Below are 72,089 nucleotides of genomic sequence, written 5' to 3'. Positions count from 1 at the left end.
CCAGGTCTAGATTTAGAAGAAGTTTGGTTTAAAAGGTACTTATGAACTTTGAAGATGGGTTTTATACTAGTGTGGACAAACATAGACACAAAAAACCAAGAAAGATTTCGAAAAAGACAAACTTTGGTTCAAATGGTACTTACGAACCCTAGAAAGGAGTTTTGTACCTTTGTGGATGAACCTCAGCACAAAATGTCAAGAAAGAGTCTGAAAAGGATGAACTTTGGGTTTCTACTTGTCAAAATGTGCTCTCAGTCAGAATTTGGTCGAAGTTTGGTTTAAAAGTTCCAAATTTGGAAAAATTTCGGTTCAAATGGTACTTATGAACCCTGGAAAGGAGCTTTGTACCTGTGTAGATGAACCTTGGTACAAATTTGGAAGATGTTTCGTTCAAAAGATACTTATGAACCCTGGAGAGGAGTTTTGTATATGTGTTGACTCTTTCTTGACTTTTCAGGTCAAACTTCATCCACTTAGGTACAAAACTCCTCTCCAGGGTTCATAAGTATCTTTTGAACCAAACTTCATCTAAATTTGAACTTGGAGCATATTTCGAGACGTAAAAAGCTTGTTCGTCCTTTTCGGACAATTTCTTGACCTTTTGAGTCAAACTTCATCCACTCAGGTACAAAACACCTCTCTAGGGTTCATAAGTATCTTTTAAACTAAACTTCATCAAAACTTGGACTTGAAGCACATTTCAACAAGTAAAAACCCAAAGTTCGTCTTTTTCAGACTATTTCTTGGCATTTTGTGCCAAGATTCATCCTTTTTAGTCTCTTTCTCTACCCAAGTGTTCATAAGTATCTTTTGAACCAAACTTCATCCAAATTTGGACTTGGAGCACATTTCGACAAGTAGAAACCCAAAGTTCGTCCTTTTCAGAATCTTTCTTGACATTTTGTACTAAGGATCATCCACACAAGTGCAAAACTCCTTTCCATGATTCATAAGTACCTTTTGAACCAAAGTTCGTCCAAATTTGGAAGTAGACTTTGACATGTAGAAATCATAATTTCGTTCTTTTCAAACTCTTTCTTGACCTTTTGTTTATAACTTCGTCCACACTGGTACAAAATTCCTCTCCAGGATTCATAAGTATCTTTTGAACCAAACTTCTTCCAAATTTGGACTTTGAGCACATTTTGATAAGCAAAAACCCAATTTTTTTTTCCTTTTAGTGCCTTTCCTTACTTTCTTTTACCAAAGATTGTCGACATAGGTACAAAATTTCTTTCCCTGGTTCATAAGTACCTTTTGAACCAAACTTCGTCCAAATTTTGACTTAAAGCATATTTCGACAAGTAGAAACCCAAAGTTCATCGTTTGTGGACTCTTTCTTGACCTTATTGTCCAAAGTGCATCCATACAGGTACGAAACACCTGTCCAGGGTTCATATGTAACTTTTAAACTGAAATTTAACTAACATTTGACTGAGAGCACATTTCGACACGTAGAAACCCAAAGTTCGTCCTTTTCGGACTCTTTCTTGACTTTTCGGGTCCAATTTTATCCGCTCAGGTACAAAACTCCTCTCCAGGGTTCATAAATATCTTTTGAACCAAACTTCATGCAAATTTGGACTTGGAGCACATTTCAACACGCTAGCTTGTTTATCCTTTTCGGACTATTTCTTGATCTTTTGGGTCAAACTTTGTCCACTTAGGTACAAAATATCTATCCAGGGTTTATAAGTATCTTTTGAATCAAACTTCATCCAAACTTGGACTTGAAGCATATTTCGACAAGTAAAAACCCAAAGTTCGTCCTTTTCAGACACTTTCTTGGAATTTTGTGCCAGGTTCATACTTTCTAGTCTGTTTCACAACCCTTTGTGCAAAAGTTCATCCATATAGGTACAAAATTGCTTTCCAGGGTTCATAAGTACCTTTTGAACCAAATTTCGTCCAAATTTTTAATTATCGCAGACTACGACATGTAGAAATCCAAAGATTGTCCTTTTTGGACTCTTTCTCGACCTTCTGTGTCTAAGTTCGTCCACACTAGTAGAAAACTTCTTTCTAGGGTTCATAATTGTCTTTTGAACCAAACTTCATCCATATTTGGACTCGAAGCACATTTCGACACGTAAAAACATTGTTTGTCCTTTTCGGACTATTTTTTGACCTTTTGTGCCAAACTTCGTCCACTCAGGTACAAAACTCCTCTCCAGGGTTCATAAGTATCTTTTGAACCAAACTTCATCTAACTTTTGACTTGGAGCACATTTCGACAAGTAGAAACCAAAAATTTATTATTTTTGGACACGTTCTTGACCTTTTGGACCAAAGTTCATCCATACAGGTAGAAAACTATTGCCCAACGTTTATAAGTAGTTTTGAACCAAACTTCAACTACATTTGGACTAAGAGCATATTTCGACAAGTAGAAACCCAAAGTTCGTCCTTTTCAGACTCTTTCTTGACATTTTGTACTAAGGATCATTCACACAAGGGAAAAAACTCCTTTTTAGGGTTCATAAGTAACTTTTGAACCAAAGTTCGTCCAAATTTGTAATTATAGTAGACTTCGACATGTAGAAATCCAAATTTCGTTCTTTTCAAACTCTTTCTTGACTTTTTGTGTCTAACTTCGTCCACATGGGTACAAAATTCCTCTCCAGGATTCATAAGTACCTTTTGAACCAAACTTCTTCCAAATTTGGCATTTGAGCACATTTCGATAAGCAGAAACCCAAAGTTTTTTTCCTTTTAGTGTCTTTCTTTACCTTTTTTGACAAAGATTTTCGACATAGGTACAAAATTTTTTTCCATGGTTCATAAGTATCTTTTGAACCAAACTTCATCCAAATTTTGACTTGAAGCACATTTCAACAAGTAAAAACTAAAAGTTCGTCGTTTGTGGACTCTTTCTTGATCTTATGGTCCAAATTTCATCCATACAGGTATGAAACTCCTGTCTAGGGTTCATTTGTAACTTTTAAACTGAAATTCAACCAAATTTTGACTGAGAGCACATTTCGACACGTAGAAACCCAAAGTTCGTCCTTTTTGGACTCTTTCTTGAATTTTCGGGTTAAACATCATCCACTCAGGTACAAAACTCCACTCTAGTGTTCATAAGTATCTTTTGAACCAAACTTCATCCAAATTTTGACTTGGAGCACATTTCGTCACATAAAAAGCTTGTTCGTCCTTTTCTGACTATTTCTTAACCTTTTGGGTCAAACTTCATCCACTCAAGTACAAAACACCTCTCCAGGGTTCATAAGTATATTTTGAACCAAACTTCATTCAAAAGACTTGAAGCATATTTCGACAAGTAAAAACCCAAAGTTCATTCTTTTCAGACTCTTTCTTGGCATTTTGAGCCAAGGTTCATCCTTTCTTTTCTCTTTCTCTACCCTTTGTGCAAAAGTTGATCCACATAGGTACAAAATTGCTTTCCAGGGTTCATAAGTACCTTTTGAACCGAACTTCGTCCAAATTCTTAGTCATAGCCGACTTCCACTTGTAGAAATCAAAAGTTCGTCCTTTGTGGACTCTTTCTCGACCTTCTGTATCTAAGTTCGTCCACACTAGTAAAAAAATTCTTTCCAGGGTAATTTTCTTTTGAACCAAACTTCATCCAAATTTGGACTCGGAGCACATTTTGACACGTAAAAATATTGTTCGTCCTTTTTAGACTATTTCTTAACCTTTTGTGTCAAACGTCGTCCACTCAGGTACAAAACTTCTCTCCAGGGTTCATAAGTATCTTTTGAATCAAACTTCATGCAAATTTGGACTTGGAGCACATTTCGACACGTAAAAAGCTTGTTTGTCCTTTTCGGTCAAACTTCGTCCACTCAAGTACAAAACTCCTCTCCAGGGTTCATAAGTATCTTTTGAACCAAACTTCATCCAAACTTGGACTTGAAGCACATTTCGACAAGTAAAAACCCAAAGTTCATCCTTTTCAGACTCTTTCTTGGCATTTTGAGCCAAGATTCATCCTTTCTAGTCTCTTTCTCTACCCTTTGTGCAAAAGTTCATCCACATAGGTGCAAAATTTATTTCCAGGGTTCATAAGTACCTTTTGAACCAAATTTCGTCCAAATTTTTAATTATAGCAGACTACGACAAGTAGAAATCCAAAGTTTGTACTTTTTTGGCTCTTACTCGACCTTCTATGTCTAAGTTCGTGCACACTAGTAGAAAACTTCTTTCCAGGGTTCATAAGTGTCTTTTGAACCAAACTTCATCCAAATTTGGACTTGGAGCACATTTCGACACGTAAAAACATTGTTCGTCCTTTTCGGTCTATTTCTTAACCTTTTGTGTCAAACTTCGTCCACTCAGGTACAAAACTCCGCTCCAGGGTTCATAAGTGTCTTTTGAACAAAACTTCATCCAACTTTGGACTTGGAGCACATTTTGACAAGTAGAAACCCAAAGTTCGTCATTTTTGGACACTTTCTTGACCTTTTGGTCTAATGTTCATCCATACAGGTACAAAATTCTGTCCAGGGTTCATAAGTAATGTTTAAACCATATTTCGACTAAATTTCGACAAGGAGCACATTTCGACACGTAGAAATCCAAAGTTTGTCCTTTTCTGACTCTTTCTTGACCTTTTGGGTCAAACTTCATTCACAAATGTACAAAACGTTTCTCCATTGTTCAAAAGTATCTATGAACCAATCTTCGTCTAAATTTGGACTTTTGTGCCAAGATTCATCCACACAGGTATAAAACGGTCTAGGGTTCATAAGTACCTTTTGAACCAAAGTTCGTCCTTTTAGGACTCTTTTTTGACCTTTTGTGTCTAAGTTCGTCCACATTGGTACAAAACTTCTCTCTAGGATTCATAAGTATTTTTAAACCAAACTTCTTCCACATTTGGACTTAGAGCACATTTTGACAAGTAGAAACCCAAAGTTCATCATTTTCAGTCTTTTTCTCTACCCTTTGTGCCAAATTTTGTCATATAGGTACAAAATTCCTTTCTAGAGTTCATAAATGTCACACCCCACCCCAGACCACCCTCTTAGTCTAGAGAAGGGCGTGACTGCAGCAGTTATCAACTCTTTGGCTGACACTTACTGCCTAATAACTCTTGCAGAATAACTCTGATACCAAAATATAACTTATATACAGTGGAATGTCTTTAGGGCAAAATTTATTAATTCAGAAACATAACATATTTAGAGTCATTACAACACTAGATTCACAAGTCCCAAAACCCAAAAACCCTAGTCCTTATATGAACAACAGTAACATGTGTACAATATTAACAGTAACCACCTAAACCGACGGGTTACAAATATCTTATTCCTTTAGTGGCAGAGCAGATGCAGAGCTATCTTCAGAGGATTTGACCGCTACCTGTGGGGGTGAAAAAGAAAACATTTGAAAACGGGGTAAGCTTACGCCCGGTGAGTGACTTAAGAAAGATAATTGATTCTCATGCAAATCTTAATAAAGAGTTGAACTGAAATATAAGCTTCTACAGTACTTGTACTGCAGTATAAACATTTTTCAAGCATCATATAAAGTTGTTTTAATCATAAAACAGTAAAACTATTTCTCAGTTGAGAATAACCCTTACTGTGGATAAAACAATCCCAACACCAACTATTAGTCAAGAGAGAATCCTTTTGCTCAATCTCTGACTCTACCTACGTGCACGTGGCCATATTAAGTACCGTCATACCTTAGGTACCTGGTTGGTTTGGTACCTTCTCAAACGTCCTTCAGTATCTGGTTGGTTTGGTACCTTCTCAAACGTCCTTCAGTACCAATAGATACCTTCTCAAATGTCCTTCAGTATCTAGTTGGGCAGATACCTTCTCAAATGTCCTTCGATATCGCGTTTTAAGTAAAACTAGTCATAAGTGACTTTCTCTTTAAAGCATGTAAAGTATAATACATATAAAAACATGGCTTTAAAGGTACTAACGCATGCTGAGTATATTTAACACATATAAATCGCTTTTCAACAATTTCTCACACATGCATGCATTTAAAACATAACTCATGGTTTGCTTGGAATCACTTTGTAAAACTAGCTGGCATGAGAATAATCTTCTTTAAAACATGCTTTCTATAACACGTTGTAATGAAACATTTTAAGCAATTTTTTTAGTCAAAACGTTTTAGCCACTCACCTTGATTGCTTTGGAGCTTTTCACTCTAATAGCTCCCTTTTCTACTTCAGGCTCCCTTTTCACCCCTAGAATTCAGATTCAAATTATAGCTCAAATTACTCATAGTTCTAAATCTTACTTTGAGATACTTCCTTCAACAAACATATTCTAAAATATCTCAGGAAGCTTACCTAAATTTGAGTTCAGAACTCCTCGTGGTTTGGCCGAAATCACAGAATCTTCAAGACTAGCCCAAGCTAATCTAACAGCCTGACCCTTCTGTCTTCTTCTCATTTTCCAGCCCGATCCCTTCGAGCTTTTCTTTCGGAAGCCCTACCCTGAAACTAGACTTTCAGAGCTTTCAGGTGGCTTTGAAATCACTCCAAACGCACGAGTAAATTGGGAGAACTCTTCATCCCAAGATGATGTGTTCTCTTCAGACCTCACTATCCAATGCATCCTCTATGACTAACGCATGGATTTGGCTCCAACGCAAGGCTTGCTCAACTTTCCCACTCTTTTTATGGTATTTCTGAATTGTAAACTAAAAATGAAGTCTCTTGGCTCTATTTATAGGCATCCAAACCTTCTCTAGAGTTGACACCACCTACTGGCTGTATGGCCAAATGTCTCTTTCTCAGCCCATCAACGCAATGATGTGATCATCGCAAGCTAAGTGTCTTCCTTCTACAGCCAACACATGAACTTCCAATCAGATGCCACCAACTCAAATTCTTAAGGCTTAAGGCTTTCCTTCTAAGAAGACACATGGTTTTGATGATGTTCTCCTACTGATCTCATCCCTTGCATGCGTCCAACTCTTGGATGTTCAACACATAATCCATACTCAACGCATAACAAGCCAAATCACTACCATCACAATTCAACTTAGCCATCGCGAGAGCTAACCATCACCAACGCATAGGGTGACCTTCCATCCTCGACGCATGGCTCACTAGGTAGCATTGCACGACTTGCTTGGCATAGGCGCATGGTGCTGACCACCAACGCACAAGCGTGCTGCATAGGCTGGTCGCTCGACGCATGGGCGCGCTGGCCACTCGACGCATTAGGCGTGTTTGGCCGCTTGGGCTGCGTGCGACACCTTGATTCTTGGCCTGGTGCTTTGGCACATAGACGTACTGCTTCGACACATGGGCGTGCGACGTATGCTGGCCATCGCTTGCTCGCTCGATCGCATGGGCTGCACGCTTGGCTACATGGCAGGGCACACGACGTACGACATAGCTGTTTGGCAGGGCATTCAACGCATAGGCGTGCCTGCTCGACGCATTGGCAGTGTGTCCGGCAGAGGCTGCTCGATGCATGGGCAGGGCGTCTGGCCGAGGCTGCTCGATGCATGGCATGGGCGCTGGCCGAGGTTGCTCGACGCATGGCATGGGCGCTGGCCAAGGCTGCTCGATGCATGGCAAGGGTGCTGGCCGAGACTACTCGACACATGGGCTGCCTTCCAACGCATCACCTCCATCTTTCTTCCTTCAGCCGCATGCCATCCCCAACCACTCTTCCAACGCATCAACACCACCATTCCAATGCATCAACACAAAATTTATACTTAGCCAATTTTCTAAATTTTCCCAAAAGTTAAACTTCCAAATTTCCTCTTTTCTTCAAATCTCCACCTTTTCCTCTACCATTCCACACTAGTTTCCACATCAACCTACTCATGACACTAGTCTTAGTAGGGAACATACTCAAGTAGAGAAATTAGGATTCGGGGTTCACATTTACCTCCCCTTATAAAAATTTCTTCCTCGAAATTTCGCTACAAGTCTGTCAATTAAACAATTGCAGATACTTGTTTCTGATTTTCTCTTCGGCTTCCCATGTTGCTTCTTCCGTGCTATGGTTTCGCCATAGTACCTTTGCCAATGGGATTATCTTATTCCTTAAAACCTGTTCTTTTCTATCTCATCTCCACTGGTTCCTCTTCATAGGACAAATTTTCTCTCAATTGTACCGGTTGCTCAGGCAACACATGGGTAGGCTCTGACACATACTCTCTAAGCATTGCCACATGAAATACATCATGAATACGAGATAATTTTGGAGGTAAATCCAATCTATATGGCATTGTGCCGACTCTTTCTATTATCACTCCAAACGCACGAGTAAATTGGGAGAACTCCTCGTCCCAAGATGATGTGTCTTCTTCAGACCTCACTGTCCAAATTATTAATTATAGCAGACTTCGACATGTAGAAATCCAAAGTTCATCCTTTTTGGACTCTTTCTCGACCTTTTGTGTCTAAGTTCGTTCACACTAGTGGAAAACTCCTTTCCAGGGTTCATATGTGTCTTTTGAACCAGACTTCTTCCAAATTTGGACTTGGAGCATATTTCGACAAGTAGAAACCCAAAGTTCATTCTTTTCAGTCTCTTTCTCTGCCCTTTCTGCCAAAGTTCATCCACATAGGTTCAAAATTCATTTCTAGAGTTCATTACCTTTTGAACTTTACTTTATCCCATTGACTTGGTGAACATTTCGAAAAGTAGAAACCAGAATTTTGCCATTTTTAGAAACTTTCTTGACCTTTGGTCCCATGTTCATCAATAATGGTTAACTAAACTTCTGTCCAAAGTTCATAAGTAACTTTTAAACCAAACTTCGACTAAATTTGGGCTGAGAGCACATTTTGGCACGTAGAAACCCAAAGTTCTTCCTTTCCGAACTCTTTCTTGACCTTTTTTGACAAAGTTCGTTCACACCAGTACAAAAACTCCTCTCCAGAGTTCATAAGTATCTTTTAAACAAAACTTCGTTCAAATTTGGGTTTGAAGCACATTTCGACAAGTAGAAACCAAAAGTTTGTCATTTTTGGACTCTTTCGTGACCTTCTGGTCCAAAGTTCATCCATAGAGGTACAAAACTCTTATCCAGGATTCATAAATAACTTTTAAACAAACTACGACCAAATTTTGACTAAAAGCACATTTCGACACGTAGAAACCTAAAGTTCGTCCTTTGTCGAACTCTGTCATGACCTTTTGTGTCAAAGTTCATCCACACAGGTACAAAACTCCTCTCCAGGCTTGATAAGTATCTTTTGAACCAAACTTCGTCCAAATTTTGACTTGAAGTACATTTCGGCAAGTAGAAATCCAAAGTTCATCCTTTTCAGACTCGTTCTTGACATTTTGTGCCAAGGTTCGTCCTTTCTAGTCTCTTTCTTTACCCTTTGTGCCAAAGTTTGTCCCCATAGGTACAAAATTGCTTTCTAGGGTTCATAAGTACCTTTTGAAACAAAGTTTGTCCAAATTATTAATTATCGTAGACTTCGACATGTAGAAATCCAAAGTTCGTCCTTTTTGAACTATTTCTCGACCTTTTGTGTCTAAGTTCGTTTACACTGGCGGAAAACTCCTTTCAAGGGTTCATAAGTGTCTTTTGAACCAAACTTCTTCCAAATTTGGACTTGGAGCACATTTCGACAAGTAGAAACCCAAAGTTCGTTCTTTTCAGTCTCTTTCTCTACTCTTTCTACCGAAGTTCGTCCACATAGGTTCAAAATTCATTTCTAGAGTTCATTATCTTTTGAACTATGCTTTGTCCAAATTAACTTGGAGCACATTTTGACATGTAGAAACCTTGTTCATCCTTTTCGGACTCTTTCTCGTCCTTTTGTGTCAAAGTTCGTCCATGCAGGTACAAAAACGCCTCTCTAAAGTTCATAAGTATCGTTTGAACAAAACTTCATCCAAATTTAGACTTGGAGAACATTGCTACAAGTAGAATCCCAAAGTTCATCATTTTTTTACTCTTTCTTGATCTTTAGCCCCAAGTTCATCAATAAAGGTTAACTAAACTTTTGTCCATAGTTCATAAGTAGCATTTTGGCACGTAGAAACTAAAAGTTGCTCCTTTCCGGACTCTTTCTTGACCTTTTTTGACAAAGTTTTTCCACTCAGGTACAAAAACTCCTCTCCGAAGTTCATAAGTATCTTTTGAACAAAACTTCGTCCAAATTTGGACTCGAAGCACATTTCGACAAGTAGAAACCCAAAATTCGTCATTTTTGGACTTTTTCTTGACCTTCTGGCCCAAAGTTCATCCATAGAGGTACAAAACTCTTATCCAGGATTCATAAATAATTTTTAAACCAAACTACGACCAAATTTTGACTGAAAGCACATTTTGATACATAGAAACCTAAAGTTCGTTCTTTTTCGAACTCTTTCATGACCTTTTGTGTCAAAGTTCGTCCACACAGGTACAAAATTTCTCTCCAGGCTTGATAAGTATCTTTTGAACCAAACTTCATCCAAATTTGGATTTGAAGCACATTTCGACAAGTAGAAATTCAAAGTTCGTCCTTTTCAAAATCATTCTTGACATTTTGTGTCAAGGTTCATCCTTTCTAGTCTCCTTCACCCTTTGTGCCAAAGTTCGTTCACATGGGTACAAAATTTCTTTCCAAGGTTCATAAGTACCTTTTGAAAGAAAGTTCGTCCAAATTATTAATTATAGCAGACTTCGACATGTAGAATTCAAAGTTCGTCCTTTTTGGACAATTTCTTGACCTTTTGTTTCTAAGTTTGTCTACACTGGTAGAAAACTCCTTTCCAAGGTTCATAAGTTTCTTTTAAACCAAATTTCTTCCAAATTTTGACTTGGAGCACATTTCGACAAGTAGAAACCCAAAGTTCGTTCTTTTAAGTATCTTTCTATACCCTTTCTGCCAAAGTTCGTCCACATAGGTTCAAAATTCATTTCTAGAGTTCATTACCTTTTGAACTATACTTTGACCAAATTTTGACTTGGTTCACATTACGAAAAGTAGAAACCAAAAGTTCGTCATTTTTGGACTCTTTCATGACCTTTTAGTCCCATGTTCATCAATAAAGGTACTAAACTTCTGCCCAAAGTTCATAAGTAACTTTCAAACCAAACATCGACCAAATTTGGACTGAGAACACATTTTGGCACGTAGAAACCCAAAGTTCCTCCTTTTCGGACTCTTTCTTGACCTTTTGTGACAATGTTTGTCCACACAGGTACAAAAACTCCTCTCTAAAGTTCATAAGTATCTTTTGAACAAAACTTTGTCCAAATTTGGACTTGAAGCACATTTCAACAAGTAGAAACACAAAGTTCGTCATTTTTGGACTCTTTCTTGACCTTCTGGTCCAAAATTCATCCATAGAGGTACAAAACACTTACCAGGGTTCAAAAATAACTTTTAAAAAAACTACGACCAAATTTTGACTGAAAGCACATTTCGATAAGTAGAAACCCAAAGTTCGTCCTTTGTCGAACACTTTCATGACTTTTTGTGTCAAAGTTCGTCCACATAGGTACAAAACTTCTCTCCATGCTTAATAAGTATCTTTTGAATCAAACTTCATCCAAATTTGGACTTAGAGCACATTTCAACAAGTAGAAACCCAAAGTTTGTCCTTTTCAGATTCGTTCTTGACATTTTGTGCCAAGGTTCATCCTTTCTACTCTCTTTCTTTACCCTTTGTGCCAATGTTCGTTCACATAGGTACAAAATTGCTTTCCATGGTTCATAAGTACCTTTTGAAACAAAGTTCGTCTAAATTATTAATTATAGCAGACTTCGACATGTAGAAATCCAAAGTTCGTCCTTTTTAGACTCTTTCTCGACCTTTTGTGTCTATGTTCGTCCACACTGGTAGAAAACTCCTTTCCAAGGTTCATAAGTGTCTTTTGAACCAAACTTCTTCCTAATTTGGACTTGGAGCATATTTTGACAAGTAGAAACCCAAAGTTCGTTCTTTTCAGTCTCTTTCTCTACTTTTTCTGCCAAAGTTCGTCTAGGTTCAAAATTCATTTCTAGAGTGCATTACCTTTTGAACTATACTTTGTCCAAATTTTGACTTTGTGCACATTTCGAAAGGTAGAAACAAGAAGTTCATCATTTTTGGACTCTTTCTTGACCTTTGGTCTCAAGTTCATCAATAAGGGTTAACTAAACTTCTATACAGAGTTCATAAGTAACTTTTAAACCAAACTTCGTCCAAATTTGGTCTGAAAGCACATTTTGGCACGTAGAAACCAAAAGTTCCTCATTTCCGGATTCTTTTTTGACCTTTTATGACAAAGTTCGTCCTCACAGGTACAAAAACTCCTCTACAGAGTTCATAAGTATCTTTTAAACAAAACTTTGTCCAAATTTGGACTTGGAGCACATTTCGACAAGTAGAAACCAAAAGTTTGTCATTTATGGACTCTTTCTTGACCTTCTGGTCCAAAGTTCATCCATAGAGGTACAAAACTCTTATCCAGGGTTCATAAATAACTTTTAAACCAAACTACGACGAAATTTTGACTGAAAGCATATTCGATACGTAGAAACCAAAAGTTCGTTCTTTGTCGAACTCTTTCATGACCTTTTGTGTTAAAGTCCGTTCACACATGTAGAAAACTTCTCTCTAGGCTTGATAAATATCTTTTGAACCAAAGTTCATCCAAATTTGGACTTAAAGCACATTTCGACAAGTAGAAACCCAAAGTTCGTCCTTTTCAGACTCGTTCTTGACATTTTGTGCCAAGGTTCATTCTTTTTAGTCTCTTTCTTTACCCTTTGTGACAAAGTTCGTCCACATAGGTACAAAATTGCTTTCCAGGCTTCATAAGTATCTTTTGAAACAATGTTCGTCCAAATTATTAATTATAGCAGACTTCGACATGTAGAAATCCAAAGTTCATCCTTTCTGGACTCTTTCTCGACCCTTTGTGTCTAAGTTCGTTCAATCTGGTAGAAAACTCTTTTCCAGGGTTCATAAGTGTCTTTTGAACCAAACTTCTTCCAAATTTGGACTTGGAGCACATTTCGACAAGTAGAAACCCAATGTTTTTTCTTTTCAGTCTGTTTCTCTACCCTTTCTTCCAAAGTTTGTCCACATAGGTTCAAAATTCATTTCTAGAGTTCATTACCTTTTCAACTATACTTTGTCCAAATTTTGACGTGGTGCACATTTTGAATAGTAGAAACCAAAAGTTCGTCCTTTTTGGACTCTTTATTGACCTTTGGTCCCAAGTTCATCAACAAAGTTTAACTAAACTTCTGTCCAGAGTTCATAAGTAACTTTTAAACCAAACTTCGACCAAATTTGGACTAAGAGCACATTTTGCACGTAGAAATCCAAAGTTCTTCCTTTCCAGACTCTTTCTTGACCTTTTGTGACAAAGTTCATCCACACAGGTACAAAAACTCCTCTCCAGAGTTCATAAGTATCTTTTGAACAAAACTTCATCCAATTTTTTAATTTGGAGCACATTCCAACAAGTAGAAATCCAAAGTTCGTCATTTTTGGACTCTTTCTTGACCTTTTGGTCCAAAGTTCATTCATAGAGGTACAATCTAGGGTTCATAAATAACTTTTAAACCAAACTACGACCAAATTTTGACTGAAAGCACATTTTGACACGTAGAAACCCAAAGTTCGTCCTTTGTCGAACTCTTTTATGACCTTTTGCGTCAAAGTTCGTCCACACATGTACAAAACTCCTCTCTAGGCTTGATAAGTATCTTTTGAACCAAACTTCGTCCAAATTTGGACTTGAAACACATTTCGAAAAGTAGAAACCCAAAGTTCGTCCTTTTCAGACTCGTTCTTGACATTTATTGCCAAGGTTCAATCTTTAGTCTCTTTCTTTACCCTTTGTGCCCAAGATTGTCCATGTCGATACAAAATATCTTTCCAGAGTTCATAAGTACCTTTTGAAATAAAGTTCGTCCAAATTATTAATTACAGAAAACTTCGACATGTAGAAATCCAAAGTTCGTCCTTTTTGGACTCTTTCTCGACCTTTTGTGTCTAAGTTCATTCGCATTGGTGGAAAACTTCATTCCAGGGTTCATAAGTGTAGGATTGTATCAACAGTAGTGGAAGCACAAGGATCATCTAAGCACTCAAATTCACTAATTTTGGCATAATATAAAGCATGCTTCTGCAGAAAAATGAGTTTCAAGACATACCTCTTGTAGAACTTCTTCTCCAGCTGCAATGTTCTTCATATCTTGTTGTAGACCACCTCAAGATCTTCCCCACTATGCTCTTGGTGCTCTCGATTGAGTTGTGGGACTCAAAATAAGCTTGAATTAAGGGATGAAGGAGAAAAGCTCACTACTGCAACCTTGTTGAAGAACCTTTCTTCAAACCAGTTTTTCTTTCAAAACTCTTTTGATTGCATGTCTGATTTTCACTCCAATCTCTTCATTATATTGCAGATCAACATTCAAAGAGAAGAGTTGCATGAGTTGCAGCTCATGCTTGGAGAAGACAAAGGCGAGATGTTACTTCATGTGTGAGCTAGTTAGGTGATGGATAATGGAAAAATCCATTTTTTCATTTTGTGTTTTATTTTCCAATTTTTCAAATTTTATCTAAAAATCAAATTTTGATTTCATAAATCTATTTTGATTTTAAAAAAAATGAAATTTTAATTAATTTCAAAAATTAATTATTAAATAAAACTTAATTAATTTAATATCAGATATTAAATTAATTTTAACACATATCCATCTTTATATAAATATATAAATTCTCCTATTTCATTTAATTCTAAAATTAAACATGATTATATCTCATATAATTACTAATTCCCTTAATTCTAATTTGAACGTTTCAAATTAACTTATCACGCTATTCTAGAGATAGTAGGGGGACCTCGCGGACCTATAGATCATGGGCTCCAACGATCCGAGATTAATTGGCTAAACTCGTTAGACTAGATTAATCTCCATTCGTTAACTAATGGGTCATTTAGCCCATAGTTGTATTCCCCTCTCTGTAGATATATTATGTCAACATGATTTAACCATAATCAGCAAGTCGTCCCTTCACAGGTTGTTTGTATAACAGTTGGGTCAAATATCTGTTTTACCTCCGGGATTACGTCTTATTCCTAAAGTCTATACTTATCCTTTAATGAACACTGATTTGTGATCCAATCACCAAACCAAACTCTCTCAACCCAGTGAGAGGGTGGGGCCCCTTGTTCAAGACCTGGATTCAGTACTTGAGAGAACAACCTTTCTTCTAACCCTAAATCGGGTATGTGTGAACTCCGTCTTCCACTCTATGTCCTCAGCTATCTATCTAGTCTTACCCCTGAAATGGGAGTCTTATTGAGTTGGCACTGTTGAGCCAACCCTCAACTATACAAATCTAAGGGCAATCTCGAATAAAGAGGAGTTCATAGTTAGCTTAGGATTAAGATCGAGTTACCTAGGTCATCTAGATAAAAATAGTCAATTTTAAATAGTAAACAGCGTTATAAAGTAAGATTGACTTATTTCTTGGTCCTGATCTATGCAAACTCATTGCATAGGACGCCACCACTCCTCATGTCATAACGTGTACGAATTAGGATCACATCGTATGTAGCACTTTACAACTCTTTGTAACAACTACATAGTAGGTCGCATCCAATGGTGTTACCAGAATAAGGTACCAAATCTCATTCATGTACCATAGATCATTTTGACTATTTACTCGAAACCGATCCACTCTTATGTCTCCACATAAAGTTCAAGTACTCATACAATCGTCATGGGTCTTAGTTTCTTGGATTTAGACTTTCATAAAATTTATGAGATTGGTAACAAGTATATTGATAATAGAAAATGTTTATCATTTTACAAACTGTGAGTTTTTAGGACATAAAACCCAACAAAAAGTGTGCTTTAAACCAAACTTCTTCCAAATTTGTACATAGAGCACATTTCGACAAGTGGAAACCAAAAGTTCGTTCTTTTCAGTGTCTTTCTCTACCCTTTCTGCCAAAGTTCGTCCACATAGGTTCAAAATTCATTTCTAGAGTTCATTACCTTTTGAACTATACTTTGTCCAAATTTTGACTTGTTGCACATTTCGAAAAGTAGAAACCAGAAGTTTGTCATTTTTGGACTCTTTCTTGATCTTTGGTCCCAAGTTCATCAATAAACGTTAACTAAACTTCTGTCCAGAGTTCATAAGTAACTTTTAAACCAAATTTGGACTGAGAGCACATTTCGACAAGTAGAAACCCAAAGTTCATTCTTTTCAGTCTCTTTCTCTACCCTTTCTGCCAATGTTCGTCCACATAGGTTCAAAATTTATTTCTAGAGTTTATTACCTTTTCAACTATACTTTGTCCAAATTTTGACTTGGTGCACATTTCGAATAGTAGAAACCAAGTTCATCAATAAAGGTTAACTAAACTTCTGTCCAGAGTTCATAAGTAACTTTTAAACCAAACTTCGACCAAATTTGGACTAAGAGCACATTTTGGCACGTAGAAATCCAAAGTTCTTCCTTTTCGGACTCTTTCTTGACCTTTTGTGATAAAGTTCGTCCACACAGGTAGAAAAAATCCTCTCCAGAGTTCATAAGTATCTTTTGAACAAAACTTCGTCCAAATTTGGACGTGGAGCACATTTTGACAAGTAGAAGCCCAAAGTTCGTCATTTTTGGACTCTTGCTTGACCTTTTGGTCCAAAGTTCATCCATAGAGGTACAAAATTCTTATCCAGGGTTCATAAATAACTTTTAAACCAAACTATGACCAAATTTTGACTGAAAGCATATTTCGACACGTAGAAACCCAAAGTTCGTCCTTTTCAAACTCTTTCATGACCTTTTGTTTCAAAGTTCCTCCACACAGGTACAAAACTCCTCTCCAGGCTTTATAAGTATCTTTTGAACCAAACTTCATCCAAATTTGGACTTGAAGCACATTTCGACAAGTAGAAACCCAATGTTCGTCCTTTTCAGACTCTTTCTTGATATTTTGTGCCAAGGTTTATCCTTTGTGGTCTCTTTCTCTACCCTTTATGCCAAAGTTCATCCACATAGGTACAAAATTACTTTCCAGGGTTCATAAGTATCTTTTGAACCAAACTCCGTTCAAATTTCTACTTATAGCTGACTACGACATGTAGAAATTCAAAGTTCATCCTAGAAATTCAAAGTTCATCCTTTTCGGATTCTTTCTTGACCTTTTGTGTCTATGTTCGTCCACACTGGTAGAAAATTCCTTTCTAGGGTTCATAAGTGTCTTTTGAACAAAAGTTCTTCCAAGTTTGGACTTGGAGCACATTTCGACAAGTAAAAAATCAAAGTTTGTCCTGTTCTATCTCTTCCTTTACCCTTTGTGCCAAAGTTCGTCCACATAGGTTCAAAATTGTTACACCCCCTCCCAGACTACTCCCGAACCTAGGAAAGGACATGACTACAGCATTTATCAACCCTTTTGCTGACACTTACTACTTAATAACTCTAGCGGAAATAACTCTAATACCAACATGCAATCTCATACACAGCGGATGCCTCTATGGCTAGAAACATTAAGTTTACACACAAAATATTTAGAGAGATTTCATTACTAGTTTCATAAGTCCCGATACCCAAAACCTTATGTTCCTACCTACATGAACAACTGTAACATGTGTACAATATTTACAGTAACCACCTGACAGACGGGTTACAACAACTTTGTCCTTGAGTGGCAGAGCAAACGCAGAGCTACCTCTTAAGGATTTTACTGCTACCTGGGGGAAAGGAAAACATTTGAAAACGGGGTGAGCTTGCTATCCCAGTGAGTGACTTAAGGAAGAAAACTAATTCTCATGCAAAAGTCCCATTAAAGAGATTAAACTGAAATATAAATTTCTACAGTAACCTTGTACTGCAATATAAACATTTTCCAAGCATAAAGCATGTAAAACTATTTTCATCATAAAACATTAAACTGTTCCTTAGTTGAGAATAACCCTGTTGTGGTTAAATCCCAACGTCAACTGCTAGTCAAGAGAGAACCCTTTTGCTCAATCTCTGACTTAGTCAAGAGAGAAGCCTAAGTGATCTCTGACTTTAAACTACCTACGTGCACGTGGCCATAACTAAGTACCATCATACCTTAGGTAATTTTGCTCAGATACCTTCTCAAAACTTGGCTTTCAGTATCGAGCTACTCGGATACCTTCTCAAATGTCCCCTGGTATCGAGTTTCAAGTAAAACTAGTCATACAATGACTTTCTCTTTAAAGCATGTAAAGCATAACGCATAGAAAACATGTCTTTAAAGATACTAACGCATGCTTTGTGTATTAAATACACATAAATAGTTTTTCAATAAACTTTTATACATGGCATGTGTTTAAAACATAACTCATGGTTTGCTTAGAATTTATTTTGTAAAACTAGCTAGCATGAGAATAATCTTTCTTTAAAACATTATAAATATTTAGTCACTCACAACTTTTAGAACTATTCCTCAAGGGTCAGTATGCTTCTATCACTGGTGTCAATCTTATGGACACAAAAGCATATATTAGCTACTAGCATAAGTCTCCCTTTTGAGACTAACCCTTAAGTAAGCTTTGTGTTTAGCCTTTCTCTTGAAGACTTTCACAACAAAGCACATTGTTGTAGGTTTAGACACTTAGGAATTTCTTTGAGATTTGGCTCATGCAAAGCTTCCAACCGCTCTTCACAAATGCAACACCACTTATGCAACCAACACTTTTCTCTCTAAGTGCTCTTACAGCTGCATATGGTCGTCCTCAAGGCTGCTTATGCGTCCAAGACTCCACTGCAAGTTCTTCTCGTCCTATACAGCAGGTCCAACGCACGAAAAAGCTCAGCCCTTGGTCTATCCAAGCATTTCCTTCGAATTGTCAGCTTATTCAACTCAAGTAGCTGCCTGCTTGTTCATGAAATTCTAGATTTATCTTACAAAATTATTAACTCGAATTCTAGAGCTCATCTCAAGAAATTTCCTTTTACAAACTTGTTAGGAATTGTCTCAGGAATCTTACCTAAATTTCAGCTTCAGACTTCCTGTGGTCTGTCCTAGAGAATCAATTCTTTAACGATGGCTCGGATTCACGCGAGAACAGAACCTCTAGTCCTTTTTCTCCTTCTCCGACCTTAATCCGAAAAGGTCTTTTCTAACAGCGTCACCTCTGAAATTAGACTCTCAGAGCTTTCCAACAACACCAAGAACTTTAAATTTTCACGGAGGAATTGATCAAATTGATCGTTTGAAGTTCGACCTCCCCTTTTATACTACTTTCCACCGCTTCTAATTAAAGCATAGCGTGACACTTCATTTTTCATGGAGTTAAATCTGGTGCTAAGGACATCTGGTGTTTATGACGATCAACACAAGTCCAATCGTTTAGCTCACCGCTCCATCGTTTAGTGACCTTACATTGATGCTTGTCACCTGACGATCTCGCCAAACGCATAGCACACTGATACCCATCGTGTAGCGTTGACGTCCATCTTCTAGCACAGCATGGCTATCGTTTAGCACCCATGCCTATCGCGTAGCGCCATTGCCCAGCGTCATCGCTTAGTGCTGATGCCGATTGTGCAGTTCCAATGCCCCATCGCTTAACCAGTATCGTCCAATGCATAGCGCTATCGTTTAGCGGTGGAGCCTTCACATTTCCTCTAGTCCGCATCATGAGCTTTGCGCCATTGTCTACAACGATCGCCTACCTCATCGTGTGGCGTCACTCACTTGCTCTACGGATAATCCTACCTACCTCAATCAAGTGTAGCGCCGCTCAATTTGCTACACTCTTACCTCATCGTGTAGCGCCGCTCATTTGCTACACGATCGCCTACCTCATCGTCTAGCGCCACTCATTTGCTACACAATCGTCCAACGTGTGCATCTCCAACGCCCAGCGCCCATGCTCGCGTACACTTGAGGCTACCACATGCTTTGCTAGCTGCCGCATGCTTTCCCATGTATAGCTTTTCTCTTGGACATACCTTAGCTTCCTTTAATGTCCAAATAACCTCTCAAATGAGCATGGCCAACGCATGGCACAACACTTAGCCAATTTTTTAGCCTCCAATGCATGGATTATACTTAGCCAATTTTTCAAGCTCTACCCACGAGTCAAGTTTCCAACTAAAACTTTTCTTCTAACTTTTCACCCTTTTCTCTACCATTACACATTAATTCTCATATCAACCTACTCACCACACTGGTCTCAGTAGAGAACATACTCAAATAGAGAAATTAGGGTTCAGGGTTCACAAAAATTACTTTCTAGAGTTCATTACTATACTTTGTCCAAATTTTGACTTAGAGCACATTTTGAAAAGAAGAAACTAGAAGTTCGTCATTTTTGGACTCTTTGTTGACCTTTTGATCCCAAGTTCATCCATATAGGTACTAAACTTCTATCTAGAGTTCATAAATAACTTTTAAACTAAACTTCGACCAAATTTGGACTGAGAGAACATTTTGCCACGTAGAAACCCAAAGTTCGTCCTTTCCGGACTCTTTCTTAACCTTTTGTGTCAAAGTTCATCCACACAAGTACAAAAACTCCTCTTTAGAGGTCATAAGAATCTTTTGAACAAAACTTTGTCCAAAATTGGACTTGGAGCACATTTCAACAAGTAAAAACCCAAAGTTCATCATTTTTGGACTCTTTCTTGACCTTTTGGTCCAAAGTTCTTACACAGGTACAAAACTCCTATCCAAGGTTTGTTCATCATTCTTGGACTCTTTCTCGACCTTTTGGTCCAGTTCATCCATACAGGTACAAAACTCTTGTTCAGGGTTCATAAGTAACTTTTAAACCAAACTTCGGCCAAATTGGATTGAAAGCACATTTCAAAACATAGAAACCCAAAGTTCATCCTTTGTGAACTTACTTTACCTTTTGTGTCAAAGTTTGTCCACACAGGTAAAACTTCTCTCCAGGATTCATAAGTATCTTTTGAACCAAGTTTCGTCCAAATTTGGACTTGAAGCACATTTCAACAAGTAGAAACCCAAAGTTTGTCCTTTTCAGACTCTTTTTTGAAAATTTGTGCCAAGGTTCATCCACACAGGTATAAAACTCCTTTCTAGGGTTCATAAGTACCTTATGAACCAAAATTCGTTCAAATTTCAAATTAGAGAAGACTTTAACATGTCAAACCCAAAGTTCGTCCTTTTCGGACTCTTTTTGAATTTTTGTGTAAGTTCGTCAACATTGGTACAAAACTCCTCTCCAGAGTTCATAAGTATCTTTTAAACCAAACTTCATCCAAATTTTGACTTGGAGTATATTTCGACAAGTGGAAACCTAAAGTTCAACATTTTTGGTCTATTTCAGACCTTTTGGTCAAAAGTTCATCCATACAGCTACAAAACTCTTGTCCAGGGTTCATAAGTAACTTTTAAACCAAACTTTGACCAAATTTGGAATGAGAGCACATTTATACATGTAGAAACCCAAAGTTCGTCCTTTTCGGATTCTTTCTTGAGCTTTTGTGTTAAAGTTCATCCACATAGGTACAAAACTCTTCTCCAGGGTTCATAAGTATCTTTTGAACCAAACTTCCTCCAAATTTGGACTTGGAGCACATTTGGACAAATAGAAACCCAAAGTTCGTCATTTTCGAACTCTTTCTTGCCCTTTTGTTTCTAAGTTCGTCCACACTGGTACAAAACTCCTTTCCAGAGTTCATAAGCATGTTTTCAACAAAACTTCTTCCAAATTTGGACTTGAAGAAAATTTCGACAAGTAAAAACCCAAAGTTCGTCCTTGTAGCCTCTTTCTTTACCCTTTGTGCCAAAGTTCGTCCACATAGGTACAAGTATTCTTCCAAGGGTTCATAAGTACCTTTTGAACGAAACTTTGTCCGAATTTTGACTTGGAGCATATTTCGAGAAGTAGAAACATAAAGTTCATCATTTTTGGACTCTTTCTTGACCTTTTGGATATAGGAGGGAAACCTTAGAGGAAGTAGGGGTAAGTAGATAGATTACTCCTTTAGGGCTGATCTTAGGGCTTGAACGACGTGGTGCCACACACTCTCTCATGGCCCGGAGGTGTTCACACATTAATATTGTTCATTAGAGGGATCAGTGGTACTTAAGAAGTAAGATGTAACTACAACGGCAAAATGGTAAATTGGCCCAGCTGTACTTACGATATCTGTGAAGGGTCATCGTACTAATGATTGGTTATATCCATTGGATATAGAAATATATCTATGGTAAGAAGAATTCAGTTGTCGGTCTTTAGTAGAATGTCTGGAAGTTAACGAATGGTGGATATTGTAGCTAAAGAGTTTAGTCAGTTATTCATGTACTGTTAGAGCTTTGAGTCATATGTCCATAAGGTCCCCTTGGTAACTTTGATACAAGTTGAGAATCAGTTTTTGGGTTAGATTGAAATGTTCAAATTGATAAGAGGGAGTTCGATTATATATAATATAATTGAACTAGTTAATTATATATGATATAATTGACTTAGTGTATGAGATAAATTAATTTAGAGGAAATTATATATAAATATGATTTATATCTAGTGGAGGAAAAATACTATGCTAAATATATGATATTAAATCATAAGTACCTTTTGAACCAAAGCTCGTCCACATTTGGAATTATAGCAGACATCAACATGTAGAAACCCAAAGTTCGTCCTTTTGGACTCTCTTTTGACCTTTTGTGTCTAACTTCGTCCACACTGGTACAAAACTCCTCTCCAGGGTTTCATAAGTATCTTTTGAACCAAACTTCTTCCAAATTTGGACTTGGAGCACGTTTCGACAAGTAGAAACCCAAAGTTCGTTCTTTTTAGTCTCTTTCTTTACCCTTTGTGCCAAAGTTCATCCACATAGGTACAAAATTCCTTTCTAGGGTTCATAAGTACCTTTTGTACCAAACTTCGTCGAATTTTGACTTCCGAGCATATTTCGACAAATAGAAACTCAAAATTCGTCATTTTTGGACTCTTTCTTCATCTTTTGGTCCAAAGTTCATTCATACAGGTGCAAAATTCCTGTCCAATGTTCGCAAGTAACTTTTAAACCAAACTTTGACCAAATTTGGAATGAGAGCACATTTCGACATGTAGAAACCCAAAGTTCGTCCTTTTTCGAACTATTTCTTGACCTTTTGTGTCAAAGTTCGTCCACATAGGTACAAAACTCCTCTTCAGGGTTCATAAGTATCTTTTGAACCAAACTTCGTCCAAATTTGGACTTGGAGCACAAATAAGTAGAAACACAAAGTTCATCCTTTTTTGTCTCTTTCAAGGCCTTTGTGCCAAAGTTCATGCACATAGGTACAAAATTCCATTATGGGTTTCATAAGTACCTTTTAAACCAAACTTTTACAAAATTTGGACTGAGAGCATATTTCAACAAGTAGAAACCCAAAGTTTATCTTTTTTGAACTCTTTCTTGAACTTTTGTGTCAAAGTTCGTCCAGACAGGTACAAAACTCCTCTTAAGGATTCATACGTATATTTTTAATGAAACATCGTCCAAATTTGGACTTGGAGCACATTCAACAAGTAGAAACCAAAATTTCGTCATTTTCATATTCTTTCTTGACATTTTGTGCCAAGGTCATCCACAAAAGTACGAAACTCCTCTCCAGGGTATAAGTATCTTTAGAACCAAACTTCTTAAAAATTGAGACTTGGAGCACATTTCGACGAGTAGAAACCCAAAGCTCGTCCTTTTCGGACTATTTCTTGACCTTTTGTGTCAAAGTTCATCCACACAGGTACGAAACTCCTCTCCACGGTTCATAGGTATCTTTTGAACAAAACTTCATCAAAATTTGGACTCTGAGAACATTTCGACAAGTAGAAACCCAAAGTTCGTCCTTTTCGGAATCTTTCTTGACATTTTGTTCCAAGTTTCATCCACATAGGTAAAAACTCCTTTCCAGAGTTCATTTACCTTTTGGACTCTTTCTATGTAGACTTCGACATGTAGAAACCCAAAGTTCGTCCTTTATGGACTCTTTCTTGACCGTTTGTATCTAAGTTTATCCACACTGGTACACAACTTTTTTTCAGGGTTCATAAGTATCTTTTGAAGCAAACTTCTTCCAAATTTTGACTTGGAGGACATTTCAACAAGTAGAAACCCAAAGCTCGTCCTTTTTATTTTGTTTCTTTTACTCCTTGTGCCAAAGTTCGTCCCTATGGTACAAAATTTCTTTCTAGGGTTCATAAGTACCTTTTAAATGAAACTTCATCTAAATTTTGACTTGGAGCATATTTTGACAAGTAAAAACCCAAAATTCGTCATTTTTGGACTCTTTCTTGACCTTTTGGCCCAAAGTTCATCCATACATGTACAAAACTCCTATCCAGGGTTCATAAGTAACTTTTAAACAAGGAGGATCCCACAGCCTAGGATCAAGGCATCACAACAACAAAGCACAAACAAAAGAAGTCTAAACAGAAACCACAGAACAAAGCCAAACAGAAACTAAGCAAAACGACACCAGGGCAAGAGAATCAAGAAACAAAAGAAACCCCATAAACATGGGATAACATAAGAACAAAGAACAACAGAAAGAGCTGAAGAAAGAAAAAACATGATGATGATGAGTTAAATCAAACCAAGAAGGTCAACCTCTGTCTCTTATACACATCTAGATGTGTATAAGAGACAGCATAAGAACAAAGAACAACAGAAAGAGCTGAAGAAAGAAAAAACATGATGATGATGAGTTAAATCAAACCAAGAAGGTCAACTCGCCATGAAGCAGCACGAGCACGAACCAAAGAAATGATATGGTGGAACAGAGTTAGCGTTGTCCTGGGATGATCCCCATGAAGTGATTCTGCTCCTGCCATGAAGTAGATAGATGCACACCAGAAGACTCGAAATAGCTTACTACGCACCCCCCTTACCAGACCCCACACGACACAACCAAGTCAACTCGACATCCCAACCCGTCACCTGATGAGACGATCCCATCTGACACAGAACACCCAACCACACCTCTCTCCCAAAGTCACACCCAAAAAATAAATGGTCCTAAGACTCCACACCACCCACACATAGGAGACACCCCCCTTAGAAGACACATCCCTCGTTCAATCCCTCGTACCCAACCGATCCCTCACGATTAACCAAGCACAAAATGAGTGACGCAGAATACCAACCCCCGACCACAGAAGACATGCCCAATACACACTAGGACGACGAGGACGTATACTCTCCCACACACTAGCAATAGAAAATCGACCACTAGCACTTGGAACCCACACCAAGTAATCTTTCCCACTCAACCTAGGCTCCACTGCCTTAATCAAACCTCAGATCTCGAGCAACTCCCATGATACTGTAGGCCACCTCCACCCTCCCTCACCATCCATAAACTTCGATAAACGTGCCTCCAACCTACTAGCTGCATCATAAACGGAGACCCATACGTCGCCAAAATTCCACCTCGTAGAAACCAAGGGTGCCACCAAACAAAACAAGATATCCCGTCGCCTACCATTAAACGAACTAGATGTTTGAATTTATCTCTACACTGCAAGCACCAAGACCTCCCTACTTCACTCCTCTCACACAGTACATACGCCTCCATCCACGCCACCCACAAAGAACCAGACTTAACTAAAAGAAGCCAAAACAGCTTCATAATAGCATCCTGAATCCAAGAAGCTACATAAGTAACACCCAAACCTCCCTCACCCTTCGGCAAGCACACCGCAACCTACACACTGCCTCGACTCTCCACACTACCCTTCCATAAAAGCCTCCTCAAAAGACGATCCACCTCATGAGTGACACACGCAGGCAATACGAAGATGCTGCACCAAAACACCTGAAAGGGCTGTAAGACAGACCTAACGAGCTGTAACCTTCTAGCAAAAGAGAGGGACCGAGTTGCGCAGCATCTAATACGAGCTGTAATTCTCTGGATCAGGGGGGCCAAAATCCACAGCCTTCAATCGACCAGCCAGTTATTCCTAAATTGGGTAGGCGTGAATTCCGTCTTGCACCCTATGTCCCCAGCTATCTACTTGGTCTTACCCCTAAAATGGGAGGCTTATTAAGTCGACGCTGTTGAGCCAACCCTCACCCACAAATCTAATGGTAATCCTAAATAAACAGGAGATCATAGTTAGCTCAAGATTAAGATCGACTTACCTAGGTCATCTAAGCAGAATAGTCAATCTTAAACAATAAACAACATTATATATTAAGAGTGACTTATTTCTTGGTTCGATCTTATGCAAACTCATTGCATAGGACACCCCCACTCCTCATGAACGAATCTATATCACTTCGTTTGTAGTATCTTTACAACAACTTGTAACAACTACAGAGTAGGCCGCATCCAATAGTGTTACCAGAATAAGGCATCCAACCTTAATCATATAATGTAGACCGTTTTGGTTATTTCTTCGAACTTGATCCATTTTTATGTCTCTGCATAAAGTTCAAGTATTAGCCATGGATCTTAGTTTATTGGATTTAGATTTTATGAATGTAATTATTAGATTCAACATCTTTATCGATAATAGAATATGTTCAATTTTACAAATCGTGAGTTTTAGGACATACAACCCAACAAAAATTCCTTTCTAGGGTTCATAAGTACCATTTGAACCAAACCTTGTCCAAATTTTGACATGAAGCGCATTTTCACAAGTAGAAACCCTAAGTTCATCATTCTTGTACTCTTTCTTGACTTTTTGGTCTAGTTCATCCATACACGTACAAAACACCTATCCAGGGTTCATAAGTAACATTTAAACCAAATTTTGATTGAGAGCACATTTCAACATGTAGAAACCCAAAGTTCGTCCTTGCGGACACTTTCTTTACCTTTTGTGTCAAAATTCGTCCACACACTCCAGGGTTCATAAGTATCTTTTGAACCAAACGTCGTCCAAATTTGGACTTGAAGCACATTTCAACAAGTACAAACCCAAACAATCCTTTTCAGACTCTTTCTTGATATTTTATGCCAAGGTTCATCCACACAAGTACAAAACTCCTTTCCAGTTTTCATCAGTACCTTTTGAACCAAAATTCGTCCAAATTTGGAATTAGAGTAGATTTCGACATGTCGAAACCTAAAGTTCGTCCTTTTAAGACTCTTTCTTGACTTTTTGTGTAAGTTCATCCACATTGGTACAAAACTCCTCTCTAGATTTCATAAGTATCTTCTAAACCAAACTTCGTCGAGATTTTGACTTGGAGCACATTTCGACAAGTAGAAACCAAAAGTTCGGCATTTTTGGTCTCTTTATTGACCTTTTGGTCCAAAGTTCATCCATACAGTTACAAAACTTCTGTCTAGGCTTCATAAGTAACTTTTAAACCAAACTTCGACCAAATTTGGATTGAGAGCACATTTTGACATGTAGAAACCCAAAGTTCGTCCTTTTCAGACTCTTTCTGGACCTTTTGTGTCAAAGTTCATCCACACAGGTACAAAACTCTTCTCCAGGGTTCATAAGTATCTTTTGAACCAAACTTCATCCAAAATTTGGACTTGGAGCACATTTGGACAAATAGAAACCCAAAGTTCATCATTTTCGGACTTTCTTGCCCTTTTGTGTCTAAGTTCGTCCACATTGGTACAAAACTCCTCTCCAGGGTTCATAAGTATCTTTTGAACCAAACTTCTTCCAAATTTGTACCTGGAGCACATTTCCACAAGTAGAAACCCAAAGTTCGTCCTTTCCAACTCTTTCTTGACCTTTTGTTCCAAAGTTCGTTCATATAGGTACAAAATTCTTTTCTAGGGTTCATAAGTACCTTTTAAACTAAACTTCATCCAAATTTTGACTTGGAGCACATTTTGACAAGTAGAAACCAAAAGTTCGCCATTTTTTACTCTTTCTTGACCTTTTGGCCAAAGTTCATCCATACAGGTACAAAACTCCTTCAATCGTTCATAAGTAACTTTTAAAACAAACTTCATTCAAATTTGGACTTGAAGCACATTTCGACATGTAGAAACCCATAATTCGCCCTTTTTAGTCTCTTGCTTTACCCTTTATTCCAAAGTCTGTCCAAATAGGTACAAAATTCCTTTCTAGGGTTCATAAATATCTTTTGAACCAAACTTCGTTCATATTTTGGAGCACATTTCGACAAGTAGAAACCCAAAGTTCATCATTTTTGGACTTTTTCTTGACCTTTTTGTCCAAAGTTCATCCATATAGGTACAAACTCCTGGCAGGGTTCATAAGTAACTTTTAAACAAAACTTCGTCCAAATTTGGATTAAGAGCACATTTCGACACATAGAAACCAAAGTTCGTCCTTTGCGGACTCTTTCTATACCTTTGTGTCAAAGTTCGTCCACACAGGTACAAAACTTCTTTCTAGGGTTCATAAGTATCTTTTGAACAAAGTTCTTCAACATTTGGACTTGGAGCACATTTCGACAAGTCAAAACTCAAAGTTTGTCCTTTTTAGTCTATTTCTTTAACCATTGTGCCAAAACAGATACAAAATTGCTTTCTACTAGGGTTCATAAGTACCTTTTGAACAAAACTTCATCCAAATATTGACTTTAAGCACATTTTGACAAGTAGAAACCAAAAGTTCGTCATTTTTGACCTTGTAGATCTTTTGATCCAAAGTTCATCCATACAGGTACAAAAATCATGTCCATGGTTAATAAGTAACTTTTAAACAAAACTTCATCCAAATATTGGACTGATAGCACATTTCAACATGTAGAAACCCACAGGTACAAAAGTAACTTTTATACACAGGTACAAAACTCATGTCCATGGTTAATAAGTAACTTTTAAACAAAACCCACAGGATTCTTTATGTACCTTTTGTGTCAAAGTTCGTCTACACAGGTACAAAACTCCTCTCTAGGGTTCATAAGTATCTTTTGAACCAAACATTGTATAAATTTGGACTTGGAGCACATTTCGACAAGTAGAAACCCAAAGTTCGTCCTTTGCGGACTCTTTCTTGCCTTTTTGGGTCAAAATTCGTTCACACAGATACAAAACTCCTCACCAGGGTTCATAAGTATCTTTTTGTAGGGTTTTATGTCCTAAAACTCGTGGTTTGTAAACAATAGAACTTATTATGAAGATTCAATAAATAGTCGAAATGATCAATAAATAGAACTTAAACCAAAAGCCCCTTGACTATTACATGAGTACTTGAACTTTATGTGGAGACATACATGTGGATCAGGTTCGAGTAAATAGTCGAAATGATCTATAGTATATGAATAAGATTTGGTGCCTTATTCTGGTAACACTATTGGATGTGGCCTACTCTGTAGTTGTTACATAGAGTTGTAAAGTGCTACAAACGTAGTGATCCTAATTCGTGCATGTTATAACATGAGGAGTGGGGGTGTCCTGTGTAAATGAGTTTTATACAAGATCGGCCCACGAAACCAGTCACTTTTACTTTATAACACTGTTTATTGTTTAAGACTGACTATTTCAAAGTGATGACCTAGGTAACTTGACCTTAATCCTTAGTTAACTATGAACTCCTGTTTGTTCGGGATTATCCTTTGATCTACAAACAGTGAGAGTAGACCAACTTCTCTGCTCAATAAGCCTCCCAATTTGGGGATAAGACCAGATAAATAGCTGGGAACATAGGGTACGGAATTCACTCCTACCTAATTAGGGTAAGTAGAGAGGTTGTTCCCTTTAAGTGCTAATTTTGGGTTTTGAACAAGAGGCCTCACCCTTTCATTGGCTTGAGAGGGATTTGATTTGTTGATTGGATCACAAATCAATTGTTCATTAGAGGATCAGTGGGACTTAAGAAATAAGAGGTAATTTCGGGGGTAAAACAGAGATTCAACCCAGTCATTATTACGAGCAACCTGTGAAGGGTTAACTTACTAATCATGGTTATATCGAGTGGACATAATATATGTACAGTGAGGGGAGTTCAGCTATGGGCTTTAGTGAAATCACCCATTAGTTAACGAATGAGGGTTAGTTCGATCTAATGAGTTTAGCCGATTAATCTAGGATCGTTGGAGCCCATGATCTGTAGGTCCACGAGGTCCCCCTACTAGCTCGTAAATGGATTAGCTTTAGAATAGCATGATAAGTTAATTTGAAACGTTCAAATTAGAATTAAACAAAATTGGAGAATTAATATTTAAATATGATTTAAATATTTGAAGATGGAATTGTGTAAAAATTAATTTAATATTTGATATTAAATTAATTAGAATTATTTAAATTGTTTAAATAATTATTTATTAATTTTATTAAGAAAATTAATTTTATGAAAATAATTTTGTAAAATTAATAATATTTTCAATTTTATAAGATAAATTGATTTGTGAAATCAATTTTGATAAATTGAAAAAGAAAGGAAAAACCCAAAATGGAAAATAAGCATTTTCCATTAACTTCTCAAGTAGCTTACTAACAACCTACTTCAAGCTTCATTTACTCCAATCATGAGCTGCATCTCATGCAGCAAATCTCTTTGCATGAGTGTCTCCAATATATTGAAGAGGTTGGAGTTTTTTTATGCAAGGCAACTGAAAGAATTTATCTGAAAAATTCGAGAGAAGAAAGGTGTTCTTCATTTGGGTTGCAGCTGTGAGCTTGTCTCTGAATTTCCTTAATTCAGGCTTATTTTGAGTCCTACAACTCAATCTAGAGCACCAAGAGAATAGTAAGAAAGATCTTGGCATGGTCTACAATAAGATTCAGAGGAGATTTGCAGCTGGAATTCAAGCTTTGAGGAAGTTTTACAAAGATATGTCACGAAACCCATTTATTTCTGCTGAAGCATATTTTCTTTTCTGCTAAAATTAATGAATTAGAGTGCTTATAGATCCTAGTCACTTCCGCTGCATGATGGTACATTCCAACACTTTTGAACCAAACTTCATCCAAAATTGGACTTCGATCACATTTTGACAAATAGAAACAAAATGTTCATCCTTTTTTGTCTCTTTCTTTACCCTTTGTGCAAAAAATTCGTCCTTTGCAGACTCTTTCTTGACCTTTTGTGTCAAAGTTTGTCTGCACAGATACAAAACTCCTCTCCAGGGTTCACAAGTATCTTTTTAATCAAACATCGTCCAAATTTGGACTTGGAGCACATTTCGACAACTAGAAACCCAAGGTTAGTCTTTTTCGGACTCTTTCTTGAAATTTTGCACCAAGGGTCATCCACACACGTACAAAACTAATTTCCAAGGTTCATAAGTACCTTTTGAACCAAACTTCATCCAAATTTGGTATTATAGCAATTTTCGACGTGTAGAAACCCAAACTTCATCCTTTTCAGACTCTTTCTTGACCTTTTGTGTCTAAATTCATCCACATTGGTACAAAACTCCTCTCTAGGGTTCATAAGTATCTTTTGAACCAAACTTCGTCCAAATTTGTACTTGGAGCACATTTCCATAAGTAGAAACCCAAAGTTCGTCCTTTTTAGTCTCTTTAAATTCTTTATGGCAAAGTTTGTTCACATAGGTACAAAATTATTTTCTAGGGTTCTTAAGTTCCTTTTGAACAAAACTTCATCCAAATTTTTGCTTGGAGCACATTTCGACAAGTAGAAACTAAAAGTTCGTCATTTGTTTTACTCTTTCTTGACCTTTTGGTACAAAGTTCATCCATACAAGTACAAAACTCTTGTTCAGGGTACATAAGTAAGTTTTAAACAAAACTTTGTCCAAATTTGGACTGAGAGTACATTTCGACACGAAACCCAAAGTTCGTCCTTTGCGGACTCTTTCTTGACTTTTTGGTCCAAACTTCATCCATACAGGTACAAAACTCTTTCCATCGTTCTAAACCAAACTTCATCAAAATTGGACTTGGAGCACATTTCGACAAGTAGAAACCCATAGTTCGCCCTTTTTAGTCTCTTTCTTTACCCTTTGTGCCAAAGTACGTCCACATAAGTACAAAATTCCTTTCTAGGGTTCATAAATACCTTTTGAACCAAACTTCATCCATATTTTGACTTGGAGCATATTTCGACAAATAGAAACCCAAAGTTCATCATTTTTTACTCTTTAGACCTTTTTGTGCAAAGTTCATCTATACACTACAAAACTCTTGCCAAGGGTTCATAAGTAACTTTTAAACAAAACTTCGTCCAAATTTGGACTGAGGGCACATTTCGACACATAGAAACCCAAAGTTTGTCCTTTGTGTACTCTTTTAGTACCTTTTGTATCAAAGTTCGTCCACACAGGTACAAAACTCCTCTCACGAGTTCATAAGTATCTTTTGAACCAAACTTCAACATTTGGACTTGGAGCACATTTTGACAAGTAAAAACCCAAAGTTCTTCCTTTTTAGTCTCTTTCTTTACGCATTGTGCCAAAGTTTGTTCACATAGGTACAAAATTCCTTTCTACGGTTCATAAGTACCTTTTGAACAAAATTCATCCAAATTTTGACTTGGAGTACATTTCGATGAGTAGAAACCAAAAGTTCGTCATTTTTTGGACTATTTCTTGACCTTTTGGTCCAAAGTTCATCCATACAAGTAAACTCCTGTCCATGGTTCATAAGTAACTTTTAAACAAAACGTCGTCCAAATTTGGATTGATAGAATATTTCAACACGTAGAAAGCCAAAGTTTGTACTTTGCGGACTCTTTCTGTACCTTTTGTATCAAAGTTCGTCCACACAGGTACAAAATTCCTCACCAGGGTTCATAAGTATCTTTTGAACCAAACTTCGTCCAAATTTGGACTTAGATTACATTTTGACAAGTGGAAACAAAAACTTCGTCCTTTTTTGCCTCTTTCTTTAACCCTTTGTACCAAAGTTCATTCACATAGGTACAAAATTCCATTATAGGGTTCATAAATTTACTCTTTTGACTGAGAGCACATTTCGACACGTAGAAACAAAATGTTCGTTCCTTTGTGGACTCTTTCTTGACCTTTTGTGTCAAAGTTCATCCGCACAGATACAAAACTCCTGTCCAGAGTTCATAAGTATCTTTTTAACCAAACTTCGTCCACACAAGCACGAAACTCCTCTCAGGGTTCATAAGTATCTTTTGAACCAAACGTCGTTCAAATTCATAAGTACCATTTGAACCAAAGGTCGTCCAAATTTGGAACTTTTAAACCAAAGCATGACCAAATTCTGACTGAGAGCACATTTCGATAAGTAGAAACACGAAGTTCGTCCATTTCAGACTCTTTCTTGACATTTTGTGCTAAGGTTCATCCACACAGGTACAAAACTCCTCTCCAGGATCCATAATTACCATTTGAACAAAAGTTCGTCCTTTTCAGAATCTTTATTGATTTTTTATGTCTAAGTTAGTCCACACTAGTACAAAACTCCTCTCAAAAGTTCATATGTATCTTTTGAACCAAATTTCTTCCAAATTTGGACTTAGAGCACCTTTCGATAGGTAGAAACCCAAAGTTCATCATTCTTAGTCTCTTTCTTTACCCTTTGTGACAATGTTCGTCCATATAGGTACATAATTTCTTTCTAAGGTTCATAAGTACATTTTGAACCAGTCGCTCAAATTTTGACTTGGATCACATTTCGACAAGTAGAAACCCAAAGTTCTTCTTTTTTGGAATCTCTCTTGACCTTTTGATCTTGTTCATCCATACATGTACAAAACTATTGTCCAGCATTCATAAGTATCTTTTAAACCAAACTTCGGCCTTTTCGGCCTTTTTCATTGACATTGTGTCCTAAGGTTCATCCACATAGGTAAAAACTCCTTTCTAGGGTTCATAATACCTTTTGATCAGAAGTTCGACCAAATTTGGACTGAGAGCACATTTTGACATGTAGAAACCCAAACTTCGGCCTTTTCGGACTCTTTCATTGACATTGTGTCCCAAGGTTCATCCACACAGGTAAAAACTTCTTTCTAGGGTTCATAAATACCTTTTGAACCAAAGTTCATCATTTTTGGACTCTTTCTTGACCTTTTGTATATAAGTTAATTCAAACTGTGCAAAACTCCTTTCCAGGGTTCATAAGTATCTTTTGAACCAAACTTCGTCCAAATTTGGACTTGGAGCACATTTCGACAAGGAGAAACCCAAAGTTCGTCCTTTTTCATCTCTTGCTTTACCATTTGTGCCAAAGTTGACACATAGGAACAAAATTCCTCTCTAGGGTTCATAAGTAACTTTTGAACCAAACTTCGTCCAAATTTTGACTTGGAGCACATTTCGACGAGTAGAAACTCAAAATTCGTCATTCTTTGACTCTTTCTTGACCTTTTGGTTCAAAGTTCATCCACACAAGTACAAAACTCATGTCCAGGGTTCATAAGTAACTTTTAAACTAAACTTCGACAAAATTTGGACTGAGAGCACATTTTGACACATAGAAACCCGAAGTTTGTCCTAATTTGGAATTATAACAGACTTCGATATGTAGAAACCCAAAATTCCTCCTAATTCATGTAATTAATATTTAAATCAATATTTGAATATTATAAACTCTCCAATTTCGTTTAATTTTAACAAATTAAACGTTAATTATATAAAATATAATTAAACAAACCGTAATTTGATTTGGAATTTATTCAAACTCAAAACTCTAATTTCAATATGAACATTTTCAAATTAGAATTCAAATTGATATCATTCCAAATTCACTCATTTATTAATTCAAGGTGTTCATGTTTTATGAGCAAGTAGAGGGACCTTATGGACCTACAGATATAAGCTCCAACGATTAAGGTTAATTGGCTAAACTCTGTAGACCGAATTAATTAGTACTCGTTAACTATCAAATCATACCACTATAGCTTGATAGTTGCACTCTCCTCACTGTATATATATTTGTGTCCACATGATATAACCATAACTAGTAAGTCGACCCTTCACAGGTTGTTCGTAGTAACGGCTAGGTCAATATGCTGTTTTACCAGATATTACGTCTTGTTTCATAAGTTCCTACTGATCCTCTAATGAAAATTGGTTTATGATCCAATCACTAAACCGGATCCCTCTTGGACCAATGAGAGGGTGGGGCCCCTTGTTCAAGATCTGGATTCAGTACTTAAGAGAACAACCTTTTTCCTATTAATAAATCGGGTAGGCATGAATTCCGTCTTGCACCCTATGTCCCCAGCTATCTACCTGGTTTTACCCCTGAAATGAGAGGCTTATTAAGCCGACATTGTTGAGCCAACCCTCAACCATGGTACCCTGAGGATCGTAAGGTCGAGTTAGTGGGCTTTCTTGCTATAGAAAGGGGCTGAGAAGTGGTGGAAAGTGATAGAGGCCAGAAGGAATAGGTCGGAAACTATGACTTGGTCTGAGTTTAGGCAAGTATTTGAGGATAAATACTACCCTAGTGCTTTTAAAGAAGCGAAGAGGGAGGAGTTTCTTAGGCTAACTCAGGGAGTGATGACGGTTGCTGAGTATGAGCAAAGATTTACTGAGTTATCTCAGTATGACTTTCCGATCATTGCGGAAGAGAAGGAGAGGTGTAGGAGATTTAAGAATGGCCAGAGAAGAAAGATACGTACACCCGTTACCTCTACATCCAATTGGGTGAATTTCACTCAGTTAGTTGAGACCACTATCCGAGTAGAGTACAATGTAGCGAGGGAAAATATACTCCAGCCAGGTGAAGGACAGTTTAAGATGCCTGGAGAAACAAGAAGTAAGAGATTTAGACCCCCGTTCTCTGAACAGTCAGGTATGAGTAGTTTTGGAGGTACGAGCCAACAAGGTTCAAGTCGAAAGAGGTCAAGACCTGCAGCTAGACCGAGTGGTAAATCAATATCAGGTCGTGCTAGTGAGTCGGTAACTAGTACAGGAAGGAGACTACTTTGTGTAAACTGTGGTAGACCCCATATATAAGTATGTTATGGAAACAGGAATGTGTGCTTCCCGTGTGGACAAGCAAGGCATTTCAAGAGAGATTGTCCTCAGCTAGGTCATGGAGTATAGAGTTAGCAAAGAGGAGTTACCTAGACTATAGACCAACTCAGAGCGATCGGAACTAGAGGTGAAGGATCTGGTGCAACTAAGCAGAAAAGGGTAGCTGGACGACCCCAACAGCAACACCAATAGCAGCAGCAGCAGGAAGCGGAAGAAGCTCCAGATGTCGTAACTGGTACGATAGCTTTATGTAATCAATCCGCTTATGCATTATTTGATCCTGGTGCTACGCACTCATTCATATCTACCATTTGTGCATTATATATAGATAGAGTGCCTGAGCGTATGAATGAGGATTTTTTTATCTCTACGCCTGTAGGAGATACTCTAGTTGTACATGAGTATTACAGGAATTGTGAAGTAATTCTTGGAAATCAGAGTTTATGGGTTGACTTGATTCCATTAAAATTACTAGAGTTTGATATTATCTTAGGTATGGATTTCCTAAGTAAACACTATGCCACTATGGATTGTTTTAGAAGAGAAATAGTGTTTTTAACAAGGTGAAAAAGAAATAACCCTGGTAGGAAGTAAAAGAATACTTTCAGGAAGCTGCTGAGTAAGGGATGCAAAGCCTATTTAGCCTATGTAGCAGTTTCACAGATAAGAAACTGAGACCTGAGGATGGACCTGTTGTACAAGAATTCTTAGATGTGTTCCCTGAAGACTTACCAGGCTTACCACCTGACAAAGAAATAGAATTTACTATTGAGTTAGTTCTAGGTACAACACCTATATCCCAGGCACCATATAGGATGGCACCAACGGAACTGAAGGAGTTAAAAGTTTAGTTACAGGAACTTGTGGATAAGGGGTACATTAGACCTAGTGTGTCACCTTGGGGAGCGCCAGTCTTGTTTGTTAAGAAGAAAGACGGTACTCTTAGATTATGCATAGACTATAGACAGTTGAATAAGGTGACCATTAAGAATAAGTACCCATTGCCTCGTATAGATGATCTCTTTGATCAGTTAAAGGGAGCCACGGTGTTCTCTAAGATAGATTTGAGATCGGGTTATCACCAGTTGAAGGTGAAAGACACAGATGTTCCGAAGACTGCATTCAGAACTAGGTATGAACATTATGAGTTCCTAGTAATGCCATTTGGATTAACAAATGCTCCTGCGATATTTATGGACTTGATGAATAGGATATTTCATCATTATCTGGATTAGTTTGTGATAGTTTTCATAGATGATATACTAGTGTATTCCTATAGCACAGAGGAGCACAAGGAAGATCTGAGGATGGTGTTGCAGATTCTAAGGGAAAAGAAATTATAGCCAAATTTAGTAAGTGTGATTTTTGGTTAAATCAAGTCGTATTTCTTGGGCATATAGTTTCAGCTGATGGAGTTAGCGTTGATTCCCAAAAGATAGAAGCAATAGTCAACTGGGAACAACCCCTGAATGTAACCAAAGTACGCAGTTTTTTAGGTTTAGCAGGTTATTATAGGAGATTCATGGAGGGCTTTTCTAAGATAGCTCTACCATTGACAAACCTAACCAAAAAAGATGCGAAGTTTGAGTGGTCACCAGAATGCGAGCACAGTTTTCAGGTATTGAAACAGAGGTTAGTGTCAGCACCAGTATTAACTCTACCTACACCAGGTAAGGAGTTTGAAGTCTATTGTGATATATCCTGACAAGGGTTAGGATGTGTTTTGATGTAGGAGGGAAAGGTAGTAGCTTATGCTTCTCGACAGTTAAAGAAGCATGAATGTATCTACCCTACGCACGATTTAGAGTTAGCCATAGTTGTGTTAGCTCTAAAGTTGTGGAGACATTACCTGTTTGGTGAGCGTTGTCACATATTTATAGATCATAAGAGTCTGAAGTATATCTTTGATCAGAAGGAGTTGAACTTGAGACAGAGAAGATGGATTGAGCTGATCAAAGATTATGACTGCACAATTGACTATCACCCAGGTAAAGCATATGTGGTAGCTGATGCTCTAAGTCGAAAAACCAGAACAACTAGAGCTAGTATCAATTTAGTGAAGGGTACACTGATTCATGAGTTGTATAATGCTAGGGCAGCATTATCAATCGTTCAAAAAGAAGGGTTACTAGCGTCATTTAAAGTCAGTTCTACTCTCGTAGAAGATATTCTACTTGAGCAATCAAAGGATTCCGATCTTCAGAAGTTAGCTGAAGAAGTAAGTAAAGGATTGAGAACGGACTATCAATTAAGAGCCGACAAAGTGCTACTAATAGAAGGAAGGGTATGCGTACCTTGGTGGCCTGGTATGAAAATAGAAATAGCGAAGTATGTTGACAAGTGTCTAATATGTCAACAAGTTAAACCGAAGAGACAGAGGCTAGCAGGATTACTTAATCCACTCCCAGTACCAGAGTGGAAATGGGAGCATATTACGATGGATTTCCTTTTTGGATTACCTAAGACACCAGCGAGCTATGATGGTATATGGGTAATTGTGGATAGATTGACAAAAACAGCTAAGTTTTTACTTGTTAAAGTTACTTTTATCCTAGAATAATTAGTTAAGCTATATGTTGATCGAGTTGTGAGTCAGTTTGGAGCTCCAGTTTCAATTGTATCAAATTGAGACTCCAGATTTTCATCGAAGTTTTGGCCTAGTTTACTTAGCTATGGGAACCAAGTTATATTTCAGTATCGCTTTTCATCCACAAACAGATGGTCAGTTTGAGCGGACAATCTAGACATTAGAGGACATGCTGAGAGCGTGCATATTATAATTCAAAGGCAGTTGGGATATGCATATGTCATTAATCGAATTCACGTATAACAACAGTTACCACTCAAGTATCGGAATGGCACCGTATGAGGCATTATACGGAAGGCCATATAGGACTCCGATATGTTGGGATGAAGTCGGTGAAAGGAAATTACTAGGTCCAGAACTCGTGCAACAGACATCAGACAGCGTTAAGATTATAAGAGATAGTCTTAAGACGGCTCAAGATAGGTAAAAGAGTTACGCCGATAAGAGGAGAAGAGAATTAGAGTTTGAAGTTGGTGATAAAATATTTCTTAAGTTATCTTCGTGGAAAGGTATACTCATGTTTGGTAGGAAAGGGAAATTAAGCCCGAGATATATTGGACCTTCAAGATAATAGAAAGAATTGGCCTAATGGCATATAGATTGGATTTACCTCCAAAGTTATCTCGTATTCATGATGTGTTTCATGTGGCAATGCTTAGAAAGTATATGTCAGATCTTACCCATGTGTTGCCTGAGCAACCGATACAGTTGAGAGAGGATTTATCTTATGAGGAAGAGCCAGTGGAGATTCTTGACAGAAAGGAACAGGTCTTAAGGAATAAGACAATCCCATTGGTAAAGGTACTATGGCAAAACCATAGCACGGAAGAAGCAACGTGGGAAGCCAAAGAGCAAATAAAAAACAAGTATCCGCAGTTGTTTAATTGGCGAACTTGTAGCGAAATTTCGAGGAAGAAATTTTTATAAGGGGAAGGTATGTGAACCCCGAATCCTAATTTCTCTACTTGAATATATTTCCTATTGAGATCAGTGTGGTGAGTGGGTTGATGTGGAAACTAGTATGTAATGATAGAGAAAAGGGTGAAAAATTAGAAGAAAAGAGGAAATTTGGAAGTTTGACTTTTGGGGAAAAATTTGGAAATTTGGCTAAGTATAGAATTTTGTGTGGAATACGTTGGAAGGGACCATGCGTTGGAAGAAGTTGTGTTGATGCGTTCGAAGGGTTGTTGGTGATGGCATGCGGCTGAAGGAAGAAAGATGGAGGTGACGCATTGGAAGGTACAAGGGTAGGCAAGGCATGCGTTGGAAGGCAGCCCATGCGTCAAGCGGTCGATGCACAGCGCCCTTGCCCAATGCGTCGAGCGACCAGCCAAGCGCCCCTGCCATGTGTCGAGCGGCCATGTCTATGCAGCGCGCGCCCTGTCAAACGGCCATGCCCATGTGTCGAAGCACTCTGTCAAGCATCAATGCACTGGGCACGTCCATGCGTCGAGCACGCTCATGTGGTCGAGCAAATGAGCGATTGTCAGCCTATGTAGCACGTCCATGCGTCGAGCGGTCAGCCTATGTAGCACACCCATGCGTCGAGTGGCCAGTGCCTATGCAGCACGCCCATGCGTCGGTCACTAGCGCCTATGCCAGCACCATGCGCCCATGCCAAGCAAGCCGTGCGATGCTACCTAGTGAGCCATGCGTCGAGGATGGGCGGTCACCCTATGCGTTTGTGATGGCTAAGTTGGTTTGCAATGGCTGAGTTGGATTGCGATGGTAGTGAATTGGCTTGCTATGCGTTGGTTATAGGCTATGCATTGAGTATGGACTATGCGTTGAACATCCAAAAGTTGGACGCATATAAAGAATGAGATCACCTAGAAAACATCATCAAACCATGTGTCTTCTTGGGAGGAAGCCTTAAGTCTTAAGAATTTGAGGTGGTGGCATCAGATTGGAAGCTCATGCATTGGCTACATGGGAGAAAGACACTTAGATTGCGCTGATAAAAAAGATGTGTTGGTAGTGTGAGGGAGAAACACTTGGACATGCAGCCAAGTAGGTGGTGTCGATTTTGGAGAAGGTTTGGACGCCTATAAATAGGGCCAAAAGACTTCATTTTTAGATCACAATTCAGAAATACTGTAAAAAGAGTGGGAGAGTTGAGCAACTGTCTCTTATACACATCTAGATGTGTATAAGAGACAGGAGTATGGACTATGCGTTGAACATCCAAGAGTTGGACGCATATAAAGGATGAGATCACCTAGAAAACGTCATCAAACCATGTGTCTTCTTGGGAGGAAGCCTTAAGCCTTAAGAATTTGAGGTGGTAGCATCAGATTGGAAGCTCATGCTTTGGCTACATGGGAGAAAGACACTTAGATTGCGCTGATCAAAAAGATGTGTTGGTAGTGTGAGGGAGAAACACTTGGACATGCAGCCAAGTAGGTGGTGTCGATTTTGGAGAAGGTTTGGACGCCTATAAATAGAGCCAGAGAGTGGGAGAGTCGAGCAAACCTTGCGTCTGTCTCTTATACACATCTAGATGTGTATAAGAGACAGGGATCGGGCTGGAAACTGGAAAGAAAATAAAAGGGTCAGGCTGTCGAATAAGCTTGGGCCAGTCTTGGAGATTTTGAGATTTTAGCCAAACCACGAGGAGTTCTGAGCTAAAATTTTAGGGTAAGATTCCTAGGACAATGAATATGTTTTTAGAAGGAAGTATCTCAAAATAAGGTTTAGAACTATAAGTAATCTGAGCTGTAAGTTGAATCTGAATTCTAGGGGTGAAAAAGGGAGCCCGAGGTAGAAAAGGAACTACTAGAGTGAAAAGTTCCTAAGCGATCAAGGTGAGTGCCTAAACGCACGGTGTGGGAAGTTTATTGAAAAGCTATTTATATAAATATACCCAGCATGCGTTAGTATCTTTAAAGCCATGTTTTTATATGTGTACTTTACATGCTTTAAAGAGAAAGTCATTTATGACTAGTTTTACTTAAAATGCGATACCGAAGGACATTTGAGAAGGTATCCGCCCAACTAGATACTGAAGGACATTTGAGAAGGTATCTATTGGTACTAAAGGACGTTTGAGAAGGTACAAAACCAACCGGATATTGAAGGACATTTGAGAAGGTATCCTAGTAGCTCGATACTGAAGGACATTTGAGAAGGTATCTGAGCAGAAGTACTTAAGGTATGACGGTACTTAGTATGGCCATGTGCACGTAGGTAGATAGAGTCAGAGATTGAGCAAAAGGGTTCTCTCTTGACTAGCAGTTGGTGTTGGGATTGTTTTTACCCACAGTGGGGTTATTCTCAATTGAGAAACATGTTTTATGATTAAAACAACTTTATATGTTTTATGCTTGGAAAATGTTTATACTGCAGGACAAGTACTGTAGAAAGTTTATATTTCAGTTAAACTCTTTATTGAAATTTTGCATGAGAATCAATTATCTTTATTAAGTCACTCACTGGGCTAGCAAGCTCACCCCGTTTTCAAATGTTTTCCTTTTTCCCCCATAGGTAGTGGTCAAATCCTCAGAAGATAGCTCTGCATCTGCTCTACCACTAAAGGATAAAGATATTGTAACCTATCTGTTAGGTGGTTACTGTTATATTGTACACATGTTACTGTTGTTCATATAGGGACTAAGGTTTTTGGGCTTGAGACTTATGAATTTAGTGTTGTAATGACTCTAAACATGTTATGCTTCTGAATTAATAAATGTTTGGCCTAAAGACATTCCGCTGTATTATGAGTTATATATTTTGGTATCAGAGTTATTCCGTAAAAGTTATTAGGCAGTAAGTGTTCAGCCAAAGGATTGATAACTGTTGCAGTCACGTCCTTTCCTAGGTCTAGAGAGGAGTTTTGCACCTGTGTGGACGAACTTTGACACAAAAGGTGAAGAAAGAATTGGAAAAGGATGAACTGTGGGTTTCTACGTGTCCAATTGTGCATTCAATCAAAATTTGATCGTAGTTTGGTTTAAAAGTTATTTATGAACTCTGGATAAGAGTTTTGTACCTCTGTGGATGAACTTTGGACCAAAAGGTCAAGAAAGAGTCCAAAAATGACGACCTTTGGGTTTCTACTTGTCGCAATCTGCTCCAAGTCCAAATTTGGGCGAAGTTTTGTTCATATGATACTTATGAAGCCTGGAGAGGAGTTTTGTTCCTATGTGGACGAACTTTAACAGAAAAGGTCAAGAAAGAGTTGGAAAAGGACGAACTTTGGGTCTCTACGTGTCGAAATGTGCTCTCAGTCAAAACTTGCTCATAGTTTGGTTGAAAAGTTATTTATGAACCCTGGATAAGAGTTTTGTTCCTCTATGGATGAACTTTGGACCAAAAGGTCAAGAAAGAATCCAAAAATTACAAACTTTGGGTTTCTACTTGTCGCAATGTTCTCAAAGTCCAAATTTGGACGAAGTTTTGTTCAAACGATACTTATGAACTCCAGAAAGGAGTTTTTGTACCTACGTAGACGAACTTTCACACAAAAGATCGAGAAAGATTCCGAAAAGGACGAACTTTGGGTTTCTACGTGTCAAAATGTGATCTCAGTCCAAATTTTGTTGAAGTTTCGTTTAAAAGTTACTTATGAACTTTGGTCAGAAGTAAGTACCTATATTTATGAACCTGGGACCAAAACGTCGAAAAAGAGTTCAAAAATGGCGAACTTCAGGTTTCTACATTTTGAAATGTGCTCCAAGTCATAATTTGGTCAAAGTATAATTCAAAAGGTACTTATGAACCCTAGAAAGGAACTTTGTACCTATGCAAGCAAACTTTGGCACAAATGGTAAAGAAAGATAATGAAAAGAACAAACTGGGTTTTTAATTTTCGAAATGTGCTTCTAGTCCAAATTTGGAAGAAGTTTGGTTCAAAAGACACTTATGAAACCTGGAGACGAGTTTTGTACCAGTGTGGACGAACATAGACAGAAAAGATCGAGAAAGAGTCCGAACACGACGAACTTTGGATTTCTACATGTCGAAGTCTGCTATATTTAAAAATTTGGACAAACTTTGGTTCAAAAGATACTTATGAACCCAGGAAAGCATTTTTGTACCCATGTGGACGAAATTTTGCACAAAGGATAAAGAAAGAGACTAGAAAGGATGAACCTTGGCACAAAATGTCAAGAAAGAGTCTGAAAAGGACAAACTTTGGGTTTATAGTTGTCGAAATGTGCTTCAAGTCCAAATTAAGACGAAGTTTGGTGCAAAAGATACTTATGAAGCCTTGAGAGGAGTTTTGTACCTAGGTCAAGAAAGAGTTGGAAAAAGACGAACTTTGGGTTTCTACATGTCAAATTATGCTTTCAGTTAAAATTTGGTCGTAGTTTGGTTTAAAAGTTATTTATGAACCTTGGATAAGTGTTTCGTACCTCTATGGATGAACTTTGGATCAAAAGGTCAAGAAAGAGTCCAAAAATGACGAAATTTGGGTTTCTACTTGGCACAATATGCTCTAAGTCCAAATTTGGATGAAGTTTTGTTCAAAAGATACTTATGAACTATTGAGAGGATTTTTTGTACCTACATGGTGAAACTTAGACACAAAAGGTCGAGAAAGAGTCTGGAAAGTATGAACTTTTTGTTTCTACGTGTCAAAATGTGCTTTCAGTCCAAACTTTGTCGAAGTTTTGTATAAAAGTTACTCATAATCTCTAAACATAAGTTATACTGATAAACCTGGGACCAAAACGTTAAGAAAGAGTCCAAAAATGGAGAACTTCCAGTTTCTACTTTTCGAAATGTGCTCCAAGTCATAATTTGGTCAAAGTATAGCTCAAAAGGTACTTATGAACCCTGAAAGGAATTTTGTACCTATCGGGCGAACTTTGGCACAAAGGGTAAAGAAAGAGACTGAAAAGGACAAACTTCGGGTTTATAATTGTTGAAATGTGCTTCAAGTCCAAATTTGGAAGAAGTTTGGTTCAAAAGATACATATGAACCTTGGAACGGAGTTTTGTACCAGTGTGGACAAACCTAGACAGAAAAGGTCGAGAAAGAGTCCGAAAAGGACGAACTTTTGATTTCTATACGTCGAAGTCTGCTTAATTTAAAAATTTAGACAAACTTTGGTTCAAAAAGTACTTATGAACCCTGGAAAGCATTTTTGTACATGGACGAATTTTTGCACAAAGGGTAAAAGAAAGAGACTAGAAAGGATGGACCTTGGCACAAAATGTCAAGAAAGTGTCTGAAAAGGACGAACTTTGGATTTCTATTTGTCGAAATGTGCTTCAAGTCCAAACTAGGATGAAGTTTGGTTCAAAACATACTTATCAAGCCTGGAAAGGAGTTTTATACTTGTGTGGACGAACTTTGACACAAAAGGTCAAGAAAGTGTCTGAAAAGGACGAACTTTGGGTTTCTACTTGTCGAAATGTGCTTTTAGTGAAAATTTGGTCGTAATTTAGTTTAAAAGTTATTTATGAACCCTGGATAAGAGTTTTGTACCTCTATGGATGAACTTTGGACCAAAAGATTAAGAAAGAGTCCAAAAATGACGAACTTTGGGTTTCTTTGTGTCAAAATGTGCTGTCAGTCCAAATTTGGACGAAGGTTGGTTTAAAAGATACTTATGAACTTCGGCCAGAAGTTTAGTACTTATATTGATGAACCTGGGTCCAAAACATCGAGAAAGAGTCCAAAAATGACGAACTTCAGGTTTCTACGTTTCGAAGTGTGCTCCAAGTCAAAAATTGGTCAAAGTATAGTTCAAAAGGTACTTATGAACCCTAGAAAGGAATTTTGTACCTATGCCGGTGAACTTTGGCACAAAGGGTAAAGAAAGAGACTGAAAAGGACAAACTTTGGTTTTCTACTTGTCGAAATGTGCTTCAAGTCCAAATTTGGAAGAAGTTTGGTTCGACAAACACTTATGAACCCTGGAAAGTAGTTTTGTACTAGTGTGGACGAAGTTAGAAAGAAAAGGTCGAGAAAGAGTCCGAAAAGAACGAACTTCGCATTTCTATGTGTCAAAGTCTGCTATATTTAAAAATTTGGAAGAACTTTGGTTCACAAGGTACTGATGAACCCTGGAAAGCGTTTTTGTACCTATGTGGACGAACTTTTGCACAAAGTATAAAGAAAGAGACTAGAAAGGATGAATTTTGGCACAAAATATCAAGAAAGAGTCTGAAAAGGACGAACTTTGGGTTTTTACTTGTCAAAATATGATTCAAGTCCAAATTAGGACAAAGTTTCGTTCAAAAGATACTTATGAACCTGGAGAGGAGTTTTGTACCTGTGTGGATGAACTTTGACACAAAAGGTCAAGAAAGAGTCGGAAAAGGACGAACTTTGGGTTTCTACATGTCGAAATGTGCTTTCAGTCAAAATTTGGTCGTAGTTTGGTTTAAAGTTATTTATGAACCCTGGATAAGAGTTTTGTACTATGGATGAACTTTGGACCAAAAGGTCAAGAAGGACTCCAAAAATGACGAACTTTGGGTTTCTACTTGTTGCAATGTGCTCCAAGTTCAAATTTGGACGAAGTTTTGTTTAAACGATACTTATGAACTCCGGAGAGGAGTTTTTGTACCTACGTGGACGAACTTTAACACAAAAGGTCGAGAAAAAATCCTAAAAGGACGAACTTTTGGTTACTACGTGTCAAAATGTGCTCGCAGTCCAAATTTTGTCGAAGTTTGGTTTAGAATATACTTATGAACTCTGGTCAGAAGTTTAGTACCTATATTGATGAACCTGGGACCAAAACATCGAGAAAGAGTCCAAAAATAGCGAACTTCAGGTTTCTACGTTTCGAAATGTGCTCCAAGTCAAAATTTGGTCAAAGTATATTTCAAAAGGTACTTATGAAACCAGAAAGGGATTTTGTACCTATGCGGGCGAACTTTGGCACAAAGGGTAAAGAAAGAGACTGAAAGGGACAAACTTTCGATTTCTAATTGTCGAAATGTGCTTCAAGTCCAAATTTGGAAGAAGTTTGGTTCAAAAGACACTTATGAACCCTGGAAAGGAGTTTTGTACCAGTGTAGACGAACTTAGACAAAAAAGGTCAAGAAAGAGTCCGCAAAGGACGAACTTTTGATTTCTGAATGTCGAAGTCTGATATATTTAAAAATTTGGACGAACTTTGGTTCAAAAGGTACTTATGAATCCAGGAAAGCATTTTTGTAACTATGTGGATGAAATTTTTCACAAAGGGTAAAGAAAATGACTAGAAAGGATGAACCTTGGCACAAAATGTCAAGAAAGATTCTGAAAATGACGAACTTTGGGTTTTTACTTATCAAAATGTGCTTCAAGTCCAAATTAGGACGAAGTTTGGTTGAAAAGATACTTATGAAGACTGGAGAGGAGTTTTGTACCTATGTGGACGAACTTTGACACAAAAGGTCAAGAAAGAGTTGGAAAAGGACGAACTTTGGGTTTCTACGTGTTGAAATGTGCTTTCAGTAAAAATTTTGTCGTAATTTGGTTTAAAAGTTATTTATGAACTCTGGATAAGAGTTTTGTACCTCTATGGATGAACTTTGGACCAAAAGGTCAAGAAAGAGTCTAAAAATGATGAAGTTTGGGTTTCTACTTGTCACAATGGGCTCTAAGTCCAAATTTGGACGAAGTTTTGTTTAAACGATACTTATGAACCCTAGAGAGGAGTTTTTGTACGTGCGTGGATGAACTTTGACGCAAAAGGTCGAGAAAGAGTCTGAAAAGGATGAACTTAAAGGTTTATACATGTCAAAATATGCTCTCAGTCCATTTTTTGTCGAGGTTTGGTTTAAAAGTTACTTATGAACTTTGGTCAAAAGTTTAGTACCTATATTGATGAACTTGGGACCAAAACGTCGAGAAAGAGTCCAAAAATAGCGAACTTCAGGTTTCTAAGTTTTGAAATGTGCTCCAAGTCAAAATTTGGTCAAAGTATGTTCAAAAGGTGCTGATGAACACTAGAAAGGGATTTTGTACCTATGCCGATGAACTTTGGCACAAAAGGTAAAGAAAAAGACTGAAAAGGACAAACTTTAGGTTTCTAATTGTCGAAATGTTCTTCAAGTCCAAATTTGGAAGATGTTTGGTTCAAAAGACACTTATGAACCCTGGAAAGGAGTTTTATACCAATGTGGACGAATATAGACAAAAAAGGTCGAGAAAGAGTCCGAAAAGGACGAACTTTACAATTCTACATGTCGAAGTCTGCTATATTTAAAAATTCGGATGAACTTTGGTTCAAAAGGTACTAATGTACCCTAGAAAGCATCTTTGTACTTATGTGGACGAACTTTTGCACAAATGGTAAAGAAAGAGACTAGAAAGGATGAACATTGGCACAAAATATCAAATAAGAGTCTGAAAAGGACGAACTTCGGGTTTCTACTTGTCGAAATTTTCTTCAAGACCAAATTAGGACGAAGTTTGGCTCAAAAGATACTTATGAAGCATGGAGAGGAGTATTGTACCTGTGTGGAGGAACTTTGACACAAAAGGTCAAGAAAGAGTTGGAAAAGGATGAACTTTGGGTTTGAAACATGTCGAAAATGTGCTTTCAGCCAAAATTTGGTCGTAGTTTGGTTTAAAAGTTATTTATGAACCCTGGATAAGAGTTTTGTAACTCTATGGATGAACTTTCGACAAAAAGGTCAAGAAAGAGTCCAAAAATGATGAAGTTTGGGTTTCTACTTGTCGCAATGGGCTCTAAGTCCAAATTTGGACGAAGTTTTGTTCAAACGATACTTATGAACCCTGGAGAGGAGTTTTTGTACGTGCGTGGACGAACTTTGACACAAAAGGTCGAGAAAAAGTCCGAAAAGGATGAACTTAAAGGTTTCTACATGTCAAAATGTGCTCTCAATCCAATTTTGGTCGAAGTTTGTTTTAAAAGTTACTTATGAACTCTGGTCAGAAATTTGGTACCTATATTGATGAACCTGGGACCAAAACGTCGAGAAAGAGTCCAAAAATAGCGAACTTCAGGTTTATACGTTTTGAAATGTGCTCCAAGTCAAAATTTGGTCAAAGTATAGTTCAAAAGGTACTTATGAACTCCAGAAAGAGATTTTGTACCTATGCAGGCGACTTTGGCATAGAGGTTAAAGAAAGAGACTGAAAAGGACAAACTTTGGGTTTTTAATTGTCAGAATTTGTTTCAAGTCCAAATTTGGAAGAAGTTTGGTTCAAATTCTACATGTCGAAGTCTGCTGTATTTAAAAATTTGGACGAGCTTGGGTTCAAAAGGTATTATGAACGCTGGAAAGCATTTTTGTACCTATGTGGACGAACTTTTGCACAAAGGGTAAAGAATGAGACTAGAAAGAATAAACCTTGGCACAAAATGTCAAGAAAGAGTCTGAAAAGGATGAACTTTGGGTTTCTACTTGTCGAAATGTGCTTCGAGTCCAAATTACGACGAAGTTTGGTTCAAAAGGTTAGGAAAGATTTGGAAAAGGACGAACTTTGGGTTTCTATGTGTCGAAATGTGCTTTCTGTAAAAATTTGATCGTAGTTTGGTTTAAAAGTTATTTATGAACCCTGGATAAGAGTTTTGTAACTCTATGGATGAACTTTGGACCAAAAGATCAAGAAAGAGTCCAAAAATGACGAAGTTTGGGTTTCTACTTATCGTAATGTGCTCCAAATCCAAATTTGGATGAAGTTCGATTTAAAAGTTACTTATGAACTCTTGTCAGAAGTTTAGTACCGATATTGATGAACCTAAGACCAAAATGTTGAGAAAGAGTCCAAAAATGGCGAACTTCAAGTTTCTACGTTTCGAAATGTGCTCCAAGTCAAAATTTGATCAACGTACAATTTAAAAGGTACTTATGAACTAGAACGGAATTTTGTACCTATACGGGCGAACTTTGGCACAAAGGGTAAAGAAAGAGACTGTAAAGGACAAACTTTGGGTTTCTAATTGTCGAAATGTGCTTCTAGTCCAAATTTGGAAGAACTTTGGATCAAAAGACACTTATGAACCCTGGAAAGGTCGAGAAAGAGTCCGAAAAGGTCGAGAAAGACAGAAAAAGCCTAAGTTCGTCCTTTTCAGTACCTTTTCAAAGACAGAAATGTGCTTCTAGTACCTTTTCAACCAAACTTCGTCCAAATTTTTAGTCATGGCAAACTTCCACTTGTAGAAATCCAAAGTTCGTCCTTTTCGGACTCTTTCTCGACCTTGTGTGCCTAAGTTCGTCTGCATTGATACAAAACTACTTTCCAGGGTTCACAAGTGTCTTTTGAACCAAACTTCTTCCAAATCTGGACTTGGAGCACTTTTCGACAAGTTTAAACCCAAAGTTCGTTCTTTTCAGTCTCTTTCTTTACCCTTTGTGTCAAAGTTCGTCTGCAAAGGTACAAATACCCCTCTCCAGAGTTCAAAAGTATCTTTTGAACCAAACTTCTTCCAAATTTGGACTTGAAGNATTGATACAAAACTACTTTCCAGGGTTCACAAGTGTCTTTTGAACCAAACTTCTTCCAAATCTGGACTTGGAGCACATTGCGACAAGTAGAAACCCAAAGTTCGTTATTTTCAGTCACTTTCTTTATACTTTGTGCCAAAGTTCGTCCACAAAGGTACAAAATTCCTTTCTAGGGTACATAAGTATCTTTTGAACAAAACTATGTCCAAATTTTGACTTGGAGAACATTTCGAAAAGTAGAAACATGAAGTTCGTCATTTTTGGACTCTTTCTTGACATTTTAGTCCCAAGTTCATCAATATAGGTATTAAACTTCTGTCCAGAGTTCATAAGTAACTTTTAAACCAAACTTCGACCAAATTTGGATTGAGGGCACATTTTGACACGTAGAAACCCAAAGTTCATCCTTTTCGGACTCTTTCTCGACCTTTTGTGTCAAAGTTCGTCTGCAAAGGTACAAATACCCCTCTCCAGAGTTCAAAAGTATCTTTTGAACCAAACTTCTTCCAAATTTGGACTTGAAGCACATTTCGACCAGTAGAAACCCAAATTTCGTATTTTTCAGACACTTTGACATTTTGTGCCAACGTTCATTCTTTTTAGTCTCTTTCTTTACCCTTTGTGCCAAAGTTCATCCACGTAGGTACAAAATTGTCTTTCTAGGGTTCATAAGTACCTTTTGAACTAAACTTCGTCCAAATTTTTAGTCATAGCAGAATTTCACTCGTAGAAATCCAAAGTTCGTCCTTTCCGGACTCTTTCTCGACCTTTTGTGCCTATGTTTGTCCACAATGGTATAAAACTACTTTTCAGGGTTCATAAGTACATTTTGAACAAAACTTCGTCTAAATTTTTAGTCACAGCAGACTTCCACTTCTAGAAATCCAAAGTTCGTCCTTTTCGACTCTTTCTTGACCTTGTGTGCCTAAGTTCGTCCACACTGGTACAAAACTATTTTCCAGCGTTCATAAGTGTCTTTCGAACAAAAGTTCTTCCAAATCCTGACATGGAGCACATTTCAACAAGTAGAAACCCAAAGTTCGTCCTTTTCTGTCACTTTCTTTACCCTTTGTGCCAAAGTTCGTCCACATAGGTACAAAATTCCTTTATAGGGTTGATAAGTACCTTTTGAACGAAACTTTGTCCAAATTTTGACTTGGAGCACATTTCGAAAAGTAGAAAGCTTAAATTCGTCATTTTAGACTCTTTTTTGACGTTTTGGTCCCAAGTTCATCAATATAGGTATTAAATTTCTGTCTAGAGTTCATAAGTAACTTCTAAACCAAACTTCGACCAAATTTAAACTGAGAGAAAATTTTGACACGTAGAAGCTCAAAGTTCGTCCTTTCCAGACTCTTTCTCGACCTTTTGTGTCAAAGTTCGTCAACAAAGGGACAAAAACCCTTCTCCAGAATTTATAAGTATCTTTTGAACCAAACTTCTTCCAAATTTAGGCTTGAAGCACATTTCGACAAGTAGAAACCCAAAGTTCGTCCTTTTCAGACTCTTTCTTGACATTTGGTGCCAACGTTCATTCTTTCTAGTCTCTTTCTTTACCCTTTGTGCCAAAGTTCGTCCACATAGGTGCAAAATTGTCTTTCCAGGGTTCATAAGTATCTTTTGAACCAAACTTCGTCGAAATTTTTAGTCATAGTAGACTTCCACTTGTAGAAATTCAAAGTCCGTCCTTTTCGGACTGTTTCTCGACCTTTTGTGCCTAAGTTCGTCCGCACTGGTACAAAACTACTTTCTTGGGTTCATAAGTGTCTTTTAAACCAAACTTCTTCCAAATATAGACTTGGAGTACATTTCGACAAGTAGAAACCCAAAGTTCATCCTTTTCAGTCACTTTCTTTACCCTTTCTGCCAAAGTTCGTCAACATAGGTAAAAAATTCCTTTCTAGGGTTCATAAGTATCTTTTGAACAAAACTTTGTCCAAATTTTGACTTTGAGCACATTTCAAAAAGTAAAAACCTGAAGTTTGTCATTTATGGATTCTTTCTTGACGTTTTGGTCCCAAGTTCATCAATATACGTATTAAACTTCTGTCCAGAGTTCATAAGTAACTTTTAAACCAAACTTCGACCAAATTTGGACTGAGAGCACATTTTGACGCGTAGAAACCCAAAGTTCGTACTCTTTCTCAACCTTTTGTGTCAAAGTTGACAAAGGTACAAAAACCCTTCTGCAGAGTTCATAAGTATCTTTTGAACCAAACTTCTTCCAAATTTTTAGTCATAGCAGACTTCCACTTGTAGAAATCCAAAGTTCATCCTTTTCGAACTCTTTCTCGACCTTTTGTGCCTAAGTTCGTCCACAATGGTACAAAACCACTTTTCAGGGTTCATAAGTACCTTTTGAACCAAACTTCGTCCAAATTTTTAGTCATAGTAGACTTCCACTTAGAAATCCAAAGCTCGTCCTTTTCGAACTCTTTGTCGACCTTTTGTGCCTAAGTTCGTGCACACTGGTACAAAACTACTTTTCAAGGTTCATTAGTGTCTTTTGAACGAAACTTCTTCTTAACTCTGGACTTGGAGCACATTTCGACAAGTGGAAAACCCAAAGTTTGTCCATTTCAGACTCTTTCTTGACATTTTGTGCCAACGTTCATCCTTTCTAGTCTCTTTCTTTACCCTTTGTGCCAAAGTTCGTCCACGTAGGCATAAAATTGTGTTTTCCAGGGTTCATTATTATCTTTTGAACCAAACTTCGTCCAAATTTTTAGTCATAGCAGACTTCCACTTGTAGAAATCCAACTTTCATCCTTTTCGGACTCTTTTCTCGACTTTTTGTGCCTAAGTTCGTCCACAATGGTACAAAAACTACTTTCCAGGCTTATAAGTACCTTTTGTACCAAACTTCGTCCAATTTTTTAGTCATAGCAGAATTCCACTTGTAGGAATCCAAATTTATTCTTTTCAGACTCTTTCTTGACCTTTTGTGCCTAAGTTGTCTACAACAATGGTACAAAACTACTTTCCAGGGTTCATAAGTACCTTTTGAACCAAACTTCGTCCAAATTTTCAATCATAGTAGACTTCCACTTGTAGCAATCCAAAGTTCGTCCTTTCCGAACTCTTTCTCGACCTTTTATGTCAAAGTTCGTTCACAGAGGTACAAAAACCCCACTCTAGAGTTCATAAGTATCTTTTGAACCAAACTTCTTCCAAATTTGGACTTGAAGCACATTTCGACAAGTTTACCCAAAGTTCGTCCTTTTCAGACACTAACTTGAATTTTGTTCCGACGTTCATACTTTCAAATCTCTTTCTTTACTCTTTGCGCCAAAGTTCGTCCACGTAGGTACAAAATTGTCTTTTAGGGTTCATAAGTATCTTTTGAACCAAACTTCATCCAAATTTTTAGTCATAGCAGATTTCCACTTGTGGAAATCCAAAGTTCGTCCTTCTTGGACTCTTTCTCAACCTTTTGTACCTAAGAACGTCCACACTGGTACAAAACTACTTTCCAGGGTTCATAAGTGTCTTTTGAACCAAACTTCTTCCAAATCTGGACTTGGAGCACATTTCGATAAATAGAAACCCAAAGTTCGTCCTTTTCAGTCACTTTTTTTACCCTTTCTGCCAAAGTTCATCAACATAGGTACAAAATTCCATTTTAGGGTTCATAGTACCTTTTGAACAAAACCTTATCCAAATTTTGACTTGGAGCACATTTCGAAAAGTAGAAACCTGAAGTTTTTCATTTTTGGACTCTTTCTTGACGTTTTGGTCCCAAGTTCATCAATATAGGTATTAAACTTCTGTCCAGAGTTCATAAGTAACCTTTAAACCAAACTTCGACCAAATTTGGACTGAGAGCTCATTTTGACACGTAGAAACCCAAAGTTTGTCCTTTCTAGACTCTTTCTCGACCTTTTATGTCAAAGTTCGTCCACAAAGGTACAAAAACCCCTCTCCAGAGTTCATAAGTATCTTTTGAACCAAACTTCTTCCAAATTTGGAATTGAAGTACATGTCGACAAGTAGAAACCCAAATTTCGTACTTTTCAGACTCTTTCTTGACATTTTGTGCCAACGTTCATCCTTTCTAGTCTCTTTCTTTACCCATGTACCAAAGTTCGTCCACGTATGTAATAATTGAATTTCCAGGGTTCATAAGTAACTTGTCAACCAAACTTCGTCCAAACTTTTAATCATAGCAGACTTCCACTTGTAGAAATCCAAAGTTCATCCTTTTCAGACTCTTTATCAACCTTTGTGCCTAAGTTCGTCCACAATGGTACAAAACTACTTTCCAGGGTTCAACCTTTTGAACCAACTTCGTCCAAATTCTCAGTCATAGTAGAATTCCACTTGTAGAAGTCCAAAATGCATCCTTTTCGGACTCTTTCTCGACCTTTTGTATCTAAGTTCGTCCACAATGGTACAAAACTACCTTCCAGGGTTATAAGTACCTTTTGAACCAAACTTCGTTCAAATTTTTAGTCATAGCGGACTTCCACTTGTAGAAATCCAAAGTTCATCTCTTCCGGACTCTTTCTCGACTTTTTGTGCCTAAGTTCATCCACAATGGTACAAAACTACTTTCCATGGTTCATAATTACCTTTTGAACCAATCTTCGTCCAAATTTTTAGTCATAGAAGACTACTACTTGTAGAAATCCAAAGTTCGTCCTTTTCAGACTCTTTCTCAACCTTTTGTGCCTAAGTTCATCCACAATGGTACAAAACTACTTTCAAGCAATCATAAGTACCTTTTGAACCAAACTTTGTCTAAATTTTTAGGCATAGCAGACTTCCACTTGTGGAAATCCAAAGTTCGTCTTTTTCGGACTCTTTCTCGACCTATTATGCCTAAGTTCGTCCATACTGGTACAAAACTACTTTTCAAGGTTCATAAGTGTCTTTTGAACCAAACTTCTTCCAAATCTGGACTAGGAGCACATTTCGACAAGTAGAAACCCAAAGTTCGTCCTTTTCAATCACTTTCTGTACTCTTTGTGCCAAAGTTCGTCCACATAGGTACAAAATTCCTTTCTAGGTCATAAGTACTTTTTGAACAAAACTTTGTCCAAATTTTGACTTGGAGCACATTTGGAAAAGTAGAAACCTGAAGTTCGTCATTTTTGGACTCTTTCTTGACGTTTTGGTCCCAAGTTCATCAATATAGGTATTAAACTTCTGTCCAGAGTTCATAAGTATCTTTTAAAAAAAAGTTCGACCAAATTTGGATTGAGAGCACATTTTGACATGTAGAAACCCAAAGTTCGTCCTTTCCGGACTCTTTCTCGACCTTTTATGTCAAAGTTCATCCACAGAGGTACAAAAACCCCTCTCCAGAGTTCATAAGTATCTTTTGAACCAAACTTCTTCCAAATTTGGACTTGAAGCACATTTCGACATGTAGAAACCCAAAGTTCGTCCTTTTCAGACACTTTCTTGACATTTTGTGCCAACGTTCGTCCTCTAGTCTCTTTCTTTACCCTTTGTGCCAAAGTTCGTCCACATAGGTACAAAATTGTCTTTCAAAGGTTCATAAGTACCTTTTGAACCAAACTTCGTCCAAATTTTTAGTCATAGCAGACTTCCACTTGTAGAAATCCAAAGATCATCCTTTTAAGACTCTTTCTCCACCTTTTGTGCCTAAGTTCGTCAACAATGATACAAAACTACTTTCCAGGGTTTATAAGTACCTTTTGAACTAAACTTCGTCCAAATTTTTAGTCATAGCAGAATTCCACTTGTAGAATTCCAAAGTTTGTTCTTTTCGGACTTTTTCTTGACCTTTTGTGCCTAAGTTCGTTCACAATGGTACAAAACTACTCTCTAGGGTTCATAAATACCTTTTGAACCAAACTTCGTCTAAATTTTTAGTCATAGCAGACTTCCACTTCTAGAAATTCAAAGTTCGCTTTTCAGACTCTTTCTCGACCTTTTGTGCCTAAGTTTGTCCACAATGGTACAAATTACTTCCCAGGGTTCATAAGTACCTTTTGAACCAAACTTCGTCCAAATTTTTAGTAATAGCAGACTTCCACTTGTAGAAATCCAAAGTTCGTCTTTTTCGAACTCTTTCTCGAGTAGTGAGCTGGAGTCTTTTTACAAGAAAACTACTTACTACATTTGTGCAACTTCCACTATCAATTACCAAGCTACATGGGGTTCCTTCAATCAAGCACCTTGTGTGAAATAAATTCTTCCTTGGATCTTCAATTTGCTCCTCCTTGATTTGCACATTAAGTACTCTTCTTGCAACTAAGGATATGGAGTTACCTTCTTCAATGTACTCATCATCAAAGGCTTCGGATTCTTCCTCAAGGCTGCTACCTTGTTCATCACATTCATATTCTGAATCAATAATTCCATTTCTTATGACCATGACTTTTTTATGACACAATCTTTGCTCATGTGCCTAAATCCTTTGCACTTCCAACATTGAATGGAACTTAGATTCTCTCTTTCCTCCTTTGAAGCTTCATTATTTTTAGTATAGGTGCTACCGGCTTCCACTCTTTTAGGAGCCCACAACTTCCCTTTTGCTTCACCCTATTCACAAAACCATCCTTGTTCCTAACATTAGAATTTTGAAAAGGTATTAGTTTTAGAAATTATACCTCTTGGAATGTTCCTTTTCTTTCTTAATTGTTCTTCAATTTTGATTGCATAATGATACATATCTTCCAAGTATAGTTGAGGATATCTATCAACGATATGAGCAATTTCTCGATTTAAATCTCCAAGGAACCTAGACATGGTGTCTTCTTCTTCTTCTTGAATATTTACTCTTTCAATCAAAGTTTCCATCTCTTTGATAATATTCAACTACACTTTTTGTTCCCTGCCTCAAAACTTGCAATTTAGTTCTCAAATCTCTTTCATAATGTTTTGGAACATACCTCTTTCTCATGGCTTCTTTAAGTTCTTCCCAAGTTTCAATGGGATCCTCCTCTTTCCTCCTTCTCTCGGATTTGAGATGTTGATACCAATTTCCCGCATGATTAGTGAACTCGGCAATGACAAGTCTCATCTTCTTATTCTTATTGAATGTGTTGCAATCAAACACATGTTCTATCTACCTTTCCCATTCCAAGCATGCCTCCGCATCCGACGTTCCATAAAATGGTGGAATTTTGAGCTTGACTCCACCATCTAGCTTCATGGATTCTTTCTACTTGTCTAGGGTGCATATTATTTCTTCCTCTTCCTCTCATGTTTCCTCTTCCTCCAATTTGTCTTTTGTTCAACTAAGTTAATTACAGGCATCTTCTTGTAAGATTCTTTGTTGTTGTGCCCTTATTTCTTGCCTATCTTTCCTTATCATGCCTTGAATGGCTTGAAGAATAGCAATATTAGTATCTTGTACTCCTTCACCCTGTGACATTTTAAAGTTAGTAATAAAAGGACCTCACCGCACTTCTTACCAATTTCACTCAAGAACACTCGTGTTTATCACTCAAGGGTAGGCTTTTGGTACTAGGTCAAAGATGTAAGGGTTGGCTTATATTTTTGGTGCAATCTCACTAAAAGTTTGATAAAAAAACCAATTCAAAATTATCAACTCTCACAAACTAAGACTAGAGTAACTAAACTTAGAATAAAAATAAAACAAATCTGGATTTTTTTTTCTCAAATGAATGACAAGAAACTTTCATGTGCTTTGGATCTTTGATTTCTTTTTTTCTTTTTTTTATTGCTACTGTTTTTTTCTTTTTTTTTTCTAATGTTTTTTTTCTTTTCTTTTTTTTTTTTTGCTGACTTTTTTTTTTCCTTTAAGATTCAAGCTGATTTGAAGAAGTTTTGAAGACAAGTTGTAGTAATTCTTGTTACAAGATGTAAGCAATTGCTATGGAGAAAAAAAAGTAAAATAAAATAAATTGAAACAAAATAAAGATAACACTTCTAAAGTTGGCCAAGAACGATGAACAAATGCTTTGATATCAAATGATAAGCGCCCGTGATGATTGTTGGATGCAAAGCTAGAGGTCCTTCTAGGATCCTTGCAAACACTCACAAAGAAAGCTACTTGGATCGAACTTAGAATCTATGATGGTCACTCTTAGATCCTAAGACAACTCACTCCAGAATTAGTTTGATCAAGACTAATCCAATGAATTGATTTAAATATCAAATCTAAAGCAAGATTTGAAAGAAATAAATAAACAACACCAAAGGGTTGAATAAGCACAAGCTTTTTACTAGATAATCTGAGTTTTGAAGAACATTAGAAGGCCATTTTATAGGCCAATGGTCGTGGATGAAACTCAAAAGTCATTCAAATACAATTAATTGCAATTTGTAGAAAATACACCTAGAATCTTGAAACTTAATTGCATACTAAATTATAAGTCCAAATGCAAAACTAGGAATGTAGAAAGTCTTCAAAATGCCTTAAATATCTCCTCTAGAAGGTGACAAAGTAGATATGCACGTTTGACTGGATTGACATCATATTTCCCCATGCAGTGCACACTTGACAACATTTTCTTCACAAAATTTGCATACTTTTTTGACCACCATGTCATCTTCCAAATTATAGGACTTTTCCCATGCCATCTTCATGCCCTTCTCTTCTTGACTCATTGAACTAACATGCTATAAAAATTTGGTCTCAAAATTATTTGTCGGTTCTTGTGAATTTGCTAGTTTTTGAAGATGTAGTGTGAATGCCTCTTGAATCTTCTTTGCCTTGCTTCTTGTAATTCGTCCTTGAGGTACATGCAATAGTTCAATGGTTGAATTCATATCCTTTTGTGCCTAAGTTCGTCCACAATGGTACAAAACTACTTTCCATGGTTCATAAGTACCTTTTGAACTAAACTTCGTCCAAATTTTTAGTCATAGCAGAATTCCACTTGTAGAAATCAAAACTTCGTCCTTTTCGGACTCTTTCTCGACCTTTTGTGCCTATGTTCGTCCGCAATGGTACAAACTACTTTCCAAGGTTCATAAGTACCTTCTAAACCAAACTTCATCCAAATTTTTAGTCATAGCAGACTTCCACTCGTAGATATCCAAAGTTCGTCCTTTTCGAACTCTTTCTCGACCTTTTGTGCCTAAGTTTGTCCACAATGGTACAAAATTACTTTCCATGGTTCATAAGTACCTTTTGAATGTAACTTCGTCCAAATATTTAGTCATAAAAGAATTCCACTTGTAGAAATCCAAAGTTCGTCCTTTTTGGACTCATTCTCGACCTTTTATGCCTAAGTTCGTCCACAATGGTACAAAACTAATTTCAAGGGTTCATAAGTACCTTTTGAACTAAACTTCGTCCAAATTTTTAGTCATAGCAGAATTCCACTTGTAGAAATCCATAATTCGTCATTTTCGGACTCTTTCTCGATCTTTTGTGCCTAAGTTCGTCCACAATGGTAGAAAACTACTTTCCAGGGTTCATAAGTACCCTTTGAACAAAACTTCATCCAAATTTTTAGTCATAGAAGAATTCCACTTGTAGAAATCCAAAGTTCGTCCTTTTCGTACTCTTTGTCGACCTTTTGTGCCAAAGTTCGTCCACACTGGTACAAAACTACTTTCCAGGGTTCATAAGTGTCTTTTCAACCAACCTTCTTCAAAATCTAGACTTGGAGCACATTTCGACAAGTAGAAACCCAAAGTTCGTCCTTTCTAGACTCTTTCTTTACTCTTTATGCCAAAGTTCGTTAACATAGGTACAAAATTGTCTTTCCAGGTTTCATAAGTACCTTTTGAACCAAACTTTGTACAAATTTTTAGTCATAGCAGACTTCCACTTGTAGAAATCCAAAGTTCGTCCTTTTCGGACTCTTTCTCGAACTTTTGTGCCTATGTTCGTCCACATTGGTACAAAACTACTTACCAGTTCATAAGTGTTTTTTGAACCAAACTTCTTCCAAATCTGGACTTGGAGCACGTTTCGACAAGTAGAAAGCCAATGTTCGTCCTGTACAGTCACTTTCTTTACCCTTTGTGCCAAAGTTCGTCAATATAGGTACAAAATTTCTTTCTAGGGTTCATAAGTACCTTTTGAACAAAACTTTGTCCAAATTTTTACTTGGAGCACATTTCGAAATGTAGAAACCAGAGTTCATAAGTAACCTTTAAACCAAACTTCAACCAAATTTGGACAGAGAGAAAATTTTAACACGTAGAGACCCAAAGTTCGTTCTTTCCGGACTCTTTCTCGATCTTTTGTGTCAAAGTTCGTCCACAGAGGTACAAAAATCCGTCTCAAGAGTTCATAAGTATCTTTTGAACAAAACTTCTTCAAAATTTGGACTTGAAGGACATTTCAAGAAGTAGAAACCCAAAGTTCGTCCTTTTCAAAGTCATTCTTCACATTTTGTGACTAAGTTTGTCGACAATGGTACAAAACTACTTTCCAATGTTCATAAGTACCTTTTGAACCAAACTTCGTCATAATTTTTAGTCATAGCAGACTTCCATTTGTAGAAATCCAAAGTTTGTCCTTTTCGGACTGTTTCTCGACCTTTTGTGCCTAAGTTCGTCCGCACTGGTACAAAACTACTTTCCAGGGTTCATACTAGTCTTTTGAACCAAACTTCTTCCCAATATGGGCTTGGAGCACATTCCGACCAGTAGAGACCCAAAGTTCGTCATTTTCAGACTCTTTCTTGACATTTTGGGCCAACGTTCATCCTTTCTAGTCTCTTTCTTTACCATTTGTGCCAAAGTTCGTCCACGTAGGTACAAAATTGTCTTTCCAAAGTTCATAAGTTTATTTTGAACCAAACTTCGTCCAAATTTTTAGTTCATAGCAGATTTCCACTTGAAGAAATCCAAAGTTCGTCCCTTTCGGACTCTTTCTCGACCTTTTGTGCCTAAGTTCGTCCACAATGGTACAAAACCACTTTCCAGGGTTCATAATTACCTTTTGAACCAAACTTCATCCAAATTTTTAGTCATAGCAGACTTCCACTTGTAGAAATCCAAAGTTCACCCTTTTCGGTTTTTTTGTCGACCTTTTGTGCCTAAGTTCGTCCACATTGGTACAAAACTACTTTCCAGGGTTCATTAGTGTCTTTTGAACTAAACTTCTTCCAACTCTGGACTTGGAGCACATTTCGACAAGTAGAAACCCAAAGTTCGTCCTTCTCAGACTCTTTCATGACATTTTGTGCCAACGTTCATCCTTTCTAGTCTCTTTCTTTACCTAGGTGCCAAAGTTCGTCCACGTAGGTACAAAATTGTCTTTCCNTTTCATGACATTTTGTGCCAACGTTCATCCTTTCTAGTCTCTTTCTTTACCTAGGTGCCAAAGTTCGTCCACGTAGGTACAAAATTGTCTTTCCAGGATTCATAAGTACCTTTTGAACCAAACTTCGTCCAAATTTTTAGCTATAGCAGACTTCCACTTGTAGAAATCCAAAGTTCGTCCTTTACGGACTCTTTCTTGACCTTTGTGCCTAATTTTGTCCACAATGGTACAAAACTACTTTTCAGTGTTCATAAGTACCTTTTGAACCAAACTTCGTCCAAATTTTTAGTCATAGCAGACTTCCACTTGTGGAAATCCAAAGTTCATTCTTTTGGACTCTTTCTCGACCATTTGTGCGCAAGTTCGTCCACGATGGTACAAAACTACATTCCATGGTTCATAAGTACCTTTTGAACCAAACATCGTCCAAATTTTTAGTCATATCAGACTTCCACTTGTAAAAATCCAAAGTCCGTTCTTTTCGGACTCCTTCTCGACCTTTTGTGTCTAAGTTCGTCCATGATGGTACAAAACTACTTTCCAGAGTTCATAAGTACCTTTTGAAACAAACCTCGACCAAATTTTTAGTCATAGCAGACGTCCACTTGTAGAAATCCAAAGTTCGTTCTTTTCAGACTCTTTCTCAACCTTATGTGCTTAAGTTCGTCCACAACGGTACAAAACTACTTTCCAGAGTTCATAAGTACGTTTTGAACCAAACTTCGTCCAAATTTTTATTCATAAAAGACTTCCACTTGTAGAAATCAAAAGTTCATACTTTTCGGACTCTTTCTCGACCTTTCGTTCCTACGTTCGTCCACAATGGTACAAAACTACTTTCCAGGATTCATAAGTACCTTTTGAACCAAACTTCGTCCAAATTTTTAATCATAGCAAACTTCCACTTGTAGAAATACAAAGTTTCTTCTTCTTGGACTCATTCTCGACCTTTTTTGCCTAAGTTCGTCCACAATGGTACAAAACTACTTTCCAGGGTCCATAANATGGTACAAAACTACTTTCCAGGGTCCATAAGTACCTTTTGAACAAAACTTCGTCCAAATTTTTAATCACAGAACACTTCCACTTGTAGAAATCCAAAGTTCGTGCTATTCGGACTCTTTCTTGACCTTTTGTGCATAAATTCGTCTACAATGGTACAAAACTACTTTTCAGGGTTCATAAGTACCTTTTGAACCAAACTTCTTCCAAATTTTTAGTCATGGCACACTTCCACTTATAGATATCCATAGTTCGTTCTTTTTGGACTCTTTCTCAACCTTTCGTGCCTAAGTTCATCCACAATGGTACAAAACGACTTTCCAGGGTTCATAAGTACCTTTTGAACCAAACTTCGTCCAAATTTTTAGTCATAGCAGACTTCCACTTGTAGAAAGCCAAAGTTCATTCTTTTCAGACCGTTTCTCGACCTTTTATGCCTAAGTTCGTCCACACTGGTTCAAAATTACTTTCCAGGATTCATAAGTACCTTTTCAACCAAACTTCATTCAAATTTTTAGCCATAGCAGACTTCTACTTGTAGAAATCCAAAGTTCGTTCTTTTCAAACTGTTTCTCGACCTTTTGTGCCTAAGATCGTCCACAATCGTACAAAACTACTTTCAAGGATTGATAAGTACCTTTTGAACCAAACTTTTCCAAATTTTTAGTCATAGCTAACTTCTAATTGTAGAAATCCAAAGTTCGTTCTTTTCGGACTCTTTCTCGACCTTTTTTGCCTAAGTTCATCCACAATGGTACAAAACTACTTTCCGGGATCCAAAAGTACCTTTTGAACCAAACTTTGTCCAAATTTTTAGTCATAGCAGACTTCTATTTATAGAAATCCAGAGTTCTTTTTATTTCGTACTCTTTCTCGAACTTTTGTTCCAAAGTTCGTCACAATGGTACAAAACTAATTTCCAAGGTTCATAAGTACCTTTTGAACCAAACTTTGTCCAATAAGTCATAGAAGATTTCCACTTGTAGAAATCCAAAGTTCATCTTTTTCAGACTCTTTTTCGACCTTTTTTGCCTAAGTTCGTCCACAATGGTACAAAACTAGTTTCTGGTTTCATAAGTATCTTTTGAACCAAACTTCATCCAAATTTCTTTTCATAGTAGATTTCCATTTGTAGAAATCTAAAATTCGTTCTTTTTGGACTCTTTCTCGACCTTTTGAAGTGCCTCTACAATGGTACAAAACTACTTTCCAGGGTCCAAAAGTACGTTTTGAACTAAAGTTCGTCCAAATTTTTAGTCATAACAGACTTCCACTCTTGGAAATCGAAAGTTCGTTCTTTTCGGACTCATTCTCGATCTTTTGTGTCTATGTGTCTCCATAACGGTACAAAACTACTTTCTAGAGCTCATAAGTACCTTTTGAACCAAACGTCGTCCAAATTTTTAGTCATAGCAGACTTCTACTTGTAGAAATCAAAAGTTCGTCCTTTTCAGACTCTTTCTCGACCTTTTGTGCCTAAGTTCGTCCACAATGGTACAAAACAAATTTCAAGGGTTCATAAGTACCTTTTGAACCAAAATTTGTCCATATTTTTAGTCATAGAAAACTTTAACTTGTAGAAATTCAAAGTTCATCCTTTTCGGACTCTTTCTCGACTTTTCGTGCCTAAGTTCGTGTAGAATGGTACAAACTACTTTCCAGGGTTCATAACTTTTGAACCAAACTTCGTCCAAATTGTTAATCATAGCAGACTTCTAAGTGTAGAAATCCAAGGTTCGTTCTATTCAGACTCTTTCTTAACCTTTCGTGCCTAAGTTCGTACACGATGGTACAAAACTACTTTCCAGGGTTCATAAGTACATTTTGAATCAAACTTCGTCCAAATTTTTAGTCATAGCAGACTTCCAATTGTAAAAATCCAAAGTACGTCCTTTTCATACACTTTCTCGACCTTTTGTGCCTAAGTTCATCCATAATGATACAAAACTACCTTCTAGGTTTCAAAGTACCTTTTGAACCAAAACTTCATCCAAATTTTAGTTATAGAAGACTTCCACTTGTAGAAATCAAAAGTTCGTTCTTTTTGGTCTCTTTCTCGACCTTTCGTGCCTACGTTCGTCAACAATGGTACAAAACTACTTTCCAGGATTCATAAGTACCTTTTGAACCAAACTTCGTCTAAATTTTTAGTCATAGCAGACTTCCACTTGTAGAAATCCAAACTTCGTTCTTTTCGGACTCTATCTCGACCTTTTGTGCATAAGTTAGTCCACAATGGTACAAAACTACTTTCCTAGGTTCATAAGTACCTTTTGAACCAAACTTTGTCCAAATTTTTAGTCATAGCAGACTTCCACTTGTAGAAATCAAAAGTTCGTTCATTTCGGACTCTTTGTCGACCTTTTGTGCATAACTTCGTCCACAATTGTACAAAACTACTTTCCAAGGTTAATAAGTACCTTTTGAACTAAACTTCGTCTAAATATTTAGTCATAGCAGACTTCAACTTGTAGAAATCCAAAGTTCGTTCTTTTCGGACTCTTCCTCGATCCTTTGAGCCTAAGTTCGTTCACAATGGTACAACATTACTTTCCAGGGTTCATAAGTACCTTTTGAACCAAACATTATCCAAATTTGTAGTCGTAGTAGACTTCCACTTATAGAAACCCAAAGTTCGTCCTTTTCGAACTCTTTAGACCTTTCGTGCGTAAGTTCGTCCACAATGGTATAAAACTACTTTCCAGAGTTCATAAGTACCTTTTGAACCGAACTTCATCCAAATTTTTAGTCATAGCTCACCACTTGTAGAAATACAAAGTTCGTTCTTTTTGGACTCTTTCTCGAACTTTTGTGCATAAGATCGTCATAATGGTACAAAACTACTTTCTAGGGTGCATAAGTACCTTTTGAATCAAACTTCGTCTAAATTTTTTGTCATAGAAAACTTCCAGTTGTAGAAATCCAATGTTCGTACTTTTCAGATTTTTCTCGACCTTTCGTGCCTAATTTCGTCCACAATTGTATAAAACTACTTTCCAGGGTTCATAAGTACCTTTTGAACCAGATTTTCTCCAAAATTTTTGTCATAGCAGACTTCCACTTGTAGAAATCTAAAGTTCGTTCTTTCCGGACATTTTCTCGACCTTTTGTGCCTAAGTTCGTCCACAATGGTACAAAACTACTTTCTAGGGTTTAAAATACTTTTGAACAAAATTTTTAGTCACAGTAAACTTCCACTTGTATAAATCCAAAGTTCATCCTTTTCGGACTTTTTCTCGACCTTTTGTGCCTAAGTTCGTCCATAATGATACAAAACTTCTCTCCAAGGTTCATCAATACATTTTGAACCAAACTTTGTCCAAATTTTTAGTCATGGCAGACTTCCACTTGTAGACTTTTCGGACTCTCTCTCGACCTTTTGTACCTAAGTTCGTCCACATTGGAACAAAACTTCTTTCCAGGGTTCATAAGCAGACTTCCACTTGTAGAAATCCAAAGTTCGTCCTTTTCGGACTCTTTCTCGACCTTTTGTGCCTAAGTTCATCCACAATGGTACAAAACTAATTTCACGGGTTCATAAGTAACTTTTGAACCAAACTTTGTCTAAATTTTTAGTCATAGAAAACTTCCACTTGTAGAAATCCAAAGTTCATCCTTTTCCAACTCTTTCTCGACCTTAAGTGCCTAAGTTCGTCCAAAATGGTACAAACTACTTTCTAGGGTTCATAAGTACCTTTTGAACCAAACATCGTCCAAATTTTTAGTCATAGTAGACTTCCACTTGTAGAAATACAAAGTTCGTTCTATTCGGACTCTTTCTAGACCTTTTGTGTCTAACTTCATTCACAACGGTACAAAACTACTTTCCAGGGTTCATAAGTATCTTTTGAACCACGGTTCGTCCAAATTTTTAGTCATAGCAGACTTCCGCTTGTGGAAATCCAAAGTTCGTTCTTTTCAGAATCTTTCTCGACCTTTTGTACATAAGTTCGTCTACAAACAAAACTACTTTCCAGGGTTTCTAAGTACCGTTTGACCCAAACTTCATCCAAATTTTTATTCACGGCAGACTTCCACTTGTAGAAATCCAAAGTTCCTCCTTTTCGGACTCTTTCTCGACCTTTTATGCCTAGTTCATTCACAATGGTACAAAACTACTTTCCAGGGTTCATAAGTACCTATTGAACCAAACATCGTCTAAATTTTAAGTCATAGCAGACTTCCACTTTTAGAAATCCAAAGTTCGTTCTTTTTGGACTCTTTCTCGACCTTTTGTGCCTAAGTTCGTCCACATTGGAACAAAACTTCTTTCCAGGTTTCATAAGTACCTTTTGAACCAAACTTCATCCAAATTTTTAATCATAGCAGACTTCCAGTTGTAGAAATTCAAAGTTCGTCCTTTTCGTACTCTTTATCGACCTTATGTGCCTAACTTCGTCCACAATGGTACAAAACTAGTTTCCAGAGTTCATAAGTACCTTTTGAACCAAACTTCGTCCAAATTTTTATTCATAGAAGACTTCCATTTGTAGAAATCCAAAGTTCGTGTTTTTCGGAATCTTTCTTGACCTTTCCTGCCTATGTTCGTCCAGAATGGTTCAAACTAATTTCCAGGATTCATAAGTACCTTTTAAACCAAACTTCATCCAAATTTTTAATCAAAGCAGACTTCCACTTGTAGAAATCCAAAGTTCGTCCTTTTTAGACTCTTTCTCGACCTTTTGTGCCTATGTTCGTCCACAATGGTACAAAACTACTTTCTAGGGTTCATAAGTACCATTTGAATCAACGTTCGTCCAAATTTTAGTCGTAGCAGACTTCCACTTCTAGAAATCCAAAGTTCGTCCCTTTCGGACTCTTTCCCGACCTTTGTTCCTAAGTTCGTCCACAATGGTACAAAACTACTTTCAAGGGTTCATAAGTACCTTTCGACAAAACTTCGTCCAAATTTCTAATCATAGCAGACTTCCAATTGTAGAAATCATAAGTTCGTTCTTTTCAGACTCTTTCTCGACCTTTATTGCCTAAGTTTGTCTCCAATGGTACAAAACTACTTTTCAGGGTTCATAAGTACCTTTTGAACCAAACTTCGTCAAAATTTTTAGTCATAGGAGACATCCACTTGTTTAATCCAAACTTCGTCTTGTTCGGAAGCTTTCTTGACCTTTTGTGCCTAAGTTCGTTCACAATATTACAAAACCACTATCTAGGGTTCATAAGTACCTTTTGAACCAAACATCGTCCAAATTTTTAGTCATAACGGACTTCCCCTTGTAGAAATCAAAAGTTCGTTGTTTTCGGACTCTTTCTAAAAATTTTAGTCAAAAGGTACAAAACTCTGGAAAGTTCTGCTATGACTAAAAATTTGGCCGTAATTTGGCCAAAAGGTACTTATGAACCCTGGAAAGTAGTTTTGTACCATTGTGGACGAACTTAGACAGAAAATGTCGAGAAAGAGTCTGAAAAGAATAAACTTTGGATTTCTAAGTGTTGAAGTCTTCAATGACTAAAATTTTGGACGAAATTTGGTTCAAAAGGTACTTGTGAATCCTAGAAAGTAGTTTTGTATTGGTGTGGATGAACTTAGGCACAAAAAGTCGAGAAAGAGTTCGAAAAGGACGAACTTTGGATTTCTACAAGTGGAAGTCTGCTATGACTAAAAATTTGGATGAAGTTTAGTTCAAAAGGTACTAATAAACCCTGGAAAGTAGTTTTGTACTACTATGGACGAACTTAGACACAAAAGGTCGAGAAAGAGTCCGAAAAGAACAAACTTTGGATTTCAACAAGTGGAAGTCTGCTATGACTAAACATTTGGACGGAGTTTGGTTCAAAAGGTACTTATGAACCCTGAAAATTAGTTTTGTACCATTGTGGATGAACTTAGGCACAAAAGTACGACAAAGAGTCCGAAAAGAACGAACTGTGGATTTCTAAAAGTGGAAGTCTGCTATGACTAAAAATTCGGACGAAGTTTGGTTCAAAAGGTACTTATGAACTCTGGAAAGTAGTTTTGTACAATCTTGGACGAACTTAGCCACAAAAGTATGAGAAAGTGTCTGAAAAGAACGAACTGTGGATTTCTACAAGTGGAAGTCTGCTATGATTAAAAATTTTAACGAAGTTTGGTTCAAAAGATACTTGTGAACCCTGGAAACTAATTTTGTACCATTGTGGACGAACTTAGGCATAAAAGGTTGAGAAAGAATCCAAAACGGACGAACTTTGGAGTTCTACAAGTGGAAGTCTGCTATGACTAAAAATTTGGAAGAAGTTTGGTCAAAAGATACTTATGAACTCTGGAAACTACTTTTGTACCATTGTGGACAAACATAGGCGATAAAGGTTGAGAGAGAGTCCGAAAAGAAACAACTTAGGATTCCTACAAGTGGAAGTCTGCTATGACTAAAAATTTGGACATACTTTTGGTCAAGAGGCACTTATGAACCCTGGAAAGTAGTTTTGTACCATTGTGCACGAACTTGGGTACAAAAGGTCGAGAAAGAGTCTGAAAAGAACAAACATTGGATTTCTACAAGTGGAAGTCTGCTATGACTAAAAATTTGGATGAAGTTTGGTTCAAAAGGTACTTATGAACCCTGGAAAGTAGTTTTGTACCATTGTGGATGAACTTAGGCAATAAAAGGTCGAGAAAGAGTCCGAAAAGGACAAACTTTTGATTTATACAAATGGAAGTCTGCTACGTCTAAAAATTTGGATGAAGTTTGGTTCAAAAGGTACTCATGAACCCTGGAAAGTAGTTTTGTACCATTGTGGACGAACTTAGGCATAAAAGGTCGAGAAAAACTCCGAAACGGACGAACTTTAGATTTATACAGGTGGAAGTCTACTATGACTAAAAATTTGGATCAAAAGTATTTTAAACCCTAGAAAGTAGTTTTGTACCATTGTGGACGAACTTAGGCACAAAAAGTCGAGAAATAGTCCGAAAAGAACGAACTTTGGATTTCTACAAGTGTAAGTTTGCTATGACTAAAAATTTGGAGAAAATTTGGTTCAAAAGGTACTTATGAACCCTGGAAAGTAGTTTTGCACAATTGTGGACGAACTTAGGCACGAAAGGTCGAGAAAGAATCTGCAAAGTACGAACTTTGGATTTCTACAAGTGGAAATCTGCTATGACTAAAAATTTGGACATAATTTGGTCAAAAAGTACTTATGAACCCTGGAAAGTAGTTTTGTACCATTGTGGACGAACGTAGGCAGAAAATATCGAGAAAGAGTCCGAAAAGAATAAACTTTGGGTTTCTACAAGTTAAAGTCTTCTATGACTAAAAATTTGGGCGAAATTTGGTTCAAAAGGTACCTATGAATCCTAGAAAGTAGTTTTGTACTGGTGTGGACGAACTTAGGCACAAAATATCGAGAAAGAGTCCGAAAAGGATGAACTTTGGATTTCTACAAGTGAAAGTCTGCTATGACTATAAATTTGGACGAAGTTTGGTTCAAAAGGTACTAATGAAGCCTGGAAAATAGTTTTGTACCATTTTGGACGAACTTAGTCAAAAAAGGTCGAGAAAGAGTCCGAAAAGAACAAACTTTTGATTTCTACAAGTGGAAGTATTCTATGACTAAAAATTTGGACGGAGTTTGGCTCAAAAGGTACTTATGAACCCTGGAAAGTAGTTTTGTACCATTGTGGACGAACTTAGGCACAAAAGGTCGAGAAAGAGTCTGAAAAGAAGGACTTGGATTTCTACGAGTGGAAGTCTGCTATGACTAAAAATTTGGATGAAGTTTAGTTCAAAAGGTACTTAAGAACCCTTAAAAGTAGTTTAATGCAATATGGACGAACCTAGGCACAAAAGGTCGAGAAAGCGTCCAAAAAGAAGGAACTTTGGATTTCTACAAGTGGAAGTCTGCTATGATTAAAAATTTGGACGAAGTTTGGTTCAAAAGGCACTAATGTACCCGGGAATGTAATGTTGTATCATTGTGGACGAACTTAGGCACGAAAGGTCGAGAAAGAGTCTGAAAAGAACGAACTTTATATATCTAGCAGTGGAAGTCCGCAATGACTAAAAATTTAGATGAAGTTTTGTTAAAAAGGTACTTATGAACCCTGGAAAGTAGTTTTGTACCATTGTGGACGAAAATAGGACAGAAAGGTCGAGAAAGAGCCCGAAGAGTACGAACTTTGGATTTCTACAAGCTGAAGTCTGCAATGACTAAAAATTTCGATGAAGTTTGGTTCAAAAAGTACTTATGAACCCTGGAAAGTACATTGTTGACGAACATAAGCATAAAATGTCGGGAAAGAGTCCGAAAAGGAAGAACTTTGGATTTCTACAAGTGGTAGTCTGCTATGACTAAAAATTTGGACGAAGTTTGGTTCAAAACGTACTTATGAACCCTGGAAAATAGTATTGCACCATTGTTGACGAAGCTAGGCACGAAAGGTCGAGAAAGAGTCCGAAAAGGACGAACTTTTGATTTCTACAAGAGGAAGTTTTCTATGACTCAAAATTTGGACGAAGTTTGGTTCAAAAGGTACTTATGAACCCTAGAAATTAGTTTTATAACATTGTGGACGAACGTAGGCACAAAAGATCGAGAAACAGTCTGAAAAGGACAAACTTTGGCTTTCTATAAGTGGAAGTCTGCTATGACTAAAAATTTTGACGAAGTTTGGTTCAAAAGGTACTTTTAAACCCTGGAAAGTAGTTTTGAACCATTGTGGACGAACTTAGGCACGAAAGGTCAAAAGAGTAAAAAAAAAACGAACTATGGATATCTATAAGTGGAAGTTTTCCATGACAAAAAATTTGGAAGAAGTTTGGTTCAAAAGGTACTTATGAAACCTTAAAGATAGTTTTGTACCATTGTGGACGAATTTATGCACAAAAGATCAAGAAAGAGTCCGAATAGCACGAACTTTGGATGTCTACAAGTGGAAGTGTTCTATGACTAAAAATTTAGACGAAGTTTTGTTCAAAAGGTACTAATGAACCCTGGAAAGTAGTTTTGTACCATTGTGGACGAACGTAGGCACGAAAGGTCGAGAAAGAGACCGAAGAGGACAAACTTTTGATTTCTACAAGAGGAAGTCTGCTATGACTAAAATTTGGACGAAGTTTGGTTCAAAAGTACTTATGAACCCTGGCAAAGTAGTTTGTTACCATGGTGACGAACTCTAGGCACGAAAAGGGTCGAGAAAAGAGTCAGAAAAGAACGAACATTTGGATTTTCTTCCACGTGGAAGGTCTGCTATGACTGAAAATTTGGACGAAGATAACGTTCCAAAGGTACTTATGAACCCTTTGAAACTAGTTTGTACTATCCGGTTGGACGAACTTAGGGCATCAAATAAGGTAGAGACAAGAGTCCAAAAAGAAACGAACTTCAGAACAAGTATGGTATGACTTAAAAATTATGACGATAGCCCGTTGGTTCTTATTGAACCCTGGGAAAGTAGTTTTTGTTCAAAAAGGTTACTAATGTGAACCCTTGGAAATAGTTTGTTACCCATTGTAGACGAACGTAGGCACGATAGGTCGGAGAAAGAGACCGAAAAGGCATTGAACTTTTGAGTTCTACAAGTGGAAAGTCTTCTTATGGATATAAAAATTGACGAGTTTGGCTTCAAAACACGCATACTTTATGAACCCCAGGAAAGTAGTTAACCATGTGGATGAACTTAGGCACAAAAGGTCGAGAAAGAGTCCGAAAAGAACGAACTTTGGATTTCTACAAGTGGAAGTCTGCTATGACTAAAAATTTGGACGATGTTTAGTTCAAAAGGTACATATGAACCCTTGAAATTAGTTTTTACCATTGTGGACGAACTTAGGCACAAAAGGTCGAGAAAGAGTCCGAAAAGGACGAACTTTTGATTTGTACAAGAAGAAGTCTGCTATGACTAAAAATTTTGACAAAGTTTGATTCAAAAGGTACTTATGAACCCTGGAAAGAAGTTTTGTTCCAATGTGGACGAACTTAGGCACAAAAGGTCGAGAAATAGTCTGAAAAGAACGATCTTTGGATCTCTAAAAGTGGAAGTCTGCTATGACTAAAAATTTGGACGAAATTTGGTTCAAAAGGTACTTATGAACTCTGGAAAGTAGTTTTGTACTATTGTGGACGAACTTAGGCAATAAAGGTCGAGAAAGAGTCCGAGAAGAACAAACTTTGGATTTCTACAAGTGGAAGTCTACTATGACTACAAATTTGGACGTCGTTTGGTCAAAAGGTACTTATGAATCCTGGAAAGTTGTTTTGTACCATTGTGGATGAACTTAGGCACAAACGTTGAGAAAGAGTTAAAAAAAACAAACGTTGAATTTCTACAAGTTGAAGTCTGCTATGACTAAAAATTTGGACGAAGTTTGCTCAA

Source organism: Benincasa hispida, chromosome 1 (genome assembly GCF_009727055.1).
Source record: "Benincasa hispida cultivar B227 chromosome 1, ASM972705v1, whole genome shotgun sequence".
NCBI classification, from domain to species: Eukaryota; Viridiplantae; Streptophyta; class Magnoliopsida; order Cucurbitales; family Cucurbitaceae; genus Benincasa; species Benincasa hispida.
The sequence above is the reverse complement of the archived record's forward strand: the minus strand, read 5'-3'. Positions refer to the sequence as shown.